Source organism: Microtus oregoni, unplaced genomic scaffold, assembly GCF_018167655.1.
Source record: "Microtus oregoni isolate MIOR12 unplaced genomic scaffold, Mior012 000067F_ref0000223, whole genome shotgun sequence".
NCBI classification, from domain to species: Eukaryota; Metazoa; Chordata; class Mammalia; order Rodentia; family Cricetidae; genus Microtus; species Microtus oregoni.
This window is the reverse complement of record NW_024543974.1, coordinates 6,372,617-6,444,705: the sequence shown is the minus strand read 5'-3', so window position 1 is coordinate 6,444,705 and position 72,089 is coordinate 6,372,617. Positions and strand designations below refer to the sequence as shown.

At 36.6% G+C, this 72,089-nt stretch overlaps 1 pseudogene; it reads left to right on the top strand.

Moving 5' to 3' along the window:
* Window positions 1–22,726: 22,726 nt before the first annotated feature.
* Window positions 22,727–23,190, top strand: LOC121440475 (annotated as a pseudogene).
* The last annotated feature ends 48,899 nt before the right edge of the window (window positions 23,191–72,089 follow it).

Below are 72,089 nucleotides of genomic sequence, written 5' to 3'. Positions count from 1 at the left end.
CTTCCCAATTAAAGATTGATAATGGACCTGCTTACACAGGTCAAAGTTTCTCCTCCTTTTGCCGCCAAATGGAGGTGCAGCTTACTCATGGCCTACCTTATAATCCTCAAGGTCAAGGCGTTGTGGAGAGTGCTCATTGTACACTCAAGGAGTGTCTGCTGAAACAAAAAGGGGGAATAGGCCACGACCATACCTCAAAAGAGAGACTCTCCCTTGCTTTATTTACCATTAATTTTTTAAATTTGGATGCTCATGGTTGCTCTGCAGCTGATAGACATCAGGACCCCCACAGTCCTGTACAAGGGATGGTAAAATGGAAAGATATCCTAACAGGGCTCTGGCACGGGCCTGATCCCGTGCTGACATGGGCACGAGGTTCTGTTTGTGTTTTTCTCCAGGACTGGCAGGACTTGGTGTGGATCCCTGAATGACTGATCAGGCAAGTTCAGAACAATGAGGATCAGGAGACTGGCGCTGATTGTACTATGGCTCATCCTACTGATGATTCCGAATGGACGGATGGAGCTGAGATGGGGGATCCTTTCCGTGTTTCCACAACCAATGCCAATACGTCATGATGCTAAGTTGTTTCCCCGTCTGTTTAGTAGTAATAGAAGTCTTGATGTTCCCTATTTGCAATTAGAAGCAGATTTAGCTCCCATAGGAGAAAATAGATCCTTTAACTTAGAAGGGAGCTTATGTTTTTATATAGTCCATAATATTTCTGAAGCATCTTCCTGCATTCCCTTGTATAACCAAACAGTTGGCTGGTTTGACTTACCCCTGGATTCCGGTGACCCCTGTCATTCAGCAAATGCCACCTGGGTATCAGGATGGTGGCCTGCTAAAATGAGCGATAGTATTCCTCCACACCAATCGAAGTGGGCTCCCTATTGCTGGGGAGTAAATTGGGGAGAAATCTGGACTTGGACTGGTTGTCAGTCCCACACAGTATCTTGGGTCGATAAAGCGCAACATTTTTCCTTTTCCCCCGGGATTAGCACCGGGTTTAATTTTAGTGATCAAAATCCTTTTCAAAGCTATGTGTCTAATCCTTTTGATAATTGGCTACTGTGTGGAATTAATGGTAGCTGCATGAATTTAGAACCCATTATTGTGATTGGCGGAGGGGTTCATGGTCTTAGCCAGTTTACCTGGAGCACTTCTCACCCATGGGAGCCTGGCAGCCCTAAATCCCCTCAACTCCAAACAGTCATGACCCCAGAAGGAGTTACTGCCGTATATTCAACACAAGCGGGCTGTTCGAGTGAAGGAGCCAGGGCAGCTCTTATTTACTTATAATTCCATGCCTGTTTATATTTATCCCCCTTTTCTGTTTATTGTAAGCAAAGCAGAGCCAACCTATTGTGATAAATATAGTTGCTTTTATACCCAATGTTGGAATGCCAGTCAGTTTAAATATGTGGTTGTTGCTCCTATGCCACGGTGGGTACCCGTTCCCGTGGATGCTCCTCACATCATGACTTTATTCAGACAAAAAAGAGATTTTGGAATTACCGCTGCCATCATAACTGCCATTTCCCTGGCCGCAGCTGGAGCTGCCATGGCAACGATTGCCATGAGCCATACTGTGCAGACTGTGCAGACTTTGAATAATCTTTCAGCCAATGATGCATTGGCCCTGCATGTTCAAAAAGGCATTAATGCACAATTAAAAGGAGGATTGATGGTGATTAATCAAAGAATTGATTTGGTACAGGAGCAAATTGATGTTCTTTGGCAATTGGCTCAACTGGGCTGCCAATGGAAATATGCAGGGCTTTGTGTGACTAGCATACAATACGAGAATTTTACCCATGCTACAAATTTGTCTAAACAATTATCTAGTTATCTTTTAGGTAATTGGACTGGATAATTTGATACCATGATGGAACAGCTCAGGGTAGGCATTGTCACCATGAATTCTACCTGAGTGGATGCTGGAATGGCTGAAGGACTTTCTACCTGGATCTCCACAGTGATGAACCATTTGAAGGAATGGGCGGGTTTAGGAGCATTAACTGGTCTCATGGTGATAGTCTCTCTGGCTTGTCTGTGGTGTATTTGTCGGATTAGAGGCTCTCAGAGTCACAATGCAGCCATATTCATTCAAGCCTTTGCAGCCCTAGAGGCTGGCCAATCTCCCCATGTATGGTTAGCTACCATGAAACATTAATTTGACGCATTCAGGGTGCGAGGCAAGGCACTGCACTCAAGGATGCCTGTCCAGCAGCCTTGAGAATAGCAAGCCTGCTGCATGTGGATTGATGCCCAAGACCCCACCTCTGGAAAATGGCATCGAGCTGGTCTGGTACTCTCTGTGTGGAAGACACTCAGGGAGGATCAATGCAAGGCTCTTGGTTCACAGAGAGCAGGCCACTACTCTTACCTATAGCATTAAAACTAAAAAGGGAAAACTGTAGAGAGCTGCATTGTGCAGTGCCATGAGGGTGGTGCTGGTTTCCGCCCTTCACCCCCTCATGAGAATGTGCTCTAAGTCACGTACTATTCCCATATATGGCTAAGACTGAGAAGGTGTTCTACGTTACATACCATTCCATATATGGTCTACACTGAGAATGTGGCTTGCTTTCGTGTACCTAGACCTATCCGCATTTCCCACATAGCTTGCGGGGCTGTCTGACCAGGGACTACTTTAGCTGTGAGTTAGCTTTCCCCACTATTCGAAGAATGTTCAAGGTTCCTGAATAAACTGCTGAAAGAAGAGTCCGGTGTTGCGTCTTCCTTGCTGGTCGAGGCAGTCGTGACAGCAAAAGATCAATCCAGCCAAAATACAAACATAGGCAGAAGAGAGCGTCATTAATTGCCATCTCTACCTGAGAAGCTATTGTCAGTTGAGACCTGCTTGGAATAGTAGTCATTTTTAAGAAATACACACTCATGTCCAAACAGACATCACTGTGTGAAGTCATTAGATAGAAAAATAGCCCATGAAGTTGGAACAATAGTCTTTGAGAGTATAAATGGATGAGAGTAAATGAAAGATATATTTATTGAAAACAATCACAGCTGTACATAAAATTCTCAAAAGGCCCTGACCCCATTAGCTCAAACCCTCTTCCCTCTCTTCAACAAGACTCCCTGAACTAAGTCTGGTAATTGGCTGTGGATCTCTACATCTGCTTTCGTCAGTTACTGGATGAAGGCTCTATGATGAAAATTAGGGTAGTCAGCAATCTGCTTACAAGGCTAATTTAGGCACCCTCTCCATTGTTTCTAGGAGTCTCAGTTGGAGTCAACTTTGTGGATTCCTGGAAGTTTCCCTGACATCAGGTTTCTCTCTAACCCAAAAATGTTCTCTACCCCCATCAAGACCAACAGCTAGAGAACCTGCATAGGACCAGTCTAGGCCCTTACATGTGTCTGACAGTTTGATAGGTCCTAAAAGTGGGACCAGGACCTATCCTTGATGCATGAGCTGGTGTTTGGAAACTATTTGCTATGATGAGATGCCTTGCCCAGCCTTGATGCACAGGGAGGAGTTTGGTTCTGCCTCAACTTGATATCATGGCATGCTTTATCAAAAGAAAAAAAAATTGAAAGCCTGTCCCTTTCTAAAAGGAAAAAGAGGAGAAATAGATTGGGGGTAGAAGGGAGGAGGGGGAGGGAATGGGAAGAGAGGAAAAATTGCAAATATTGGTTAGTGTATAAAATAAGTTAAAAAATTTAATTAAAACTTTGAAAAGTCTTCTCAAATATAAAAGAAAAGAAGAACATGTTAGGTGGAGGGGGTGTTGAAGTGAACAAGAAGGGAGGAGGTTAAGAAGGATATGATTAAGATACATTTTACATGTGAGTGAAACTGTGAAATCATCAATAAAAATACTAAAAGCCCAATTTAACTGGTTTGCAATTCTACTATTTTGTGACCTTTCTAAGTAAAATAATTTAGAAGGAATAATTTTTAGATACTGTTGGCTCCTAAGAGAGACTGGTACATTTAGAGGCAAGATTCTATATTTAGAGTGAAAGAAAACTTCTTCTTCAAGAAGGTTTTAGCAAAATATCAGTTGTTTTTATTTGTTTGTTTGGGGAAGATTTGCTGTTTGATACATTTATTTCAACTAAAAGCATAGGAGAACAAGACAAAGTATAAGCTAAGGTTATTGATTCATTTTATATCATTTTTCAGTGGATTAGAGCAAACGACTCAGTATAATACTAAATTATCTCCTCAGAATTATGTAAATCTTATTTACTTTTTGAACATTACTTCCATGGTGTTAAATAGAGCCTACTCAAAAATATATGCCTGGACTTGAATATTCTCAAGAATGTTTTGTGATTCTGAACTTTTCTGTGATTAAACACAATCTCTATCATCAAATTCCCATAAGGTCTCTCTTTACAGAAAGTTGCTTTGTAAACAATCCCAGTAGCTCTTTGACTGTTGCAAGTAATAAACTTTCTATCTAATCATTTACCACTTTAGTGTACTTTCAGGTTTTTACTTACTGAGATACAAGCCTACTATATTCAGTTACAAAATCATATATGAGATTTTAAAATTCTCTGCCATTTTTGAATTAATAATTTTAAGAACTGGGTATTTATTTTTCTGTACTGTTAACATCACATTCAGGAATAATGCTACAATGGAAAATAGCGGAAATGAATTTCAAGTATGTAAGGTCAGCAATCAAAGGGAAAATAAAATCAAATGCTGCTAATAAAATTCAAAATCTTGAAAATGACTTTATAATATAATATAATATAATATAATATAATATAATATAATATATAAGGACTATATAGAAAGATATAAGACTGTATTACATTTAAGGATATGTATATATATGTATATTTATATTTTAAATATTTAAACAATAGTTATATGAGGAAGCATCACTCATTTTTGCTCTTTTCCTTTAATTCATTAACATTTTAAAACTCCTCTATTCATCAGCAGTCAGAATATGGTCCAAGAAGAGTCATGGGAGGAGAATTCTGATTGCTTGTTTGAAGACTCCAAGAAAAGAATGAAATATTCTTGTGACTTTGTTTTTTTTTTTTTTTCAAAATTCAGAATCATTCTTGGAATACGTTTTTGTGCTTTTCCCAGTGGTAGTAGATAGGAGTAAGTTTACTTCATATTATTCATTTTAACTGTCTCTTTTTATGTGTTTAAATGACTTTGTGTTGCCTGAGTTTTCTGTCCTGCCTGATCCCTACAGTCCGTAAGTCCCAAAGACATCACACAGAGGTCTACATTAGTTTTAAACTGTTTGGCCCAATAACTCAGGCTTCTTAGCCCATTGTTTTTATCTGTGGTAGTCACATGGCTCTGCACCTTTTTCCATGAGGCAGTCACATCTTGCTTCTTCTGTGGCTGGGTCACGACTGCAGAGGAATGGGCTTTCTTCTTCCCAATATTCTCCTGTTCATATATATATATATATATATATATATATATATATATATATATATATAAACGTTTTTTGAAAAAGCATCACCCATGTTTGCTCTTTTCCTTTAAATCATTAACATTTAAAAACTCCTCTATTCATCAGCAGTCAGAACATGGTCCAAGAACAGAGTCATGGGGGGAGAATTCTGATTGCTTGTTAGAAGACTCCAAGAATAGAAGAAAAGATCCTTGTGACTTTTTTTTTTCAAAATTCAGAATCAGTCTTGAATTAAGTTTTTGTGCTTTTCCCAGTTTATTTCAGATTATTATCAATTGTTACTTGTTGTTTGTTTAAATGCCTTTATGGAAAAACATGTTTTTGCCAATTGAAACTTGTCCTTGTGATTTACACTTTTTTCTAGTGATTCTTATTAACCCTAAGAATATATAATGTCAAAAGCTCTGAATAGTTTTCTAATGCATGAGTCTTTAGTCTGCATTATAATTTGACTCCATTTTCCCACTTCCCACCACTGCCAGAGTGGTAAACCAACAAGAACAAAGTGTTCACACGACTCAGTTCCTTCTACTATTCCATCATTACTCTTCCTTCTTATCCACCTCTTTATTTCATATGTGTATATATGTAGTAATGTAATATTTACAGATGACAGTCAAAGTAACTGTTGACCAAAATGTTAATAGATTAATATTATTCCAGATATGTGAATCTTCATTGTATAGAGATAAACAAAATATTTTTCTTGAAGTATTAGAATGATAAAAAAAGGCATTCATATGTTTTAATGACAAAAATGCACAGAAAAAGGAATTCTAATTAGGACAGATGAAGTCTCACATAATCTTGTTTGTAGGAGTGATTGCTTCCAGCTTCTAGTTCTGAAAAGCCTTAAGAAGAAGTTTATATTGAGAGTACATCTTTGAGTGGGGAAAAACATAAATGAATGGACTATGTACAGTGAGGACTGTTTGCATTTATTTCTTTCCTCTAATATTCATGTGTTCTTGGAAGTATAGAAAGATGATAAAGGAATCTGACATTTCAGTCAGGCTTTTTACTCTCACTTGTTAGAAAATATGATGCCACTAGGTACCCAGCAGTGTAATCCTAAAAAACAACAACAACAACAACAAAACGCAAAAATAAACAGCATGGCTAAAACATAAATAGCATTAAGAAAGCCTCCACTACAGAGTTTGTATTGTACAACTGCAAAAAGATCTGTAGCCTCCATTTTTTTTCTCAGTTCTTAAGCATTTTCTCCAGTATAGTCACTAGCATTGTACTCTTACCATATAATTTGATGTCCTTAACTGCACATAACCAGGCATGAATGCAAAAATTCCCTAATAGTGTGTATGAAATTCAAATTTTATTTTAAAGATCTCAGTTTCATTATAGTCAATGACCATTTGCTTACTTAGCATTCAAAGTTTAAAGAAACTTCTGTATAGAGACAGCTTGATTTAAACCTACTCTACTGCCATTAACAACTTTCCTGTCACTTTTTCCTTAAATACTAGTTTTGATGGATGTATCATGTATTACATTTGAAGAGATTAGCAGCTTTTACATTTGTAGATTCTTAATTAATATTTTGACATTTCTTTGTACTAAGAAAACAATTATCTTCAGCCTACATTAGTGGGTTCAAAATCCTCCTAACTATAATTAAAACAGGCATATATAAGTTACCCCAGGCTGGCCTCAAAATTGTAATCCTTCTGCCTTTGCCTTCTTCATCAATTCCTACCGGCTTGTGCCACCACAACAGAATGGGAGAAGATTCATCAACCTACATCAGACAAAAAACTGATCTCCAAAATATATAAAGAACTCAAGATATTAGACATTAAAATTCTAAATAACCCATTTAAAACATGGTATACTAAACTAAATAGAGTTTTCTCAACAGAAGAATTCCAAGTGGTCAAAAGATACTTAAGAACATTTTCAACTTCCATAGTTATCAGGGAAAAGCAAATCAAAATAACTCTGAAATATCACCTTACACTTGTTAGAGTGGCTAAAATAAAAAAAAAAAAACACTAATGATAGCTTATGCTTGAAAGGGTGTGGAGTAAGGGGAACACTCATCCCTTGTTGGTGGGAATGCAAACTTTTTCAACCACTTGTGAAATCAGTGTGGTAGTTTCTCAAAAAACTGGGAGTCAATCTACCTCAGAATGCAGCAATATTACTCTTGAGAATATATCCAAAAGATGCTCAATCATACTAAAAGAACATTTGTTCAACTATGTTCATAGCAGCATTATTTCTAATAGCCAGAAACTGAAAACAACCTAGATACCCCTCAACTGAAAAATGGATAAAGTGTGGCACATCTACACATTAGAGTACTACTCAGCAATAGAAAAAACAATGACATTTTGAATTTTGCATGCAAATGGATGGAATTAGAAAACACTATTCTGAGTGAGATAACCCAGACCCAAAAATATGAATATGGTATGTCCTCACTCATTAGTGGATACTAGCCATAAACAAAGGACATTGAGCCTACAGTTCATGATCCTGGAGGAGCTAAGTAATAAGGTGGACCCAAAGAAAAATGTATATAGATCCACCTGGAAATTTGAAGCAGACAAGATCACCTGACAAAATTTTGGAGGATGAGGGCATAGGGTAGAAAGAAAGGGGGGGTGAGAAGGGAAGGAGAGACAGGGAGTGTTGGTGAGAGGTTGAGGGAATAGGATAGTTGAGATGGAGGAAGGACAGATATGAGAACAAGAAAAGAGATATCTTGATTGAGATTAAGGGAGCCATTTTGGGGTTAGCAAGAAAACTGGATCTAGAAAAAGTCACAGGATCCACAAGAACGAACCCAGCTAAGGCCCTAAGCAATAGAGGAGAGAGTGCCTGAAGTGGCCTTGCCCTGTAGTTAGACTGATGATTATCTTAAATATCACCATAGAACCTTCATCCAACAACAGATGGAAACAGAGGCAGAGACCCACATAGGAGAACTGGACTGAGCTCCCAAGATCTAGTTGAAGAGCAGGAGGGAGAGTATGAGCAAGGAAGTCAAAGCCATGATGGGTTCACTCACTGAGACAATATGCCTAAGCTAATGGGAGCTCACCAACTCCAACTGGACTGGAAATAATAGACATGCATGGGATCAAACTAATCCCTCTGAATATGGTTAACAGTTGGTACAGATGGAGGGGCCAATGACAGTGACACTGGAATTTGTCTCTACTACATGTTCTGGCTTTTTGGAATCCTATTTTCTTTGGATGTATATGTTCCTCCACCTGGATGTAGTGGAAAGGGCCTTGAACTTTCCACAGGGCAAGATGCCTTGCCCTCTCTTAAGATTGGAGGGGAGGGAGAGGTATGTGGAGAGAGGGGGAAGAGGAGAGACAGTGGGAATTTGGATTGTTTTTTTAAGTAATAACACAGAGAAGACCAAGAGAGGGGTCCAAGAGAGGAACCCTGAAGAACAGGATGCAACTACACAGAAAAGACCAAGAGAGGAACTCTAAAGAACATGATGCAATTACACAGACAGGACCAAGAGAGGAACTCTGAAGCACAGGGTGTGACTGTACAGAGTAGACCAAGAGACTGAACTGTGAGAGAAGACTGAGAAATTTGGCCAAGAGAACAGGCCAAGAGAGCTATCAGTAGCTCCCTGAGACACAGAGAATGACAGTACAGAACAGACCAAGAACATTTCTCAAAGACATAGGCAGCCACTGCAAGGATTGAACAAAGAACAAAGATACTGCTTGTACCAACTGGAGGAACAGATGGGTAGGTGCCCTTGCAAAAATCAACTCAACAACCAAAAAGGCAACATGGTAGCACCAGAACCCAGAGGTTATCCATTAGGAAGACTTAGCCATACTAACCCAGAAGAAGCATGAAGATGATGGAGAATTTTAATGTGGAAATTAAAATTTTCCTTAAAGAAATGGATGAAAAGATGAATAAAAAAAAGAAGAAATCAATAAATCTCCCAAAGAAAACCAAGAAAAACAAAACAAAACAACAAAAACAAACAAACAGATGAAGCAAGCAGTTCAAACAGTTCAAGACTTGAAGACTGAAGTAGAGGCAATAAAGAAAACACAAACCAAGGGAATTCTGGATATGGAAAATCAGGGTAAACAAACTGGAATTACAGGGACAAACATAATCAACAGAATAGAAGCACTAGAAGAGAGAAGCTCGGGTGTTAAAATACTATAGAGGAAAGAGATTCTTTGGGCAAAGAAAACATTAAATCCAAAAAACTCTTAACACAAAACATCCAGGAAATCTGGGACAACATGAAAAGACCAAAACTTAGAATAATAGGGATAGAAGAACAAAAGAAATTCTAACTCAATGAACAGAAAATATATTCGACAGAAATCAAAGAAGAAAACTCTCTCATTCTAAAGAAGGGTATGCCTATGAAGGTACAAGAAGCTTATAGAACACAAAATAGACTGGTCAAAAAAAGTCCTCTTACCATATAATAATCAAAATTCAAAACACACAGAATAAAGAATATTAAGAGCTACAAATGAAAAAAGGCCAAGTAACATATAAAAGAAGAGCTTTCAGAATTACACCTGACTTCTCAATGGAAACCATGAAAGCTAGCTGGTTCTGGACAGAAGTGCTGCAGACACTAAGGAATTATGGATTCAAATCCAGATTACTACCCTTAACAAAGCTTTCAACCACTATCAATAGAGAAAACAATATATTCTGTGACAAAACAAAATCTAAACAACACCTGTCCACAAATCCAGCCATACAGAAAGTACTACTCCACCCCAAGGAAGCTAACTACACCCACAAAAAACAGACAATATATAACCTCACACCAGCAAACCCCAAAGATGGGAAACACTAAAGCATTACCGCCAAAAAATATCAGGAATTAGCAATCACTGGTCATTAATATCTCTTAATATTAATAGACTCAATTCACCTATAAAGGGACACAGATTAAGAGAATGGATATGAAAGCAGGATTCTTCCTTCTGCTGTATACAAAAATAACTCCTTGTATCTTAATGAACCACCATGGTTTAGTTAGGATTTAAGAGCAACACTAATTGCAGAAAGCCTACAAACTAATAGAAATTGAAGAGTATCAATTGGACCACCCCTGAGTCAAGTAACTAGTAAAAAAAAAAAAAGAAAAGAAAATGAAAGACTTCCTAGAATTCAATGAAAATGAGGGCACAATGAACTCAAACATATGGGACATTATGAAAGCAGTGTTAATAAGAAAATTCATAACACAAAGTGCCTACATGAAGAAAATGGAGAAATCTCACACTAGTGAATTAAGAGCACACCTGAAAGCTCTAGAAGAAAAAAAAAAGCATACTTACCCAGGAGTAGTAGATTACAGGAACTATTTGAATTGATGATTGAAATTAATGTAATAGAATCAATTAAAACAATACAAAGAATCAATGAAGCAAAAAGCTGGTTCTTTGAGAAAATAAAGAAGATAGACAAACCCTTTTCAAACTAAACAAAAGTCAGAGAGAGAACATCCAAATTAACAAAATCAGAAATGAAAAGGGGGTCATAACAAAAGACACTGAAGAAATCTAGAGAATCATTAGGTGATAATACAAAACATGTATTCCACAAAATTGGAAAGTGTAAAAGAAATGGACATTTTTTTGGATAGGTATCACATACCAAAATTAAATCAAGGCAAAGTGAACAATTTAAATAGACCAATGAACTGCAAGGAAATAGAAGCAATCATCAAAAGCCTCCCAATTGGAAAAAAAAACAAAACAAAACACAGAGATGTATAGTTTCAGGGCAGATTCTGCTAGAACTTCTGCCGGGGACGAAGCCCCACCGCTCATATTACAACAGATTGGCGCACTACGTGATGGACTAAATCCACTTAAAAACCTGAGAAGGCTTAAAAATAAGGGAGAGAGAGTTTAACACAGATTTTTGCTGTTTGTTGGTGGTGTGCTGTAGAGAGATTTCCTGATTCAGCAACAGCAACAGAAAAAAAGCTGTGTCATTTTAAAGTGCGGCTTCCTGGGACTGTGCCACCATTGCAAACTCTGGCTTTAAAGCATTTCAAGGGATTTTATGGGACTGGATGTTTGTTTTCCCACTTGGGATCAGAAGGAGAGTGCTCGGAGACCTCTGAGACCATGCTGATGGCTCAGCGCTCCCCACCTGCAGATGGCCAAATCAGGATTAGGCAGGTGGGAGAGCATGGCAGATTCCTGCCACCATACAGAGACTGTTTTCAGACTGCACAGTGCTGTGTGTGTCAGATTTGGATGTAACTTGGATGAAAAGAATTTCTGTGCTGCACGCTCAGTCTCAGAATTAAAGTGCTGAGTGCCGCTCCTACCTGGCAGCCACAGAGCTAGCACAAAATGGTACATCCTCCATTTTGAAATTTTCCTGACTCAGCAGCAGGAAAAAAAAAAAAAAACCTGTGTTGTTTTAAAATGCCGGCTTTCTGGGCCATCCTGCCAGGGCAAACTCTGACTGTTTGAGGCAGGAGGGCAGACTACAGAGAGAGGACTTGAGTGTTGTCTGTTGCAGCTTGTTTTATGGCAAGGACCTTGAAACACTGTAGACTTGTGGCACTGAATGCGGCTCTGGCCGGTAGCTCAGCCACGAGGTTGGTATGGCAGAAAGCCAAGGAATGGGCTAAATCTAGCCAGCAATGCCACGGCTTTAGTCCTACTGAGATTGCTTGGTAAATTAAAGACTCATGTGGTCAGAAAAACAGAGAGAGATACAGTAAAGAGAGCATCAAAGACAAAGAAAATGTTTAAATGATTTACAGCATGTTAAAAATATATGCAGGCTAAAAGTTGAAGTTCTTAAAGTAAAAAACAAAAAAAAAGAAGAGAGTTGTTGTGTGGTAGTACACACCTTTAATCCCAACACTTGGGAGGCAGAGGGAGATTGACCTCTGTGACTTCAAAGTGTGGTAGCATATGCCTTTAATCCCAGTGCCTAGAAGGCAGAGACAAACAGATCTCTGTGAGTTCAAGGTGTAGTAGCATACACCTTTAATCCCAATGCCTGGGAGGCAGAGACAGGTGGATCTCTGAGAGTTCAAGGACAGCCTGGTCTACAGAGTTATTCCAGGTCAAAGATACAGAGAACCTGTTTCAAAAAGAAAAAAAAAAGTAAAAATAAACAAAATAGAGGTTAAAACAAAGCTGCAGAAATATGGAAAATACACAGAGAATCTTGATACTGTATGCTATTATGCTCTCTTTGAATTGTTTGAATGCTGAGGAAGGAGCAAGAGCTGCTAAAAGATATTTGATTATAAATGCTGCTGAACTAATCCAACATAGATATTTTGAAAATGTGTTGACTTTGAAATTTGGATCTAAAGACATGATGCTTTGGAAAGGAGTTTCTTATTTTGTTTTCACAGAGGATGAGACCCTGTTCATTTCTTCTATTCCCATATGGTATGATGGACCACGCCCTCCTGAAGGGTTGCTGTGAACATCTTCAAAAAATTGCTTTGCTCAACTGCCAGCTGAGATGAACCTGGCACACAGGTTACCCCATGAAAGATATGATTAACAGTGCCCCCATTCAGCAGGAAGCAGTTTGAAGAGAAAAAACTGCAAACATGTTCTGAAATATGGTTTATAAATGTTCTTTTACATTTAAAGGGGGATATGATATAGAAATAAATAATTTACATTGGTATAAATTTTGCTTTATTGATAGAGATTTAAGATCAATTTTGTTATATGTATATGTATTTCTGATATTGATTAAGGTATTGTGATTGTGTAGTTCACATAAAAATGTAATGTATATAGGTTGTTAATGGATAATCATTAATAATAGTCAAGTTTGTAGTCATGTTAATTAGATTTTAATTAGATTTTCTAGATATATATTTCAGTTAGATCGGCATTCTTCATATCTTTCAAAGACTACAAAATATGCTATTAAATGTTTTAATAACTTAGGACTTTTCATGACAATGAGACACTCTGCTCCTGGAAGCACAAATCTACTTCAAGAAGAAGATGGACATCGAAGAGGATCCTTATGGAGTTTGATAGCCATTTGGGCAAGAAACTGTTCTTGCCTTGACTATTGCATAAACTGGACACAGAGAACCCGCAGAGAGAGGACTGCTAAACTTGCCTAAAAGTGAGATGATCTTTCGGGGTTCCTGATTCATGAAAGAGTCTGCAAGACATTCTTCAGGACAAGCAGATAGTGACTGCCTTTGAAATTTCCTGCATTGTGGAAATGTCTGCTGGAAACTATGGGCCTGTAGGCCGAAGATGGATGCCCCAACGGTACAGAGGAACTTTGGATGACTGTACAGGCAGCGAGATGTCTCTGTCATTTCTAGAGTTTTAAAAGTTGCTTACTTTTTTGTTTGCTTAGGTAATAATATATTCTTCTGCAGTCTTTGATGGAGTTGAAGAATAGATAGATAGTTATAGTTTTCCATTGTTATGATAAAAGATAAAATAGATATAAATATTGTAACTGTAATTCTTGCTTGATAACTGTTTTTTATATGTAATTTTGCTATGTTAAAGTTAAAGCCTTTCTTTTTTGTTTAAACAGAAAAAGGTAAAGTGATGTGGGAGTGTCATATATCAATCTGTTGATTTCATTGGTTAAACAATAAAGAAACTGCTTGGCCCTCATAGGTTAGAACATTGGTAGGTGGAGTAAACAGAACAGAATGCTGGGAGGAAGAGGAAGTGAGCTCAGACTCGACAGCTCTGCTTTCTGGAGCAGAGACGCCATGTTCCCCACTCCAGGCAGATACATGCGATGAAGCTCTGACCCAGGATGGATGTAGGCTAGAATCTCCCTGGTAAGCCACCTCGTGGGCTACAGCAGATTATTAGAAATGGGCTAGTCCAGGTGCGAGAGTTAGCCTAGAAGAGGCTAGATAGAAATGGGCCAAGCAGTGTTTAAAAGAATACAATTTGTGTGTTGTTATTTCAGTGCATAAGCTAGCCAGGTGGCCTGGATGCCGGGGACGAAGTCCCACAGCTCCTATTACAACAAACTTCAAAGAAGAGCTAATACCTATACTCTTCAAAATGTTCTACACAGTAGAAACAGAAGGAACATTGACAAATTCCTATTATGAATCTACAGTTACCCTTATACCAAAACCACACAAAGATGCAATAAAGAAAAAGAATTCCAGACCAGTTTGACTCATGAACATAGATCCAAAATTATTTAATAAAATATTGGCAAATTGAATGCAAAAACACATAAAGAAAAATCATCCACCATTATCAAGTTGAGTTCATCCAGAGATGCAGGTATGGTTCACCCTATAAAAATCTATCAATGAAATTTTCTATAAAATATGCTTAAAATATGATCATGTGATTACATGGAGAAAAAGCATCTAACAAAATCCCAAACCTCATCATGATAAAGGTTTGGAGAGATCAGGGATTAAAGGAACATATCTAAACATATTAAAGGCAATATACGGCAAACTGACAGCCAACAACAAATTATATGAATAGAAACCCAAAGCAATTTTACTAAATCCAGAAACATGACAAGGCTGTCCACTCTCTCCATATCTATTCAACATAGTTATTGAAATTCTAGCTAGTGCAATAAGACAAAAAGAGACCACGGGGCTTCAAATTGGAAAAGAAGAAGTGAAACTTTCACTATTTGTAGGTGATATGATAGCATACATAAGTGACCCCAAAAACTTAGCCATGGGACTCCTACACCTGATAAATACCTTCAGTAACATGGTAGGATACAAGATCAACTAAAAAAAATCATTCTCCCTCCTATATATAAATGATAAAGAAGCTGAGATTGAAATCTGAAAAACATCTCCCCTCACAATAGCAACAAATAACATAAAATATCTAGGGATAGCAATAACCAAAAAAGTTAAAGGCCTTTTTGACAAGAACTTTAAGTCTTTGAAGAAAGAAATTAAAGAAGATACCAGAAAATGGAAAGACCTCCCAGGCTCTTTGATATGTAAGATCAACATAATAAAAATGACAATTCTACCAAAAGCAATTTATAGATTCAATGCAATCCCAACAAAATCCCAACACAAATCTTCTTGCAGCTTGAAAAAAAAAAAAAAACAACAATCAAATTCATATGGAAAAACAACAAGCTCAGGATAATCAAAACAATTGTGAACAATAAAGAGACTTCAAGAGACATCACCATCCCTGACATCAAGCTGTTTCATACAGCTACAGTAATGAAAACAGCTTGGTCTTGTCAAAAAAAAAAAGACAATGTTTACCAATGGAATTAAGTTGAAGACCTGGATATTAATCCCCACACTTATGAACACCTCAATTTGACAAAGAAGATAAAATTATACAATAGACAAAGGGAAATATCTTCAATAAATAATGCTGACATAACGGGATGACAATATATAGAAAAATACAAATACATCCATATCTATCCCCAAGCACAAAACTGAAGTCCAAATTAAATTAAGACCTCAATATAAATGTGACCACACTAAACCTGATAAAAGAAAAAGTGGAAAGTTGCCTTCAATGTATGAGCACAGGAAACATTTTCTAAATATATCACCAGTAGCACAGACACTGGGGGCATCATTAAATACATGGGACTTCCTGAAACTGAGAAGCTTCTGTAAGGTAGAGGACACAGTCAATGAAATCTACTGAATGGGAAAAAAATATTCACCAAACCCATATCAGACAGAAGACATATCTCCAAAATATATAAAGAACTCAAGAAATTAGACATCAAAATTCCAAATAATACAATTAAAAATGGGGCACAGAACTAAACAAAGAATTCTCAACAGAAGAATCTTAAATGACAGAAATACAATTAAGGAAATGTTCAACATCCTTAGCCATCAGGGAAATGTAAATTAAAATGACCCTGAGGTACCATACTACACCTGTCAGAATGGGTAATGTCCAAAACACCAATGATGGCTTATGTTGGAGAGAATGTGGAATAAGGGAAACACTCCTCCATTGTGAGTGGGAATGTAAACTTGAACAACCACTATGTAAATCATTATGTCAGTTCCTCAGAAAATTGGGAATTAACCTACCTCAGGACACAGCAATACCACTTTTGGGCATATACCAAAAGGAATATACCATAATATACCATAGTCAAAACATGGAAACAACCTAGATGCCCCTCAACTGAAGAATGGATAAAGAAAAAAAATGTGGTAAAAATAGTCTGACATCTTGAAATTTGAGTTCAAATAGATAGGACTAGAAAAAATAATCCTGAGTGAGGTAACCTAAACATGGAAAGAAGAGCATGGTATGTACTCACTCATGAATGGATACTTTTTGTAAAGCGAAGGATAACAAAAATATAGTCCACGACCTCAGAAAAGATAAGTAACAAGGCAAACTCTAAGAAAAACATATAGATCTACCTGGGAAGGGGAAATAAAAATGATCATCTGACAAAGTTGGGAGCAGGGGGGTGAGGGAAGAAGGAGGGGAGAAAGGGGGTGACGGAATGGGATAGTTGAGATGAAGTAATGACAGAGATGAGAGCAAGAAAAGAGATATTTTGATTAGGGAGTCATTATGGGGCTAGCAAGAATAGTGACTCTAGAGAAATTCTCAGGAATCCACAAAGATGACCCCATCTATGACCTCCTTAAGCATTAGAGGAGAGAGTGCCCAAATGGGCCTTACCTATGTAGACAGATTGATGACTATCTTAAATGTCACCATAGAAGTTTCAGTCAGCAACAGATGGAAATAGAAGCAGAGACTTGCAGTAGAGCTCTGGTCTGAGCTTCCAAAGTTCAGCTGAAGAGTGGGAGGTGGGAGAATACGAGCAAAGAAGTCAAGATCATGATTTGGACAACCACTAAAAGAGTTTACCTGAGCTAATGGGATCTCACCAACACCAGCCAGACAGGGAAGGAACCAGCATCAGACCAAACTAGACCCTCTGAATGTGGGTGACAGTTGTATGGCAGGGGCAGACTGTGGGGCCAAGGGCAGTAGAAGCAGGATTTATCCCTACTGCTTGTACTGACTTATTGGGAACCCATTCTCTTTTGATAGTTACCTTGCTCAGTCTAGATATAGTAGGGGGCCTTGGACCTTCCCAAGAGCAGTGTGCCTTACACTCTATAGGTGTGGGAAGGGATGGGGATAGGGGGAAAGATGGAGGAAATGGAAAGAGGTGAGAGAGTAGGAACTGGGATTGGTATTTAAATGGAAAAGAAAGATCATTTTCTTTTTTAAAAAGTAAAATAGAAAAAAAAGGCCTGATCTAATAAGCCAGTTTATAATTTAAAAAAAATCTTGATATGTGATTGAAATTATGAGTTCATTATTATTCCCTTCTTTCCCCTCCTTTTCTCCCTCCTTACTTTCTTCTTTACTTCCTTCCTTCCCTCCTTCCCTTATTTGTTCCTTCCTATCTAGACTATTTCCCATTATAATCTAATATGATAGAAAACAGATTATTTTAAGGAAAAATGTTTACAATAAAATAAAAATCTTCACTTGTTTGTGAATTGCACTGTCATATGGGTTTGGTTGTCTTTCTTGCTGACAATTGTCTGCCCTCTTCGATTGCTTACTGTGGAAATCAGTCCCAGTCTTTGGTTTTTGTCTTATTTTAAGAATTATATGTTCATTTACCCAGATTTTGTTTGTCATCCCTGGGTAAACAAACATATAATTTTTTAAAATAACTTATTCATTTAATGTGATCTATTTTTTTTTTCAGGATGTTGAGGTTTCTATCAGACAAAGCCTGCAAATAATCCATTGAAATAATTGTCTGACTTTGAGTATCTAGAGTTTAGCTCATCTTGTGATTTTTCCATGCCTGACCACTTGTGATTAACATGCATATATAATAAAGCTGAATAAACAAAAAAAAAGAATTATAACCCTTAAATACAATCTATACTGAAAATTTTCTGTAAGAAATCATGTGCTGTCTTACTATCTCCTATTTCTGCTCCCATCATAAACAGAGATGGAACCAGGCAATAAAAATTTCTCAGAGTAGAAAAATCTCTTTTGGTTAATAGCTTGAAATCTCCAATTTAATAGATATTTCACACTTTGATTATTATATTGCATTAAACATTAAGATTTGTCTTTTTATTTAAATATTTCTCAAACTTATCTGCATGTATCAAACACATTATGCTAAAGTATCTAATAATTTGATGCGTTTTTAGATGTTTGCTATATAACAAGTTCTATTTTAAAGATTAGCTACATATTCAGTTCTACATTATCTAACTTTGGGAAGAAGACAAACAAGGCAATTATTTTCTTTTACTTTTAGAAGATTTAAGGGTAACAGAAGTAAAGACTGTATTTTTGTCCTTTTAAGAAATAATTGCATTCTGAAAGTGACAAATTCTTTTAAAAACACAATACCTTTTATAGTCAAAAGAGAAAGAAAACTAGTCTTGTAAATTACTTAGCATTTTTTTTTAACGGCTAAGTATAAGTTTTTTTTTATAAGTTGTATATATTTTTTTTCCATCAAAGAACAGCTTCTTTTAGCCTTGTGCCTCCTAGGCAGTCTTGAAAATTAATTGAGTGGCCTCCTTCCAGCTCCCTCCTGTGGGAATATTCTCATTTATGATTTATTCCTGTCTCCAGGAGTCAAGAAAATGCACATCTTTAGATTGGTAAGAATTGAAGAGGAGTCCTCCGAGTGTTTCATTATCACTTGTCAGTACAAAGAGATTATAAGAGATTCCACATTGCAGATGTCTGTCCCTGTAGCTTGACAATATCTCCCATGATCATAGGAACTTTAGAAATTGAACTGCATTTATTTCACTGGTAACATAACCAATAAAACCAACTTTAAATTATATTGCATAATGTACTAGATTCTCATTCTAGAATAGAGGGAGTAGAAAAAAATAGTGTGTGTAACTTTCAACTTTAGCATATCCTTAGATTAATCCATATTATTGTTTGTCATACTTGGATCTTATTCTTTACCCAACCATTTACACTGCTGCTTAACTCCCCAATTTTATGAAAGACTAAAGTGCACTGCTGCCTTAGAGATTTAATATCTTTAACATCCCTTCTGCAATTCTTTCATATAGATGATAGAGAGGGAAGAACACAAAGGATAAACTGAGAAGTAAGTTTGTCTACATTGATTAAAACCTATTTTGTTAGACAAAATTTATCTGTCAATATTCTTTATACTCTTTTGTTTTTTCAGACCTTTTTAATCTTTTAAGTTTGTTTACAATTTTGTAAATCCAGAAAATATATAGATTTGAAGCCACAGTGTACTCCAATAGTAAAATAGTTATGTTTCTTCAAAAAAAAAAAAACTCATGATATTCACAATGATAAACTTTTAGTGTGGAAAAACAGCTTACTAACGAATATAAAATCTAACATTACATATTATGATTGCATGCAAACATGGATATCTAATAGTATAAGTGCTGTCACATTTCTTCACTCATACATTTAGCAGATTTCTCTTGAACACAAACATACAGAAGTCTTTTTCTTTATTCCTGAACATTCCCAAACCTTTAAGGTTTGATGTAGATTTCGCTAGAGAATCAACCATTTGATAATATCTCATGCTATGCCATGCCTTATATGAGGATATGGACATTTCTCTTGTCTACAAATGTACACTAGAATTATGAAAGTTAAAAACAATGTTATAATATTTACCTTTAGCTCTTCTTAGTATATGGCATAATTCATGGAGATTTGGTAGATATTCTATAAATATTATTTTGTGTTATCAATATTTTTTTAATAAGAGCTAAGTAAAACGCTTTTAATGTGAGGGAAAGGATGAATAATGGTGGTCATGAGTATATTAGACATTCCACATGCATCTGTTTAATGGATAGTTTAAAGTTTATTCAAAGAAAATCAAACATTCATTAAAAATGCATCAATATTTTGTTGGGGTTATAAAGACAGTTTATGATTTTTCAAAGAGATTTCCCTGGATCCAAATTATATCAGCATTACAGAGACAAAACTTAATTTTATGTAATCACTACCCAAGAGGTATGCATCAGTATGTGTTTCATGATTAGTACTTATTTTACAGTAAATGAATATATTTAAGACTATCAACTTTCTTGCTGTTAACCAAAATCAAATCAGTTTAATATAGATAATTTCATATTACTTATGCATATATATTTTACTTTAGTTATTTTCAGTGACAAAATTCCTTTCAGTTCTTATTGCTTAGACACCTGTCAAAAAACAGATGTAAATTTTTTTATTTAATCTGTTTTTATATAATAATAGGAATTGAATCCCCTGTCTTGATATTTAATCTAGTCTAAAGTATCTTAGGCATTGACATTGAACATTAATATTCTGCCAGAAAAAATAGCTTTTCATGTATAAAAAAATGTTTTATATAAGCACATATTAAGAGAGAAGAGTGTAAGGTCATAGAATCTGCAGCCAAAGTAGCAGAAATTAGCACAAAGAGTGATATTGTAGTGCTTCTGCCATTTGCTTCCTTACTAATGAAGAATCAACTCTAAAACCCATTACTCTAATAAATTACCAGTTCTAAGGTGATAGAATGCCACTTTTATAATGAGAAAATTTAAAACTCTATTAAAAATAGTTTGTTATTTCTGTGTCTTGAGGTAGGTTGTTTCCTAACTTTCTGAGAAATCTCCGTACTGATGGGTATATATCCAAAGGATGTTCAATTATACCACAAGGACATGTGCTCACCTATGTTCATAGCAGCATTATTTGTTATAGCCTGAACCTAGATACAACCTAAATGACCCCCAACCAAAGAATGGATGAGGAAAATATGGTAAATTTACACAATGTAGTCCTGCACAGTGGAAAATAATGACATCTTGAAATTTGTGGACAAATGGATGGATCTAGAAAATATATTGAGTGAAGTAACCTAGTGTGGGAAGTCCTTTTTTCTATGTGTTGCTTATATTGGTTAATGAATAAAGTTCTTTCAGCTAGTGGCTTATCAGAATAGGGCAAGACAAAAATTCCAAGTAGATAGAGGGTTAGAGAGTAGGCAGAGTCAAGGTGAAACCATGTAACTGCCACAGAAGACAGATGCTGGACCTGCACAGAAACATACTGGTAGGCCACAATCATGTGGCAATATACAGATTAACAGAAATGGGTTAAGATATAAGTGCCATACACTTAATACTGGCAAAACAGTATTAAAAATAATATAGTTTCTTTGTTATTATTTTGGATCTGGGCAGCCAGGAATGAAGGAGCAGTCGCCAACAACAGATTGACATGTCAATGTGTGCCACTTAAATCCGCATAATACTTGAGAGAGCTTGGAAAAGAATTCTAGACAAACATACACACAAAAAATAACAACAAAGTTTGCTGCATTTTTTTTTTCTCCTGGATGGGCTCTGCTTGCTGGTAGTGAGTAGGAGCTCTATAGTTTCTTTAAGAGTGGTCTTTCTGATTCAGGAGTAGCAGTAAAAAACAATACATGAATTCAAAATGACAGCTTCCTGATTTGTACTACCAGCACAAACTCAGGATGCTGAGCACTTCATTGGGGTCTGTGAGCAGTATGTTACAAATTGCATTATGGTGACACAGACCCACTACATCTCTGGATCTGGGGCAGAAAGAATGGTTCTCAGAGGCAGCAAACAAGCCTTCACCATATTGGACTAGGGAGAGCAAGCAGGCAGGACCGCGAAATTGGTCACTACACATACTGCTTAGGATTTAAAGAAGAAAAAAAAAAAGTAAAACAAAGACTTTAAAGAGAAAGAGCACAGGCAGTCATAGTTTAAAGAAGTATAGATCATAAAATAAATATAAAACTTGTAGAAAAAGTAATAGAGTAAGAAAATAAGCCACGTAAATTGGAAAATACACAGAGTCTGGATCATGTATATTGCTGCATTTTCTTTGAAGTTTTTGACTGTGAATGAGCTAAGTACAGAAAAACATTTCATTGTATGCACTGCTAAGCTAAACCAACATATGATGTGGGATTCCAACTAAATCCACGTAAAACTTGAGAAAGCTTAAAAAAGAAATTTTAGACACACACACACGAAGTTAAGCATTTTCTCAGGTGGGCTCTGTTTGCTAAAAACAAGCAGAGACATGATTGTTTTAAGAGGAGGCTTCCTTACTCAGCATTACTGTGCAGTTTCAAAATGGGCTGCTTGGTTTGTCCGTGGGGAAACGGTTCTTGTGTACTAAGACCCGAGTGCAGCTGTAGCAGTGGTGCTAGAGGCAGCAGATGGGCTAGCAGCGGACAGGGTCAAGTCAGTAAATTTGCACAAGTCATTTGCACAAGTTGTAATCGAGGCCTTTAAAATGGCAGATGATTTGGACTTCTAGACAGGAGATGCAGGGGCCTCAGCCACCATCCCAATGCAGTGCTCAGCATTACGTAAAAATGGTTTTGTGGTGCTCAAAGGCCAGCCATGTAAGATTGTCCAGATGTCTACTTTGAAGACTGGCAAGCATGGCCATGCCAAGGTTCACATGATTGGTATTGACATTTTTCCTGGGAAGAAATATGAAGATACCTGCCCATCAACTCATAATATGGATGTCCCAAACATCAAAAGGAATGATTTCCAGCAGATTGAAATCCAGCATGGGTACCTATCCCTGCTCCAGGACATTGGGGAGGAACAAGAGGACTTTTGTCTGACCAAGGGAGATCTTGGCAAGGAGACTGAGCAGGGTATGACTGCGGAGGAAAGATCCTGATCATAGTGCTGTCTGCCATGACAGAGGAGGGAGCTGTTGCAATCAAGGCCATGGCAAAATAATTGGCTCACTGAGTGACAGTGGTGGCAGCAGAGATCCTTAAGCCTACAGAGGTCCTTCCCGGAGCTGGGTTCTGTTCTGGCTGGGCCCTTGGCTAGACTGCTATACAATTTATTTCATGTTTTATTTTGGTTTTCCTCACCCCTTCAAACTGTCAGGGAGACCCTGCCCTTCACCTAACTCCCTTGGCCAGGAATGAGGAAGCCATGGCCTTGATGAAGCTACTTGCCTCTTCCCTCACAGCCCTGGTGGGGTAAAAGGAATTGGGTACTGCTTGTGGTTTAGGTTCCCCCACCTCCCTTATTTTCTTTTTAATTCAATTTGGAGTCAGAAAGCTGTGGATTCTGGCAAAGGATCTTGTGTCCTTTATCCCACTTATCCATGGTCTGGTCCCCTGCTCTCCATAGTCCTTCACCCCCAAGCACCACTTGTACAGACTGGGGACCAGCCCCCTTCCCTGCCTGTGTCTCTTCCCCAAGCCCCTTTTTTTGGAGGGTGGAAGCAGACACAATCCCTCCTCAGGCATCTGGGAAGCCCTTGACCCCATGGGATTTTCGCTTTCCTTCAGCTCTCCCTGAAACATTTATTGAAAATCAAGCCCGAATAAAACTACAAGTTTAATATGGAAAAAGTGGCAGCTTCATGGTTTGCCAGCACAAACGGCTGTGACACTTTCAGGAGGTCCAGCTATGGAGCATTTAATTAGGGTCTGTGAGCAGCATGTTACAAATTGCTTAATGGCTCCACATAACCCTGTTGAATACTAGAAACTGGGGCAGTATGTGCTGATGTGCTGCTTACAGAGGCATTGGACATGCCTCCACAATGCTGGACTGGGTAGAATAAGCAGGCATGCAGGGCCCTATCGGCCTGAGCTATGCTCCCTTAGGGGAATAAAAGTGGTTCTGGTCAGAAAAGGATTACAGATAAGCAATAAAGAAAAATCCAGATGGAAAAGACCTCTAAATGGAATGAATTACACTGTTGGATAAATAAATGTACATAGGCTTGGGAGAGAGAAGAAAAATTGTAGAGAGTTACAAAAAGAAGAAAATAAATTAAAAAAAAAGAGTAAAATGAAGTCTTTAAAGAGACAGAGTACAGAGAATCATAGATTAAAAGACTAAAGATAATAAAATAAATATTAAAAAGTAATAGAGTATAAACAAGCCAGGTAAAGATTGAATATATACAGAGAGTCTGGTTTATGAATATTATTGATTTTTTTTTCTTTATATTTTTTGACTGTGAATAAGCTTAGTACAGAGAGACATTTCATTGTATGGGCTGCTACACTAAACAATCATAGATATTTTAAAGTTTAACGACTTCAGAATTTGGGTCTAAGGACTTATTGCTTTAGAAAAGAGGTTCTGCTTTTGTTTCCATAGAATATTAGACTCTGTGGATTAATTCCAGAGTAATGTTGTTTGATGGACCAAGACCCCCAAAAGGTTGTCATGAACACCCCAAAAATTACATCACCCAACAAAAAGCAGAAAACAGTTTGGAAAGAACTATGCCCAAATCCCCAAATATAGTTTATATATGTGTCTTTAAATTTAAAAGGGGATATGATATAATGAAGGATACTTAGTATTGGAATGGATCTTAGTTTTTTGATACAAATTTAAGGTCAATACACACAGACACACACACACACACACATATATATATATATATATATATATATATATATATATACTATTGATTAAAGTGTTGTGTTTGTTCAGCTCATTTAAAAATGTAATGATCACAAATCCCACATCAGACAGAGGTCTGAGCTCCAAAATAAACAAAGAACTCAAGAAATTGGTCCTCAAAAGAACAAATAATCCAATAAAAAATGGAATATAGACCTAAACAGAGAACTTTCAACAGAGGAATTTAAAATGGCTGAAAAACATTTAAAGAAATGGTCAACATCTTTAGTCATCATAGAAATGCAAATTGAAACAACTCTGAGATTCCATCTTAGACCTGTAAGAACTGCCAAGATCAAAAACACTGATGACAACTTTTGCTGAAGAGGTTGTGGGGAAAAGGGAACACTTCTGCATTATTGTTGGGAATGCAATCTGGCACAGTCCCTTTGGATGTCAGTGTGGAAATTTCTCAGAAAATTAGGAAACAACACTCCTCAAGACCCAGTAATACCACTTCTGGGTATATATCCAAAGGATGCTCAATCATGCCACAAAGACATATGCTCAACTATGTTTATAGTAGCATTGTTTGTCATAGCCCGAACCCGGAAACAACCTAAAGGCCCCTTGTCCAAAGAATGTATAAGGAAAATGTGGTAAATTTACACAATGGAGTAGTACACAGCAAATAAATAATAATGACATCTTGAGTTATGCAGGAAAATGAAGCTAGAAAACAATATTTTGAGTGAGGTAACCCAGACACAGAAAGACAATTATGGCATGTACTCACTCATAAGTGGTTTTTAATCATAAAGCAAAGAAAATCAGCCTACAAATCATAATATCTGAGAATTTAGACAACAATGAGGACACTAAGAGTATCTTACACAGATCAAATCTACATGGGAAGTAGAAAAAGACAAGATCTCCTAAGTAAACTGGAAGCATGGAGACCTTGAGGGAGGGTTGAAGAGGATGGGAGAAGCAGGAAGGACAGCAGAGAAAAATGTAGAGCTCAATAAAAGTCAATTAAAAAAAGAAAAAGTAAGAAAAAATGTGATGCATAATTAAGTAATATTGGTTAATAGATAGTCATCAATAACAGTCAAGCTTGAAATCATGTTAGTTAGGTTTTCTAGGTTTACAAAGATATATTTCAGATGGATATTCTTCAGATCTTTCAAAGACTACAGAATATGGAATTTATTTTTTTAAGGGCTTAGACTTTTCATGACAATGAGAAATGACTGCTCTTAGCAGCACCAATCTACTAAAAAAAGATGATAGCTATTGAGGCTGCTCCTTATGAAGTTTGCTGAACATCTGGGAAGGAGACTGCTCTTGCCTGGACTGCTTGATGTTATGCTGTATGAACTGGGCATGCAGACTCCACAGAAAAATGATTGCTGAACTTACCTAAGGGTGAGACCACCCTTCAGGGTTCCTGCTTTATGAAACGGTCTGCCAGACATTCTGCCAAACACAGAAGAAAGCGACAGATGGATTTTGACAATACAAGGCAGAACAGATCTTGGAATTTCCTGCTTCAAGAAAAAGTTTGCTGGATACTATTGCCTGTAGGCTAAAGACTGGATGGCCCAAGGTTACACAAAAATCTTTGGACAACTCTCTAGGCAATGAGATGTCTCTGTCAATTCTAGAGATTTGGAATTTGCTTACAATGTACTTCTTGTTTTCTTAGGTAATATTATATCCTTCTTGAGTCTTTGATGGAGTTGAAGAATAGATAGATATAATTATAGTTTTCCTTAATTATGGTAAAGCCTAAAGTAGATATAAATATCATACCTAGTTCTTGCTTGATAACTTTTTTGTTATATTCAATTTTACTATATTAAAGTTAAAAACTTCATTTTTATTTATACAGAAAATGGGAAATGGTGTGGGAAGTTCTTTTGTTAATGTGTTGCTTTTATGGTTAATGAATAAATCTCTTTTGGCCAGTGGTTTAGCAGAATATGGCAAGGTGGGAATTCTGAGAAGACAGAAGAGGAAAGAGAAGGTGAAGTCAAGGAGAAGCCATGTAGCTGCCACAAGAGACAGACGTTGAATTCTGGACAGAACCTCACCGGTAGTCCACAGCCACATGGCAGTACAGAGATTAATAGAAATGAGTTAATTTAAGCTAAAAGAAATAGTGAGCAATAGCTTAAACTATTGGACAAACAATATTGCAAATAATATAGTTTCTGTATGATTATTTCAGGTCTGGGCAGCCAGGAATGAACAAGCTGTATTTGATAACAGTAAACCAGACCCAGAAAAACAAATATAATATGTACTCACTCATAAGTGACTTTTAAACAAAAAGCAGAGAAAAACCAGCCTATATCTCACAATCCCAGAGAACCTATATAACAAAGAGGACCCTAAGAGAAACGTACATGGATCTAATCTACATGGGAAGTAATAAAAGACAAGGTCTCTTCAGTAAAATGGAAGAGTGTGAGTCATAGTAGAGAGAAGAAGGGAAGAGGAGTAGAGAAAAATATGTAGGTCAATATAAATAATTTTAAAAGAACAGTTGAATAGAAGTTTCTGAAGAGATAGATGTTATTTATGATTATAAAAATTTGGAATTGTGTGAAAAGCAATGACTGGTACAGAAGAACTTGCAGTAAATTTATATAGTTTTCACTGTGAAATTTCTGAAGTGTTTTCTACTGGGACAAAGAGTAAATTTACAAAAGTAAGGTTTTTAGAGCAGTCTGGATCCTGCAAGCCTGTCAATTCAGCCATCAGCAGGTTGAGTTATGAAGAACACATACTCAATGCCAGCCTGAGGTACACAACAAATTACAAACCAGCAGAGGACATAGGTCCCAAAACCAATCAACCAAATAAATACATACGTATATACATACATACATCTTGTTTTGAACTTAGGCACATTTTTGTATCTGGATTTGAATACAGTATAAACTTTTATTGTCATATATATTTGATTTATAAAAAATAAATAATGCAGCAAACATTATTTTATCAAAAGGATACATATAGACCTGAGAAAATATGATGAAGTTAAAAGAATTTTAGGTGGAAATTAGAATATCTGAAGCATCTCTCTTTTATAAGTCACTTTCCAGGCTACTGTAAATTGAAGTATACCAAGAACAACCTCTTGAGAACTACAGACACACAGTGAAAATGAAAATGATTTTTCCCCAATAGAGCTAACATAAATTGTTGTATATGTTAAATATGTTGAAATATATTCAAGTGATAGTTACTATGAAAAAACTTCCAGTAACTTTACACTGTTGCGTGTATACTTATGCAAGTTTAATTCTGTAGAAACAAAACAATGAACTAGAGACAAATGTCTAAGAAGTCTATTGAAGAATGGCACCTATAGTAGGCAAGAAGAGAAGGAGTAAGAGGCAGATAAGGAGTAGGCATAGGGTGACTGAGAAGGTGGAGGATGAAGAGTATAGTAATGGTGGTGATACATTTCAGTGGCTCTAATCAGATATCGACAGTCCTTGAAACAGGGAGATTTGTAACAAAGAAAGCATTAGAGATAAATCTTCTATTTTACAAATATAATGCTCCATATCTTAGCTTGGGCCTTCTGAAATAACATTATGATCATGGCTATCATTGCAATTTAAATTAAATGTTCAAGTTAATACAGAGAAGATTGTGACTTTAAATTCAGGGAAAACATGATATTAGTGGCTGTAGGCAGTCAATTATATTCTTTATTAAAAAGAGGTAATTTTGAATACTGAAGTAGGTAGGCATAAAAATATACAGAAAAAGTTAAGAGTACTTAATAAAAATTGTTACTATACTGAGTGGTATATGCATTATAGGGATCTTAAATACAAGAGACAGGAGCAAGAGACATTTTGTAAATGTCCGAAATTTTACAAATGAGAAAATAAAATCATCACTATTTAACAAATGATAAGTAAATAGACACACAAATGACACACATTGTTTCAAATTTGGCAGTAAAAGACTATTATGGGAACACACTTGTTACTCATATACAATGAAGATTGCAACATGCTATCATTTTTTTGAACAAAATCCCTGTATTCCCAAGGGCAGTGGTATGATATATAAAAAACTCTGAAAAGGAAAAAGAAAAACAACCAAAGAATTATATAGTTAAAGCAAAGTTAAAATATGAGACAACATGTAGAGAGTTCATTACAAATTTACCCAATCGTCAAAAAAGACAAGAGAATATCAAGGCACAAGGAATTCATCCTTGACACTAATACAAGGAGGGCCACGTGAAAACAGAAAAGTACTCAAGTAGAGAAAAATACATAGACAAACCAATTCTGATGCAATTTTGATATAGGTAGTCTTTTTAAATTTGTATATTTAATAAAATAGTACATTTATTTTTATAGGGATAATCTTATTTCTCACACCAATGTATTTTTAACTGAATGAGTTTAAGGTAACTGAAACCCAGAAGGAAAGACTTACTCTGCATCTTTATTTATATATATTATCTCTAAATCTTTCAGAATTTTACTTGTGCTAGAAATATAACTGGGTAGTCAAGTCGATTATTTAAACTCCTGTACAATGTTGTCCAAAGTCTACCAAATTACTAATACCTAGCTGCATGTGTGACTGAAATTTCAAAAAGTTATTCCATTATTACATAAAACAGATACTATAAGATGTTGGTGAAAAACATGTTCAGTAAATTTGTAAAATTGGATCCATTTCCACAGTTTATTAAATGTCAAATTATCCTTGACCAGAAGCAATACTGTGTAGAACATCATGATGATGGATAAGATATTTTGTAAAAGCATGGACAATATTTGTATAAGAATTGAATAGTATGATGAAAATTTGTATTCATAATTAGTGATGTTATCTGTCTGATATACATGTTACTCTGTGACATACTTGTTCTTCTACTCACATGAACACACATAGACATACACACACTCACACACACACACACACACACACACACACACACACACATCTATAAATACTCATTGACCACAAAACTTATCAGCACAAGATATCCACAATGGCTCTAGTGTGCAATAGTTAGTAGTGCTTTTATATTGGGGTTAATCAGCTGCCATCTAAGTGCTCTTAATGCCTGATCCATAGTTACTGAGATCATGGTCCCTAATGACCCTACAGCTGCCACTTTCCTATACCAGTAGAATTTTTAACTGCATTCTAAATACATATTAAACACCCACCTTTATACCCAGAGATATACAGCTCTCATTCGATGTGAGATTCCCATCTATATGCTATGACTATGTTTTATTATGATTAATAAAGGAGCTGCTTTGGGCCTTTCACTTGGCAGAATAGATAATGGCAGGAATTTCAAGCAGAGATAGAGGAGAAATTAGTTGAAGTCAGTGAGATGTCACGTAGCAGCCTGCAGGAAACAGACACCAAATGGAGCTTTACCTGTAGGCCACAACCACATGGCAATACACAGATTAATAGAAGAGGGTTAATTTAAGATATAAGAGTTACCCAGGAATATGCTTAAGCTATTGGCCAATCAGTATTACAATTAATATAGATTCTGAGTGATTATTTAAGTTCTGGGCAGCTGGGAACCAATGAGCAGTTTCCGCGAACATTTGCTCTTCATCAAAGAAACTTATTTTCTTTTTGAGCAGATGTAGCATTAAAGATTTCTTTGACCACATCTGGTCAAAATTTAAAGAAAAGGACATGAGGAACAGAAACACACACACACACACACACACACACACATATACATGCACACAAAAACACTAAATGGACTCAATAGACTGTATTTAAAATATTTATATATACATATATAACAATAATAAATAAAAATTCATGAGCTTGAGAGGGAGTGGCAAGTACACAGCTGGAGTTGAAGGGATGAGTGGGGATGAAAAATATGTCAATACTCTACTTATGGACACAACTTTCAATAATTCTCTAATCCTTTTGAATGGGACACTGACTACTTTTAGTTGGAATTTTCTTTTCAAGAATATTTTTATTGGTAACAAACTTGCATGCTATAGGTTCTACCTCCACAATCCAATGAAATAACAATACTATATACTTCTTTAGTAAATCAGAAACATCATATTTGCTCTAAAATTTTAAGATCCCTTGTTTCAGGATTCATTTTCTATAATACAAATCACCACACGTGTGCCACAAGAGACTGAATTTTAACTACAGATATGACTGAGTAATAATCTATCATCTTCACAAGTGTTTTTGTTCTAGGTGCTATAAGCTTACTTATTAACATACAAATTGGGCAAAAACTTCAATCCTTAAAATGTCTTTATACTTGCAGAAGAAGAAAAACAGAGAAAAGAAAAGAACATCATTTCTTAAACAAAATCCAAAATCTTGCTCACTGTTCGAAAGACCAAAATAGAATACTGTTTAAAAAATGAACTTAACCATGTTCTTGATTCATTGTGATTTTGGAGATATCTTTGAATTGGTACTTAGCCCATGCAATCAAAGAGTCAATTAATTTTCAGCACATTCTAGTCATCTCTTTTCCTTTAAGTATGCTAGTGCTTAATTTTATTATTTGATGTCACCATATAATGTATTTGATGAACCGTATTTGATAACACTTGGAAAACTTCCCCAGAATACATTTGGGAAGAAAATGCAATTTAAATGTATTATATTTCTTTAAATTTTAGAATAAAATAAATAATAATTTCTTATCATAAAAAGCAGAATTATTTGTGTATATGGAGTCAGTAATAAAGAATAAATAGAACACCTATATTTGGTTCAGGAAACCACATGAAAAATAGCAGTAATTTCATGAAAAAGAGAGGCAATTTTCTTTGTAAGGCATCAGTTAGTACTATGGTTAAGATCACAGTGCAGTATTACTAACACCAAATCCCATGCTTCTTCAGGCATACTCTTCAGAACCAGTGAAATATAGGTCAACATATCAGAAGTACTAATCAAATAGAACCATTTGAAAAGTTTTTGGAAGTCCACATGCCTGAAATATGTTAGTATTTTGTGGTTATTTATTCAACAAATATTCTATTTAGATATTTGCGATACTTCAGACTTAAGAACAGATAATTTCATAGTTCATGAAGACTCTCATATATATAACATAGACTCTTTTTTAAGAAGCCAACATTATAGTGTCTAGAAAAATCAGTATGTCAAATTTAGATGGTTTTAGAGGATATATGCTTAAAGACTAAATTATGAGGTTAGAGACTGTAACCAATTTATGGATAGCTAGAGTAGTGGTGAAAGGGCCTCAGTGAAGGGTTTTCAACTAGACCAGGAAGGACATGAATTACTTTATTCCAGCACGGACAAATGCAAACATTCTTAAAGAGCAATAGCAGGGACAAAAAGGAGAATGAGGAAAGGTAAAACAGAATTTTCTTGGTTCAATAGGAAAATCTACTTACTTCTACAAAGTTTTAATTTATAGTGCATTATTGCATACTTAGATCAGAAATAAGAGGAAATAGAGTTTGTATTATATGTAATATTGATACTATATTTTTTCCTCAATCCTACCTAGTCTTACTGCTCTCTTTTTCCTTTGTCCTGTTCCCTTCCACATTTTATTCAAATACCTGCAGTTGACATCTATTTTTGTCATGTTCCCCATCTTAAAATATATTGGGGGCCTTGAGTACCAGTCTGAGCTCCTCCTCAGTGTCAAGATAAAATTTGCTATGGTAAGCAAAAACATGAGTAATTGGATTTCAGGGTAAACAGAATAAATCAACTCATGTATGTTATCTCTACATGTTCTTTATTAGTATGGGCTAAGGAGCAGTAAGGAGAGGCGATTTCCACTAGGTTTTTAGTTTTTACAGACATGGTTAAAATATTCCATTGGCAAAAGAATGATACCATATGCATTTGAAAATCACTAAGAGGCAGGTAGAACCTGACAAAGCAGCACTCCAGGAAGGGGGTGATACCATTCAGGACCCAACTTCCAAAGGGAAATATCTAACATTCCAAAACATTAGATAAAGTTAATAAACATCCCTGAACCCCAGATGTCTTCCTATCTTTTTGAAGTGCCTATGTTCTCTGTTAGCAAAGGTAATTGTGGGGATCAACCTTATGTAAATTTGACTGATTAAAAAACAAGAGTGAATGTTATCACTCTAATGCCTCAGGGCAAGTCATTCCATTGCCTGTGCAGGGGGAAGTTACCAATGCTGAGGTATTTGGGGAATGAATCCTATTTTGGAGGGAGAATCTTGTCTTCACAAGGATTTTACAGATTTGACAGCAACATTTCCAAAATACAAGTGTCTCTGCAGCTTTGATGAATGGGTTCTTCATGTGGATGTGAATACATACATTTCTTTTGAATCTATCTATTGGTCTGTCAGCTATACATTCACTGTATAGTCTTGTGGATTCCAACAAAAATTAAATAAAACCCTCCCCAAATTTTACTTCTCTCTGTAACAGCTACACCATTTATCTGGTTTTATTTACGGTATACCATAATGAAGAGTCTGATATTCTCTTCAAATTTTTTTTCAATTCCATTTTTTTTTAATCACCAATGACCTATATATTACAGAGCAAAATGGGAAATTCTCAGATCTCTGTCTTTATGATTCTAACAGCAGATGATGACTTTTCTCAGTTTTCTACTACCTCATTGGTAACTTTTACATGATTTATTCCTTCCTGAAATTACCTGGCTTGAGTGAGAAGGAAGCATGAAGCATGCAACAAACCTGCTTAGGAGTTTATTACAGGAGATGTATATAGGCCTGGTGAAGTTGGTATGCAAAATGAGAGACCTGAAGATGACATGTCCAGCTTTTAAAGGCTGCCTAACACATGCACACAGGGTGTTGATGTCGCTATGTCATATGCAGATGATGGAGCTCATGTATGCACACAAGGAGTTATGTAGCTGCGTCATATGTAGGTGATGCAACCATGCCACACATAGGTCACACACTACCTTTTAAGGTCCCCCAGGTGGCTAGGTATTTTGCCTGAGCACATGTTCACACATACATGGCCCTGGAACCAGGAAGTGTCAGTCACATTGTGTGGCTGGAATAGTAACACTTCCTCCTTTGTTTTCTACTATTAAACACTGAAGATCCAGAATATTTCATTCCTTTATATTTCCCCCTTTTCCTCTGTATTCTCATCCATTTGAAGATTTCATCCTGTTTAATGATTTTAAATACAAAACACAGTGATGTGGAGGCCAAATGTGAGCCTATTCTACCAGAGAGTTTGAGCTTGCTCAAAGTTGTTGACAACAACTGTGGCTATACACCACAACCTAGGATGTGGTTACGTGGTGTTGGACATTAAGATGGCCTATATTGGTACATCCACTCCACCTTGATCAAAGGTCAGAGAATTCAAGCACACTTCTGCTTCTTTTGAAATAGAAGGTTTGACCTAGGGAGTGGATGTCTTCAGGATACTTGGTCTAGGATGGTTTCCCTGCCTAAACAACAAAATGTTTTTTCCAAGGAAAAATGACTTAATGTCTCAAGTACTGGGTCAAGTAACTGCTTTGGTTTTCTTTTGCATCATGTTAAAGCAGTCCTTTTCCTTCTTTCTCCCATTTGTAGTTGAGTAAAAAAGTGTATGGAAAAGAAACACGGGTCAAGTCAGTATTCACTGAGGTGCCCTCCCTGCACTCTCTAATATCTTTGCTTTTTCTTCTTATCTCTGTTCCTCCCACGTAACATATTCTAGTCCTCATGTGCCTACCCTGGAACACATGATTCTACTGTGGCTAGGAGGGTTCTTCTGTGAACCAGCCTCGGCAGAGAATTGGGTCTCGAATCTAGGATGTCTGGAAGGCAAAGTGAGTACACGAACACAAGATTCTGATGCAAGATGACAGGCTATCAGCTGCAGGGCAGGTTCTTCCATCATGAGCTTCAAACCTCAGTCTTTTATTACAAATTTTACACAAGTAAAATGATTCCTTTTTCTTATCATAGGTTAATCATTACATGGGCAAAGCAGATCAAAAGAAGTATAAAGAATATTTGAAATCAGAACATCATCATTTATCATATTTCCCAAATCCCAAGCCCCATGAAGCCACCACATTCTTAAATTTTAGCTCAGCTAATCATAAAATAACTTCTGAGGCTTTCACCTTACAGGTTAACTACTTGTAGTTTACAGAAGCAGAGTTTAATGGGCTTTACTCCATTGTTGTACCTTTCCCATTGTTGTTCCTCACAATTAAAATTTTGATTCATAAGACCATAGACAGTCAGCCCTAAAGTCTTAGGTTCTTCAGAAACATTATTCATCATAGCCAAGTGTTTTTCATTTGTTTCAGTATAATTCTTTTGCCAAGTTTTATAATCAGGCAAAGAAAAATTTTTGCATTTTACCCAATTCTTCCATCAGATAGGTTTTTCCCCCATGACCTGCTTTACAGCTTTAATGCCTGTCTGCTCCATCAGATCAGGAAGACTCATATAATTGTGCAGCATGTCCATATTTGCAGAAGCCAATGGTGTGGAATGTGAAAAAAAGAACATGAAGAACAAGTGCACTAGTAGAATTGCTATAGCCAGAATCATCTGTAAAATTGCCAGTGCATATGTAGATGCCATATATATGGTCCTAGGGGAATGTCGGTTTATTTTCCTTGGCCCTCAAATAACATGATCATTTAACTGCCGCTGGGTTGCCTGGAGGGAATTGTTTCCTACATCTCAGGAACCATGGATGGAGAGGAGCTATAATTTGTTGTCACCAGCATAGTTCACCCCAAAATGTGGCTCTTGACAAAGTTAAAAGACAAAACTTTTATATTCCTAATGTACAGTTCTCTCTCAAATTCTAGACTAAGAAATCAAGCTGACTTCTACTTGGATGACAAATTGGAACCTGAAATTACTATGTTCCAAATAGATCACCTCTTATTTTTCCATAAAATCATTATAGATAAAATCATTCATATTTGAGTAAATGGGAATTATTTTATCCTATTTCTCATTTTTTAAATCATTCCCTAATTAAGCCAATTAAAATGTATTGACTGGCCTAATAATTAATCAAGAAATGGACATTAATAGAACAGATACTCTAAATCTGGCAGAGGAAAATTGGGAAATAGGCTTGAACTCTTCTTCAATGGAACATCCATTTTGAACAAGAATCTAAAAGTACAATCTTTAACACCAAAAACTGACAAATGTGACCTCATGAAACTCAGCACGGTAAAGGGCACCAACATTGTGAAGGGGCAGGATATGAGTGAAAAAAAAAAACATTGTAGCTATTTATTTTACAGCTGGCTAGGATCTAAAATTTTTAAAGAATACAAAATTAAAACACAAAGAAAATGCACAACATAATTAAAAATTGTGACAGGGACTTAAAAATCTCAAAAGAAGAAATGTAAACGAATGAGAAATATTTTTAAATATCCTTATCTATCAGAGTAATGCAAATGAAAACTATTTAAGATATCATATTACCCCACTCAGAACATCTGTGCTTAAAGAAAAATGTCAACAGGTGGTGTTACACATGTAAGGAAAGGGAAACATTTACTATATTAGTGAGTGCTCATACTTGTATAACTACTGTAGCAATTAGTGTGGAGGCCCCTCAACATGCTAGAAATAGATGTCCAGCATAGAAATTGTGATCCAGCATACCACCCTTGGGCATATACTCTTTTTGTTGCATTTTTGTGTGATTTGGGTATGATGGTAATGGTCACCTGAGAGAAGAGTTTGGCAATGTCCTTTCTGTTTCAATTGTATAGAACATTAAGATGAATATTGTTATTATCTGTTCTTTGAAATTCTGGTAATAAAGATTTGTTGAACAAATGCATTATTGATTGTTGCTATCTCTTTGACTTTTTGTCTTGTCGAAATTAATGCTTGGCAAATGCTTTAAAACTTTTTATCAAAACAATAAAACTTCTAAGTTATTGTATTTTTTACAGTCAACAAAAGTGAGTATATCCTCTCCTTTTTATAGAGGGTCTTATACAAAAATATGAGTTTCTAGGTCAGTAACATGTATGCTTCCTAGCTATTGGTTCATTCTTTCTGATTTATAACCTTAGGTTAGTTAATTCTGTGGGGTATTTTTTGTGATGTCCCTGACCCTTATGCCTCACATAATCCATCCTTCATCTCTTTGACAAGATTTCCAAGTTTAGACTAATGTTTGGCTGCAGTTGTCTGTCTCTGTTGCCATCAGTTGCTAGATGAAGCCTCTCAGATGACAGATGGTGTAGATGCCAATTTATGAATGTAACAAAATATCATCAGGCCTCATTTCTTTGACAATTTTTTTCTTCAATTGTATTTGATTCTATTATAGGTCTCTGGGATATCCAGCCTCTGTGCTCTGGCACTACAGGCTATATCAGGTGTGGGGTCACTTTCATGGCATGGGTCTAAGGCTGTACCAGTCCTTGGTCAGTCAGTCCCACAATCTATTCACTACATTTAATATCTCCAAGCACATCCCACAGGCAGGGCTGAGTAGATGTCCTAAACTCTCCACTTGAAGTCTTGCCTGGTTGTAGCATGCAAACCAGCTTGTTAGGGTTTCTGTCCTGCCCAGTTCCCACAGCCAGTAAGCCCAAAAGAAAATCACATAGAGGTCTCCATAAGTTATACACTGATTGAACAATTATCTCAGGTTTCATATTAGCTCTTATAATTTATATAGCCCATTATTCTTATCTATGTTAGCCACATGGATTGGTACCTTTTTCAGCAGGGTAGGTCACATCTTGCTTCTTAGGTGGTTGAGACAGGATTGGGGGAAGACCTTCCTTCTTCCTAAAATACTCCTGTTATTATTGTCCTGCCTCTACTTCCTGTCCAGTTTTCCCGCCTATACTTCCTGCCTGGCTATCGGCCAATCAACATTTATTTAAAATATAATGGACAGAATATAGAATTGTCCTGCAACACCTGGTCACAGAAGATGACCAGCACAGGCTGCATATCCACTTTTTGTAGGAGTCTTTGCCTGTTATCCTTGTGAATTTCTGGGAGTTGGCCTTGTAGGAGGTTTCTATCTGATACTGAAATGCCTCTCCTCTCCTGTAGTGTCTTTCAGTACTCTCTCTCCCCAACCCCACACCCACCATATCCCTTATATTCCCATATGCATCTGTCCCTCATCCAAGCATGAGGCCCTATGCATATATGTGACAGTTGTATAGATTGGTTTACTCATGGAACTCCTTACAGTGGGAGCAGGGGCTGGCCTTAACATTTTGGTCGACTTTTGGGAACCTACTCCTCATACTGAGTTGATTTAACTAGCCTCAATACAAATGGAGGAGTTCAGTCATACTGCAACTTCATATGCTTTGCTTTATTGATACCTATAGGAGGCCTACAATTTTCTGAACAGAAACAGACTAGTTGTTAGGAGTGGAGCAGAGGGAAGAGAATAGGAGGAGAAGAGGGAGGGGAAACTTCAGCCAGATGTAAAATAAATAAATAAATTTAATTTAAAAAATATAACTATCATACACTTAATGAAGTCTACAATTTGGCTAGATTCTGCTTATTTTACTGTTTACAAATACATGTAATTACCAAAAGTACTCTTTGATGAATCTTAGTGTTATTTTCCTTGGTCTGTTTGTTTTAACTCAGCTCATGTTGATTTCTAGTATTTATTCATTTTTCACATTAAAATGAAAATAATACACTGTATATATTAAAAAGGACCAAAATACTAATCATTATATCATCTTATTGTCATTCATTAGAGAATTCTGCTATAATAGAGACTATTATCAGAACATGAAGCTTGAATTTGAAACACCATCAGACCATGTATTGGGATTAGTCTTTCACTATATTGCTTGTTGAGGAAATCTATATGATTTAATTACTACAAGAAAAGATCTAACATTATATTTTAGTTGTCAATTATCTGGGGAAATATTAAGAATCAGGGCAGTCAAAATTTCTGCTGCATGTTCTGTAACCAACTTTAAACATGGTATCTTCACAAACAACACCTTACTCTAAAATCTTTTATTTCCTGAATTATTTCCTTATATTTTATAGAAAAGTCATACATGCATAATATTTTAAGTTCTTTTTAGTTTAGGTTCTTAGTATTTATTGCCTCTTTATAACTTATTGGAAAGTATTACATTTACAAAAACATTCAAAAGAATCACAACAAAATTTCAAAGTATATACTGATATTTATCTTCAATGTTTATGAGCAAACTACAAGAAATGAATCATTCACTCCTACAAACATGAACTCTATCCACTCAAGAGTCTAGGAGATTATTAGTTGTATTATTTTTTAGATGACTCATAGCATACAAAGAAAAAATATCAAGAAAGCAATAGACTGATTCCAAAGGGATTTATTTAATTTATCTAAAAGTTATTTGATTCATGATTAGCCAGATGACAAACAAATCTTTATTTAAAATTCTTGGTAGTCTTAAATTTAATATTTTTTCCTGGAAACAATTCCTAAATGTTAAACAAGCATAGAATAACATTTTATGGCTTAGATATATTTAGCACTGAAATATCATAGAAATTAATTAGGTTGAAGACAATTTCATAGTTGTCATCAGAAGAATTGTGAGGCTTATCAGAAAAGGATTAAACAAAGGAAAACCCTGTAGTGTGGAATTGCTTACTTTTAAAATGCAAGCACATGCCTTTAGTTAGCAGCCCTGTTGCAGAGCTGCCTGTATATTCTGTACAATAAAGAAATGGAGTTAGCTGGCAGTTGTTTTGGTCATTTGAATTCCTGGTAATATCTATGTCAGGTATTTATAAGCTCTCAATCACCAAAAGACATGTAGTGGATGGTAATTGCCAGAAAATACACTGTAGCTCAAATCAGCTCTGTTTACAGAGGTTTATGTCCTGCCTGATCCCACAGCCATTCCATCCCAAATAAAAACACAGAAGCCTATATTAAGTATAAACTGGCTGGCCTATTATAGGTTTCTTATTAACCAACTCTTATACTTTACATTAACCCATAATACTTGTCTGTGTGAACCATGTGGCTTGGTACCTTTTATCAATGAGGAATTCTCATCTTGCTTCATCTGTGTCTGTGTGATGACTGCAGACTGAGCATTTCCTCTTCCCAGAATTCTCCTAGTGTATTTGCCCCACTATACTTCCTGCCTGGCTATGGGCCAATGAGTATTTTATTAAACCAATACAAGTGAAAAATCTTTACAGGATACAAGACCATTGTTTCACAGCACTTCCCCCTTTTATTTTATTTTCAAAACAAGAATTATGAATCTTTCCCCTTTGTTTAGCTTTTTTTTTCAAACCATTATCCATAACAACTTGTAAAGACACTCTAAACAAAAAGAAACATCCATAATTCATTTTTTTAAAAATGTGGGCATATTTTTCAAGGTTACTTCCTGCTGATTGGGGGCACTGATAATATTATGGGGACCACAAGAAAATTTATAATTATGGTCCAGTCCTGTTTGGGATATTCTATGATATTTGATCATCTCAGCAAGCAATCTTGTGGCTGTTTTGGATATAGAACACAGAAGAAACTGCAACAGAGGTCCTCTAAAATGTAAGATCATCTGAGCCAGCTGCTCAGTTTTGAGATTTTTTTCTTGGGGGTCTTCCTTGATAAAACCTTATTTTTTCTTAACCCAGAATGAATTCACAGCCTTTCATTTCCTGTGTACACAAAAGCTAAACCTCTTCTCCAAAATAACATATCTTTTGACCCTAAATTTTGGGGTCAATGTATTTTAAAAATATACATGTTGGATTAATCCAGCAGCATTTAAAATCAAATGTCTTTTAGAAGCAGTTGCTTCTTCCTCTGCCATCAACACTTCAAAGACAATACAATAACACACAGTATTCATATTACCTATGCATTATCCATTTTTATGTGGCTTTTTTTGAACTCTGTTTCTTTTACTTTTACTTTTGATTTTTGTTTTTTTCTGAGACAGGGTTTCTCTGTGTGTCTTTGGCTGTCCTTGAGCTCACAGAGTCCTGCCTACCTCTGTCCTCCAAGTGCTATGATTAAAGGTGTGTGCCTTCACACCCAACTACTCTCTTTCTTTTCTTTTTAAGAACTTTATTCTTTTTCTTTTTTTCTCCAAAGCCTACATATATTTGTAAAAACAGTATAAATTATTTATAGATTTTATTTTGGTCTATGTCTATCTTTACTGTATATATCTCTTTTTCTGACCACATAAGACTTTAATTTGCTAAGTGATATGGATAGGCTTAAAGCCTTTGCTTTGAGGGCTCGATCAATCCCATTTCTCAGTTTTTCAAAAGTCAAGATTCATGGTGAAGGTACTGACAAGAACCATGATTTTTGCCACAAGTCTATGGAGTTTCAAGATCCTTGCCACCATCAAGAAACTTGCTGTTGGCTATTCATAAAAACCACTTAGGTGTTTGGTTGTGAAACCTCTTTAAAGAGCTACAAGTTTAGTGCAGCTAAAGCTGAATCAGGAAGACTCTTAAGAGACATGCTTGACTCTAGCAAACAGACCTCACAGAAGAAAACGACAGGGGCTAACAGACATGGCAAGCCATGCACTTTGTATTTGGATATTTGTATACCCACTCAGTGTTAGGAGAAAAGTAGCTGAAAGCGTGACTGCTGCTCAGCACCCCACCCAGGAAAAGTGGCTGGATTGGCTTTGCTATGTGTGCACAGGCAGGAGAGCATGACAGATTCCCATGGCCATAAACAGAAATATTTCTAGGCTTCACACTGTACTGCATGGCAGATTTAGCTTTTATTGAGATAAAATGGGTTTGTATGCTGGCACAGTGCTACTCAAAGTTAAGGTTGTGAGGATGTCTCCTGCCTGGCAGTGTCAGAATCAGTGAACATGCCTCTGCCATGTTAAACTGGGTGGAGCCCACAGTCAGGGTGGCAAAATTGTTCTTAGCCATGTCTGCTTAGCAATTGGGAAAAAATGTGATCTTGATCAGAAAATAATTACAGATATGCAATAAAGAGAGATTCAGACAGAAATATACCTCTGAATGGGCCACAGTGTTGGATAAATATATGTAAGCTTGAGGGAGAGAGGAAATAGAGTATAGACAGTTCTGATATAAAAGGGTACAGACAGCCATAGGTTAAAGGAGCAAAGATAATAAAATAAATATTAAACTTTTAAAAGAAAGTAATAGAGCAAAAAATTAAGCCACATGAAGATGAAATATACTCAGAGAGTCTGAATTATTTATATTATTATGTTTTCTTTGAATATTTGACCATGAATGAAATAAGTACAGAGAGATATTTCATTGTACATGCTGCTAAACTAAAAAACATATATATCTTAAAGATATCTTGACTTCAAAATTTGTGTCTAAAGATATGTTTCTTTGGAAAAGATGTTCTACTTTTGTTTCCTCAGAGGATGAGAACTTGTGAATTCCTTCCAGACTAATGTAGGTTGAGGGACCAAGAACCCCCTGAAAGGTCTCTGTGAACCCCTAAAAACTACTTCATCCAAAACCAACAGAAAGCAGTTTGGAAAGAACTACATCAAAACTCCCAAGTATTGTTTATAAATGTTTATTTGCATTTAAAGGGTATATGATTTAGAGATTAATACTTTGCTTTGATCTATTGATACAAATTTAAATTCAATTATTTATATGTATATTCTTACTCTTGATTAAGGTATTATGTTTGTGAATCTCATTTAAAAAGGTAATGTATAATTAAAAAAAATACAGGTTAACAGTACTCCATAGTAGTCAAGCTTGTAGTCAAATTAGTTAGGTTTTCTAGATGTTCAGCGATATATTTCAGATGGATAGGTTTTCTTCAAACCTTTCAAAGACTGACAGAATGTGGCATTTAAAATATTTAAGAACTTAAGACTTTTCAAAACAATGAAACCCATCTGTTCCCAGCAGTACTAATCTATTTCAAGAAGATGATGGGCATCAAAGAGCCCATGGAGTTTGTTAGCCATCTGGGCAAGAAACTGCTTTTGTCCAAACTGCTTGATTGTATACTGTATAAACTGGACATGCATGACACACAGAAAAATGACTGCTGAAGTTACTTAAAGAAGGTGAGATAGTCCTTCAGGGTTTTTGTTTCAAGAGACAACTGCCTGATATTTTCCAGGACACCAAAGAAAGAAACTCATGAATTTTTCCAGTATAAGGCATAAAAGAATTTCAGATTTCCTGCTTCATGAAAATGTATGCCAGATACTATGGGCTTGTAGGCTGAAGATGGATGCTGAAATGATATAGAAAAACTTTGGATGACTGTCCAGGAAGAAAGATATCTCTGTCAATTCTAGAGTTTTGAAAGTTGCTTACAATGTACTTCCTGTTTACTAAGTAATATTATATGATTCTGCAGTCTTTGATGGAGTTGAATAATTGGTAGTTATAGTTTTCCTTAGTTATGACAAACGATAAAAGAGATATAAATATTGTAACTGTAATTCTTGCTTGATACCTGATCTGTTATATATAATTTTATTATAATATAGTTACAATCTTCCTTTTTATTTAGACAGAAAAGGGGAAGTAATGTGGGATGTCCTTCTGTATATGTGTGGCTTTTATTGGTTAATGAATAAAGCTGTTTTGGACAGTGGCTTAGCATAATAGAGTAAGGTGAAAATTCCAAGCAGATAGAGGTGGAAAGAAGATATAGTCAGTGAGTCACCATGTAGCCACTGCAGGCAACTGATGCGGCATGGAAACTTGTCGGCAGGCCATTACCTTGTGGTGATACGCAGATTAATAGATATAGGTTAATTTATGATATAAGAGCAAGCTATAAACATGCATAAGCTAATATGCCAAGTGGTGTTTTAATTAATACAGTTTTTGTGTGATTATTTTGGGTCTGAAATACCAGGAAGTCAACAAACAGCCTCCATCTATATAGCTGCAATGTTCAACTCATTTAAATTCTCTGAGTCTGTATTCACATGTTTCCATGAGAGTGGGTTTCTGCAGAAAATGGACCTTTAGAAATGAAGAGAGTGTATGCTTATTCCATACTTTGTTGTAGTTATTCTTTCTAGTATAATCTAGCATACAGAATACTACAAAACAATTCAGATAATGACTGGGTGAACTATTTTAGTAAGGTGTTATGATTCACCAAAGAATATTATACTACTCCATGCTGACACACTGTTCAGAGTAGGATAAAAGTCATAAAAATTATACCTCTATCTGTAAATCTTGGAGCAGTCTGCATAGAAAGGGAAATGAATGATATATACCTAATCACAAAAACCTTCCCCTACTTCTATATTCACAGATATGTTCTCCTTTATGGAACATTTTCTTTTGATTGATAGCAACAACATAGTCAATGAGAAGATGATTTCATGTTTGGTTTTCACATGAATGCATACACAAAAGAAATTATTTTTCCCTAACCTTAGCACTATTGAATAGTTATAGGGTAAGGAGACAGAATTTGTTTCATCTCATTAATTCACTAAGCATCCAAGTCTAGATCTGGATTTTCTTCTCATTAAAATGAAGAAAAGAGATAATATTTAGTGTTTGATTAGCTCTATTATTTATCAGCTTTTACACTGAGTAATAAAAACAGTTTTACATGGGATCAGTGAGTGTTTGATTCTTGCCAGAAGAATCCTTGGGTAGCCTGTTTATTTAATCACACAAATCTAGGCACTGGGAAAAGCAGCAGTTTCACCTTCAGTACTGCCACCTGGAAATCAATTTTTCTGATTCAGTTTCTTCTATAAAATCCAACTCTTTTAAATTTTATGGAACTAGAAAACACATGAAAAACATACTATATGGTGTAGGATGAATAGCAGCTGTAAGGGAGAATTGAGGTTTCACTGTTATTAGAATAGAGGAAATTCAGTCATGCGAGTTTTATCAAATGGCATTTTCCTGGCAATGAAGGATAGGAGCAATCTGAATAGAGCATCTGTGTATCATTTTCATGCTGTTCTATATGGGACTAAAAGCTTGTGGAATGTATACTAAGGAGTGATTGTGATAATTATTTTCAACACAAATATCAGAAAGCAAAACATAATGTTGCATTGAGCTAGTGTCAGAAAGAAAAGATGAAATAGACAAATTTTTCCTTTTCCTCACATAACATAGCACAGCATCATAGCATCAATAGCATCAACATTATTAGTGCATTGGAAACATACTCTGATGGAAGTAGTTATAACATACATTCTGGATAGGGTAAGAAGCTTGTAGCATGTGTGATCAGTTAGTTTTTTATCTTACTTGATATTTAGAATAAAGACAACTTTAGATTCACATCTTTAAAAGCCTATGTAGAAAACACATTGTTAATTGTTGTCTGATTCTCAAACCCAACCTTGAAATAGATCATGAAAATAAGCATCTGCTGCTGCAAAGAATAAAATGACATGATCCAGATGGAAGTCATAAGGAATGTTCATTAGCTTATATCAACTCTCCTCTGTGGATTCCCCAAAAATAGTTGTGGATGGAAGCTGAAAGTTGTGATTTGATGAGATAGGGTGTAAGAAGCAGGGCAAGGGGAGGTTTGAACTGTTATTTTGACTATATATTATTGTTATTTATAAAACATCCATGATGGAGTGACTCAAGTTTGTTTTATGTGTCATAAGCCTAACAATGAGTTAGTTGGTAGTCATCAGCTCTTTTGTATTTCTATAGTTTAGCTGAGTCTCAAACTCCCCTGTATATTTCAGCAGAGTCTTTCTATTTTATGATTATTCACATTAGTCAGAAATACTGAAGGTGTTTTTTATTTGAAAATTTCACAATCTTTCTTCTCTGAACATCCATAGTTATTACTATCCTGTAGATTCTCATCAATTATGAGCATATTACTGAACATTGGCATTGAAAAATCATCAATTATATAAAGTCTCATTTGTTTAAAGTCATTTTGAAAAATAAATGTATATAGAAAATAATATCATGCTAATTTAAAACTCTAAATGATGGATGTAAGTATTTTTTGATATGTACACAGACCATTTAACTTTATTGGTATGAAAAAAAAAATTCTCCTAAGTGTATATGCTGTTGTCCAGTGTTTAAAATTTGTGAGGTGGCTCTATTTTTATATCTGTTCAATATGAGTCATTAACAAAAAAGCAAGCACAATTTTATTATAAATGTGAAGGACAAAATTTTGCAAGATTAAATTTGTTCATGTCTTGTTTTCCTAATTTTACTTAAGGACATTTTGAAATTACAATAATGCCATCTGCTGGTCAGTTTATTCAGTGGAAAAATTTATGAAGGTCTGTCTCCATAAAAATGCCTACATCAAAATTCAAAGCAACACAGAAAAAAAATGAAACTATTCTCACATTTTATATTTACCAGAATTTTGTGAAATGCAAACTTGGATTATATACATTTTCTACTTAAATGAGATCTTTGAATGTAGTACAAATTTTGACAAATTAACATTCCATAATCATGGCATATTTGAGACAGCGAGCTTTCAAAATGTGTTCATATTCTGTGAACTACTGAGAACAAACATCTGTGCCTAATTTTTGTGCTGGCTGAGACTATGATTGCTAATGTGCATGGTATCTTAAAGGGTAGACATAATACCTGAGGCAAATGTAGTAATTCATCTCCATTTTAAAAATGTTGCCTATTAAAAGAAGTGAATACCATTAATAATGGAGTAATACTATGAAAATCCCTCTAATTTTGATGGTCATACTTTTTCTCTTTGAACTCTAACCTATAAAAATAGAGACAGTATTCTATAATGATAGTTTAACATTTGTTTGCTTATGTTTTATTCCAATTATTTATAACTATTTTGTGATTTTTCTGGTGGAGACATGAGTGAACATCTGTTCACCCACATATACAACATTGGCAGGCTGAAGAAACAAATCTATTCAAGATTATTGAGTCAAGGAGTTTATTTGAGGTTACATACAGAAGTACAGATGAGGGATGTTTCACAGGACCATTGGTGACTCAAAGGCAGCTGCATCACAGAAAAGCCTTCCCTAGCATTGATGATAACTAAGCTGCATCACTGAAGCTCCTTCTTGATGTGTAGGCAGATTGGATAGTCAGAGTCTCCATTCTTCAGTCACTGCTACTGATAACATATCCTCTGAGTGTGGGAGGCCCTGTGAATCATCTAATTCTCAGGAGCTGGAGCTACAGGCAGCTATAAGGTATTGTATGTGTTCTCTGAATAGCACTCCACTTCTCTGGAAGACCACAAGTGCTCTTAACTGCTGAGTCATCTCTAATGGCACCTTTTTACTTTATTGATCTTGCTTGACTAGAACTTTTTGCCTATTGACCTTAATTTCTGATTTTCTTCACTTCTCACTTCCTCTTTCCTGTTACATCCATTCTTCTCTTTGATGCTATGAACCTTAGGATTTTATGGGTGTCACATAAGTGGAATCATGTACTTGTCTTTCTTAAGTATGACAGATTGAATTTAATACTCTCAATTTTAATTCACAGTGTTGAGTATTGTAAATTTGTGCCCTGTAAGCTGTATTTTATTATAATTTACTTTATACATGTGTTATATTTTCTTTATCTTTATGTTCTAATGGATGTATATAGGTTCAAACACTTTGCCATTGTAAACAGTGTTGTCTAATAAGTGAATATTAGACAACAATTATTGATTGTCATTTTAATACTTTGAAGAATGACCTAGAAGTGATGTGGGAGTGATTTCTTATTAATAAAAAACTGCCTAGACCCATTTGATAGGCCAACCCTTAGGTAGGCGGAGTAAACAGAACGGAATGCTGGGAGAAAGAAGCTGAGTCAGGAGTCGCCATTATTCTCCCACTCCAGACAGATGCAAGTTAAGATCATTCCTGGTAAGCCAGCTCGTGGGCTACACAGATTAATAGAAATGGGTTAGATCAATATGTAAAAGCTAGCCAATAAGAAACTGAAACTAATGGGTCAGGCAGTGTTTAAAAGAATACAGTTTCCGTGTAATTATTTTAGGTAAAGCTAGCCGGGTGGCGGGACACAGCCCGCCGCTCCGTATTACAACAGAGTGGCGCCCAACGTGGGGCTGCTATCCAGTAGCCCAAATGGGGGGCATCGTAGGTCCAAATCAGGTGGCTGTTATGCTCCTTGACTATTCCCCAGCCATGATGCACCCAAGCACCTGTGTTCATATCAAATGTCCACGCGGGTATGCGATCTCCCATGCTTACAGTGTTTGCATGTACAAGAGGAAGAGACACATGAATAGCACCATCCACCTTCAACTCTTTCCCTCCAGAATATATCTTCACACATATCGCAGCAAGAGGAGTCAGCTCAATGTTTTCCAGACCTGGTTTGTTAGGAGTGATTCCCGTGGTGTACAGAAAATTGTCCACCATTAAGAACTGCTGTAGAGCTGTCAGATAGCCAGTCACGTTGCTGATGTGATGGTTTTCAGGAAGTTTGATGAAGGCTTTTGAGAACTGAACACTTGGTTGAGATTTGGCATCAGCGAATTTTCCAGTAATCAAAACAGTGTCTTCAAAGAGCCATATGTTTGCTTGGCTTTGTGGGAACAGTGAAAGCGTAACTGAAGAATAGATTGGCATCCTTCCGGTTTTCCAAGGCAGAGGCATCAAGACATAGCCATCTTTGTAAGCAACGATGGTTAAGCTGAGTCCTAGTTGGTACGGTACTTTGATCAATACTGCTCCATTGCTTCTAGTCACAGTAGAATTCGTCTTCGTGTAGTTAACAAACACCTCCACAATGGCTTGACTCAGGCGCTGGCGACTGATGATGTCATTCACCTGAACTTTTAGCATAAATACAGATCCTGGAACCGCCAAAGTCGAAGATGCCCCAGGCACCTCTGGCCTCTCCTCCTCCGCCTCCTCCCGCTGTTTTTGCTGTTGCTGCTGCTGCTGCTGCTGGATAAGGCTGAGGTCGGAGCGGCCGAGTTCGGCTCTGGCGGCCGCGGGGACCAGCCGCGCCTTCAGCAGCACCGCGGCCAGGCCTAGGAGCAGGGCGCAGGGGATGCGCCGGCAGAGCCTCGCCATGGCCGAGAGCCAGCGGGCCACGGAGGCATATTGCGGGGCTGCGGGCGGCGAGAGGACTGGTGAACTTGCCTAAAGGTGAGATGGTCTTTTGGGGTTCATGACTCATGAAAGAGTCTGCGAGACATTCTGCAGGACACAGCAGAAAATGACTGAACTGTGTTTGGAATTTCCTGCTTCATGGAAATGTCTGCTGGATACTATGGGCCTGAAGGCTGAAGATGGATGCCCCAACCATACAAAAGAACTTTGGGTGACTGTCCAGGCAGCAAGGTGTCTCTGTCATTTCTAGAGTTTTCTTATTTCTTGTTTACTTAGGTAGTATTATATCCTTCTGGAGTCTTTGATGGAGTTAAAGAATAAATAGATAATTATAGTTTTCCTTAGTTATGATAAAAGATAAAATAGATATAAATATTGTAACTGTAATTCTTGCTTGATAACTGTTTTGCTATATGTAATTTTACTATGTTAAAGTTAAAGCCTTTCTTTTTTATTTAAACAGAAAAAGGGGAAATGATGTGGGAGTGATTTCTTATTAATAAAGAAACTGCCTAGACCCATTTGATAGGCCAACCCTTAGGTAGGCGGAGTAAACAGAACGGAATGCTGGGAGAAAGAAGCTGAGTCAGGAGTCGCCATTATTCTCCCACTCCAGACAGATGCAAGTTAAGATCATTCCTGGTAAGCCAGCTCGTGGGCTACACAGATTAATAGAAATGGGTTAGATCAATATGTAAAAGCTAGCCAATAAGAAACTGAAACTAATGGGTCAGGCAGTGTTTAAAAGAATACAGTTTCCGTGTAATTATTTTAGGTAAAGCTAGCCGGGTGGCGGGACACAGCCCGCCGCTCCGTATTACAACATAGAAGTATGAATGTTGTATTATATTGTTCTTCTATCTTAACACTATTTAGGAACTTCTAGATTGTTTAATAGAGTTATTTCATTACCAATATGAATTAAGTCTGGTATTACATTTTCCTGAAATGTGATAACTGAATTTTTTATTGATATATATTCATTATATATAATATGTATGCCATATATAAAATATATATGCATCAAATTTTAATTCAAGAGTATCATATCTATTGATTATAGTTAAACTTCCATCACAACTCTTTCCTCCTCATTTTTTGCTCCTCCTGCTAGTCTTCTTCTGTTCAATCTCCCATTTATTTTTATGTCACAGGCACATACATAGAATCACACAGTCTCACTGTGTACACATATGGCATTGTGTATCTTGTATAATTAAAGAATCAACAAATAATAGAAAATATTCAATATTTGGCCTCATGAGTTGGGATTATTTTGACTAATATGTTCTTTAGCTGCATCAACTTCCAGAAAGCATTTTATTCCTTTTTATGACTTAATAAAACTTCATAGTATACACATATATTTTTCCTTTACACTAACCTATTGAACAATTAGGCTGTTTCTTCAACTTGGATGTTGTAACTAGAAAGCAACAATAGAAATAGATCTGTAAACATTTATATGATATGTTGACTTATGCATTTTCAAGTATAAGTAGAGTAGTAATAGATGCAGCCCATATGTCAGTTCTCTTTTTAGTTTGTTGAGACGCCTCCAGAGGTAAACAAAAAGAATCTAATAATGTATAAAGATTCCTCTCCCCAAATCCTCATCAGCATATGCTATTTTTGTTTACTTAATAATAGCCAGTTCTTACTGAGGTGAAAAGAAAGTTCTCTCTTGTTTTAACTTTTATTTTGCTTTTGGCTATGAACATTGAATATTGTGGGTTTTTTTCATATTTATTAGCCATTTAAAAGGTATCTTTTAAGAACTACCTGTTTCACTTAATTATCTCATTTATAAACTAAAATATTTTGGTTTAGGAATTTGTGTTTTTAAATATTCTTTCTTCAGTGTTTTAAATATTTCATGTCAGTAGTTTATTCTAGATTGTTTTCTATTGTCTAAACTTGACTAAAACAACAAGGGAAGGGTAGAATCTATTTGAACTACATGTCCGAATTGTAGTCCATCATTTGAGGGAATTATGTACAGGAAGGAACAGGACAGAAAACGAAGCAGGTCTGTGGAGGAAAACTGCTTACTATCTTGTGTGCAATGGTTTGCCCAACTTGCTTTATTATACAGCCCAGCACCACATTCCCAGAGTTGGCACTGAACACAGTTGTCTGGTCTCTGAACCATAAAATTGGCCAGCATGGCAAGATATCCCATAATATGTAATGGTGGCATATATATCTTGACAGTAACCAAGAGCTTTCTAATTAAACTCAAGGCCCACTTAAAAAAGGGAAATAATTTCTGGTATAAATTTTTCCACTTGCAATCACTAATTCCATATACCTTAGAGGAAGAGTATACTACCACCACATTCTTATACCAGTATATTTTAACTATATTCTAAATACTTACACATGGTTGCCTAAACAACAGCTGGACAATTCCAACAACTGTGGATAACTTAATGTAGGTAGGAAAAACTTCACAGGACTTCATCTGATAAGGGAGAGTAAGATTTCCCCAGAGTAGAGTCTTTTGAATGCTTCTATCCAAAACCAAGAAATATAAGCATGAAGCAACACTGAATTACTCAGCAGGTTGTATTTGAATGCTTATTCATTTATATGTATATGCAATAACAATGATTTATAATAAAAGAGTAGGAAATTGATTGGAAGAGAGGAGGATTGGAATTGGGAGGGGCAAGTGAATGTGAAGAAATTCTGTCATTTTATTTTAAATTATAAAATGCCCAACAGACAAGCCCACAGGACAATCTTTTGGACACAGTATTTCAAGTAAGATTCTCCTTTTCAGATATGTTCATGCCAAGTTGAAAAACAAACAAACAAAAATAACAACAAAACAAAAATGGAAACAAAATAGCAACTAATCACCACAAGCTCATTTAATACTTTATTAATTTTATCATCTTCTAGATATATAGATAGAAAAGACTTTCTCCTAGTCTCTAGGCTGTCTTTACATGATTATTTCCTTCACTGTGCAGCAAGTTTAAAAATTTTAAGTTTATTGCACTTCTGTTTGACAGTTTTTGGTATTATTTTCGAAACTATTAGAGAATGTTTCAGAAAACCTATAACTTGAATTGTTTTCTCTTTGATTTCTGCTTAAAGCTTCAAAGTTTTGAGACATATATTAAAATCTTTGATCCATTTAAAATTTATTTTTACAGAGGATAAAGTATATCAATCTACTTTTATTATTTACCATGTGGATATTCACTTTTTCTAGCACAATTGTTAGATTCTTTTTTCCAATGTCTGTTTTTGGTATATTTGTTAAAAATTTGTTGGATTATAAAATGTGTGGATCAAATTCTGGGTCTTCTAACATACTTAATTTTAGCTACCTGTCTGTTTTGTGCCAATACCGTGATGGCTTTGAAACTTTGTAATATGTTAGAAATCCAGTCATGTGATTCTGATGCATCGTTCTTTTTGCTCAGGAGTCATTAAGAACTTCAAGACCCAGTGTTTTTCTATTTCTGTGAAAATGACATTAGAAGTTTGTGTCCATTTAATCTGGCCATTATGGCTTGAGTAAGGCAGAAAGCAGGAAGGCATAGTACTAGAACAGTAGCTGAGATCTTATATCCTGGTCTATAAGCATGAAGCACACCTCCTCTAACAAGGTCACATTACTAATCCTTAACAAACAGTTTTACTAACAGGAGACCAAGTATTTAAATATATGAATCTTGGGGGTCATTTTTGTTCAAAAACCACCACAATACTTTAGCAAGTATTAAAAGAGAGTTACAATAAAATATTAAAAACACTGCATAAAAACATTAAAGGCACTAGAAGATGGAAAGACATTCCATGATTACAGATTACTACAACTTAATATTGTGAAAATGTCAATGCTACTAAAAGTAGTTTACTGTATGATTATGTCATCTGCAAAGATTTTAATTTTTTAAAATTTTTATGAATTTTATCGTTTCATTTCATTGGTTTACCTAAGACTTTAAATATTATATTGAGTAAGAGAAGCTATAATAGGTACCCAAGGTCAAACTGTTGTTTTCAACAGTCATTATCAAAGGAACCGACAGGATTTAAATTAACCAAGCAAACAGAAGTTAAAAATAGCATGCTTGAAACATTCTGATATTTAAAAAGGGAAAATTAAACAAATAGTAGTCAGAAGAAGTTAGAAAATTACCTCTTGTTATTCAAAAGAAAAATTCATCATGATGATATAATAATTAAATATATATCTACAAATGCAGGGTCTTCTAATTTCATGAGACAATATTAAAATTTGTTAAAGATCAGATAATTATTCATACACAAATTGTAGAAATATTTAGTGGCCTATACTCAGCACCCTACTCTGACTTTTAGATATATCATCCAAACTAAAATAAAAATAAAAAATTCTGAAGAAACTTCAAAAACAAACTTCACTGAAGAGGAATTGTATTAACAAGCATATGCAGTTTATTTGATTTCAACATTTCACTTTTTTCAGCAGCCAAAGGAAATTTTTCTTTAAACAGATCATATTATAGGACACAAAGCCTATACAAATATAAATAAATAGAAAAATATGAAACAAAATTAAAAATAAGTCATTGTATCTTATTAGAATATGCTAGAATGAATCTGAAAGATTTGCTTTCTGATTTGCAGTCTAGTCTAACAAAGGCAAGGCTCTATCTGTTAATGTTAAGAATATATTCTGTTACAATTATCTTGAACTTGTTGTACATTTATCTTGGGTGTATTTAATCTATAACATTATTCAGCTCCTATACTTCATTTTGAAGTTATTCCTCAATATTTTCTATTCTGTCCTTTTTATTACATGGGAGAGTAAACAGAGTTAATTTATTACTCTCTATTCCCTTTGCTTGTGTAATTTGCCTTTGAATTTGTTAGTTATATCACCTAATAATTTATCCCTTTTTATATAGCATACTTTTATATATAAAAGATAATTTAAATGTTTAATTTGTTTTCTCTGATGTTTAGTTATTCTTTGTATGTAATATTCTTTCCCATCCTTTCAATTTTAGATTATATTCATTTTTAAGTCTAAGGGATGATTATTTTCTGAAAATCTCAAAAATAATTACAGAGTGTTTTAATCATAGCCACTCTGCTATTTCCACTCTCTTAAGTCTTCCTAAGCTTTAAGGTTAGAAGCAACCTTAAAACGAAATATCCAGCCTAAATTCTGTAAGCAATGTGAATGCATGTGAATAACATTGTATGCATGCAATATTGAATGTTATACAGGCATAGTTGGGATCGGTAAATAACTTTTTTCCTTCAAGATTTCTGTAAATTTTTTTATCCTTTTATCATGCTATCTTTACTGTGATGTTAAATATATGCAGTTCAACGCCCTTCATTAGTTATAGTACACACAGCAGGCATAACAGACACAGAAAAGAAAATACATATACTCACAGTCATCACGCACAGACACGGATCAGAAACATTCAACAGCGAGCCTCCAGACAGGTCAGTAACTACAAGTAGAAGGTACACAGAGAGAGATGAAGAATTCAAATTTGGACTCACTGGACTTCCCACAGGGCAGGGAACCCTGACTGCTCTTCGGGCTGATGAGGGAGGGGGAGTTCATTGGGGGAGGGGAAGGGAAACTGGAGGCGGTGGAGGGAGGAGGCAGAAATCTTTAATTAATAATAAATAAATAAGAGAAAAAAAATTCATCCAAAAGGAAATTGCTGTGTTTTCAATTTTTTTATTGTATTTTGAGACAGGGTTTCTCTGTAGTTTTGAAGCCTATTCTCAAACTAGTTCCTGTACACCAGGCTGACCTCAAACTCACAGAAATCCACCTGTCTCTGCCTTCTGAGTGCTGGGATTAAAGATGTGTGCCAGAACCACCTGGCTGTGTTTTCATTTCTTAATGTAATCTTGGTACGTTTTGGTAAGTCTTTCTACTGAGTTTTCTAAAAGGATTGCTAATTTTTCACTTTCAACTTCTTTTTTATATTGTATTTTCTTCAATATTTTGATCCCTACATAGAATTCACTTTCCAAATCCTTTGTTTCATTATTTTATTCAGATTCTTGTTTATATTATGTTGAAATTAAAGCAGATGTTTACTCCTGTCCTGTTTAAGATTATCCCAGTGCTTTTTCCTGTTCTTTTTAGCTCCTTGAGTTATTTGATTTTATTTATCTAGGTAATTCCTATTAGAAAACATTTTTCTTCAACTTTGACAGTTTAATTACAATGTGCTTCAATGTGGTTGTGTTTTATTTCATCTTCTTTGTTCGTTAGATTATTTGAGCCAACAGTCAGTTATTGAATATTTTGTTCATTTAGAGTCCTTTTTTGTTGATTTGTCTCACGTTTGTTTGTTTACTTGTTTATTCATTTGAAAGGGAGTGGCATGCACACCCACACCTTCTTTGGAGCACATATCTAGGTTAGAGGATAAGAAGAAAAAGTCTCTCCTTATTCTGTATGTTCTGGAATTTAAACTCAGGTTAGTAAGTTGACAGCAAGTGCCTTTATCTGTTGATCCATTTCCTTGTGAATGATTCTTCACATTACCTGATACAGTGCATTAATATCTCACGGAATAAAGCATGGCCACTCTTCCTACTTGCATGTATGAAGCTTAAAGAAAAAAGGATTCTCAGTAAATGATGTGATAATGAATTCTTGGAACTGCTGTCACAGTTTTCATCTCCAAGAAGCACGCACATGTGGCTTTTGTACAATGGCTCTATGAAAATAACTTGAACTACCATTTTTTTTATTGTAAGAGAGCCACCCAATCAATTTCAAAACTAGCCATAGGCTGGTTCTCTGGACAACCCTAGACAGAGACAGGAATTTTGCTGATTATATGATGCTGTTCTATATTGGACACAGTTGTATAATTTATAAGATTCAAGTAAAGACATTAATTAGTTTCTGATTTCTTGCATAGAGAATTTCATATCACTTGTTTACAGTCAGTCTTTCTGTGAAAAGAAGGAGGCTATTTGGTCTTTCTCAGACCTGTCAGCATGCTGATACCTCCCATTTCTTTGGAGTTTTTAAATGTATGCATAGCATTATCATAATTTCAATGTTTTAAGATTCACTTTTATAATAAGTATTATTATTTCTACATATAAGAATGAGAACTTAAATCCAGGTGGTGAGGGTACAGTTGTTTAATCTCAGCACTTGCAAGGCAGAGGCAGGCATACCTCTGTGAGGTGGAGGCCTGGCTGATTTACAAAGGAGTTATAGGACATCCAGGACTGTTACAAAGAGAAACCCTGTCTCAAATGAATAAAGAAATAAACAAACAACAACAACAAAAAAATAAGAATCTAAATTCATCTATTTTTTTAAAGTTTATTTTATCCTGACTTTATTATCGGTATTTTAGTTGTTTTCCATTTTTGTCAATATTAACAAGAAGGAATATTAGCATTAATATATATATATTATATAGGCAAATAGGTTTTAATGCCAGAACACTGCAGTGAAATACTATAAATAAGATGTAAAAGTAAGCATAATTATCTAAGTAGTTGGAAAACAAGAAAAAATATAAACCTAGCATCTCTTCTTGAACAAAAGTTGGTACACTGGGATAAAAATGTGACTTCCACAGTCTAGTCTAACAAAGTGTGTCATTTTAAAAACAGCACCAAGATATAGTCCTTTTACTTAATTGTGGAAGACTGATAACTTTCCCCTAATGTGTCTGAATCAAAATATGTTTGCTCTCACCACTATTTTTTAACATTATAGTGAAATTTCTAGACAACACAATAAGTAACTTAAAATCTCAGATTGAAAAGGAAGAAAAAGAGATGACTTTCTAAGGAGAAATGTCCCTTTCCCCAAATCATAATAAAATTCACAAATAAATGATTTAAACAAGTTTGTAAGACACAAGCTTAGTATATCATAAGAACAAAGTTAAAGAAACTTAAATTAAATAAGTGATACCATTTATGAAACTATGAGATACACAAAATATTTAAGGATATATTTGACAAAAGTTTTGTACATTGTTAAATTCAAAAATAGATGAATGAATGTGAATTTATGCCAAATTGGGGACTGAATATCTCAGCATTATTATGATGCCAGTGTTATTAAAATATCAAAGTTGACTGAAATCCCAATAAACTATAGCAAACATTGCAATACAAATATGATTTATAAAAAAATTATTTAGATACATACACACCTGGCAAAGTAAACTGGAATTGGTTCAATTTGTTGCAAAGATGCAGAACAATAGGATTAAACTCACTGACAGACTTGGCTCCATTAGTGAGAATATGTTAATGAAGTCAGGTGGAGTGTCCTTTGAAAGTTCAAACCATAGAGGAGTATTCCCTTTACCCCATTGCTGGTGGGAGTGCAAACTGGTAGAGATGCTTTGGATATCAGTATGGCGACTTCTCAGAGAATTGAAAACAACCTTCCTCAAGACCCAGCAATACCACTTTTTGGTATATACCATAAGGATTCTCAAGCATTCCACAAGGACATGTGCTCAACTATGTTCACAGGAGCATTGTTTTTCATAGCCAGAACCTGGAAACAACCTATATGCCCCTCGAATGAAGAATGGAAAGGAAAATGTGGTAAATTTATACAATAGAGTACTACACAGCAGAAAAAAGTGACATCTTGAAATTAGCAGGCAAATGAATAGATCTAGAAAACATCATATTGAGTGAGTTAACCCAGACCCTGGTTTTAGACATAAAGAAAAGAAAAACCAGACTACAATTTACAATCCTAGAGAACCTAGACAAAAAAAAAAAAAAAAAAAAAGACCCTAAAAGAGATATACATGGATCTAATGTACATGGGAAGTAGCAAAAGGCAAGATCTCCTGAGTAAATTGGGAGCATGGTGACCATGACAGGGTAGTGAGGTGGTGAGAAGAAAAAATATATATAGCTCAATAAAAAAAATTAAAAACAGCAAGTTCAAACCATATCAGAGGAAACCTTAGTAAAGTCTGGGTGGCAAATATGGTATGGTCAGTTAGAGTCTCTTTAAACTGTTACATATGTGTGAATATTTTCATGGTACAAATGCTTCATTGTCTCAGGCACCTATGATACTAAAGACTACAAGGTCTTCTCTGATTTTTAATAAATACATCTTGTAAAAGATAATCTAGTTACTTTAGAATGGTGGAACTAGAATTCTCTCTACCATGTGCAAAGCACTCTGGGATTTGTTTTTGTTTTTGTTTTTGTTTTGCTTTTACTGTTTTGTGAACAATAAAACTTACCCATACACTCCTAATTGAAGAAGTATTTTATATTTCTTTTTTTCCCTACCTTCCTAATCCCCCCTCTCTCTCTACACACACACACACACACACACACACACACACACACACACACACACATACATGCCATCTGAAGCATATGTATCAAAATTTCAAGACATACTTTTAATCCCAATTGATATATCAGGAGATATAGAAATCTTCAGTCAATAAATTGACTGTATTTTCATACTCATGAACATAACCTGTTTCACATTTTTAACAAAACTTGTCCTGAACAATTTTACTTTTGCTAAGGTGTTTTCTAATCTGATTTTATCATGTTATTCCTGAGTGTATTGCTCCTCTGATTCTAGTGTAACTTCTATTGCTACTTATAGCACTACCTATTTTGAGTAACTGCTCTTAGTTTTTACTCTTTGGTAAGCACTTTTCGGGTCAGTGTTATGCATTAGTTATCCTAAAACCCTCAATCATTCTATGAGTTATTTATGCTTTTCAGAAAAAGTAGATGAAAAATGTGAAGTATGACTGTACAGGAAATGGTACTTCCTACGTGGTTCCTGATTACCGCTCTAATCCATTGAATATTTTTATGGGGCATTGGAAGAAACTGTGCATCTGGAGTATAGCATATGTCAGCAATATTATATTATAAAGGATTTATTTTGAAATAAGTGCTCAGTAGCTTTTAAAAAAGAAAAACTATCATTTTACTAGGAGAAAACATACATCTTTTACTTTACTGCTCTCAGCTAGTCTGAAAGATTGGCTGTAAGTGAGCACTTATATTTTAATTGAGCATACATAAAATCAATTGGCTGAAAAATTGCAGATATTGTTGAAGCAAGTTTAAAGACTGAAACAAGTTAAAGATTTTAGCATTTGGGTGAATAAACACACACAGATTTCAAGTTTTTGAACACATTTAAAAGACCATGAAGTCCAAATTTCATATCAGACTCTGCTTGTCCTTCAGATGGAAAGGATATGGGAATATAAGGATAGTAAAATAATGAGATAATTTACACACTTGTTTTCAAATTAATTTTTTAAGAATTTTATTTTGTGTGTTTTCAACATATCAACCAAACCTTTATCTCCTCCAATGATTCCTACCAATCTAATTTTGTGTCTTCTTTATTTTTAAACCCATCAAGTCCAATTTGTGCTGTCTATATATTTTTTGGATGGATTGCCTTTGCTAGGCACAGTCTAATAACTATGGATAACAATATTAAAGAAAACTTACTTTAATTCCAACCGCTCTCTATAGCCAATGGTTCTATAGCTAAGAGTGAAATTGAAGGTCCACATTTCCTCTCCATGTTGAGATTTGTCTGGCTTGAACTTCATATCACATTCTTTTTGAGTTCATATGTGTACATGCTCTGTTATCTCCAGAGGACACAGTTCCTTTGCCTTCCTCCATTTCCACTGTCTTTCAAAATCTTTCTGTGGTTTCTTCCCTAATGATTCTGAAACCTTGGGAGGAAGAACTTTGATATCAATATTCCATGTATGGCTAAACATTCTGCAGTAACATGTTCTCTGCACTTTGACCAGTTGTGGGTCTTTGTATTAGTCAATATCGACTGCAAATTGAAACTCCTTTGGTGAGAGTTGAGAAAAGCATTAATCTATGGGTATAATGTAAATCATTAGGAATCAATTAAATGGTATGCCCATTTAGCATTGCATTTGTAGTATGTTCTCCTCTAGGACCCATGGCCTGTCTAGCAATAGGTTCTTTGACTAACAATTGTGCCAGGTAACTTTTGGCTTGATAATTAAATCCTGTCAGAAAGTGTTTGTTTACTTCCATGATATTCAGACCACTATCACATCAGAGTGTATGTTTCTGTCACTCACAGGGAGAATATCTGAGTGAGAATAATGATTATTTTTATCCCCAGTATCATTTGTAGCATCTTTCAGCATTATGAAAGTTCAACAGTAGTGATGAAATTTCTAGATCAGTAAAAGCTTGCAATTTCCAAGTATGCAGTGTCTTTACTGATAGGGTCTTACATTCAAGTTCTGGAGGGTAACTTATAGAAATGGCAATATCCTGTAATGCTTCGGGATCTCATTCCCTAATAAGTCCAAAACACGTGACCCATTTCTGGCACTAGGCTTTTCATTAGTTACCATGTAGTTTCTAGTAAGAACACTGATATTTCATTATATGGTAATTAAATTATAATTCTTTTTTCTATGTGTGTATATATGTTTAGGAAGTTCCTATGGTAGTAATTAGGTTTCCATGACTTTTACAAAAGGCCTTTAATGTTATTAATCCCTTCTTGTAATCCTTCTTCTACTCTCCCAACCCCCTTGTATCACTAGAACTCTTCTTGTTCTAATAGCTATCTTTAAACCATTATACCACTGCTATCTGTCGTCTCTCCTTGAAAGGATATTCTAAATAATATATATATATATATATATATATATATATATATATATATATATATCAGAAACTGGCATACACAGATAGGAGAAAATACTTTTGCTTATCTTTCTTGATTGAAATTATCTCACTATAAATTATTGTTTCCAACTGCACTCGTTTACCTGCAAGTTTCATAGTTTAATTTTCATTTGAATAACTTTAATTTAAACCCAGAGAGAAAGGCTGAGGTGCGTATTTAACACACCAAAGCATACCTGGCCACCAGATTCTCCTTGTATCCCTCAGTTCCTACTGATTACTGGGATATTATGCCTGGCATACCACACACCCCCTACCCTCAACATTTCCAGTCCAAGCAAGTACTGGTCTGCCATTTCTCCAGATGTTCTTCCCTATATATTCTAACCATTTCAGTTACACCTCTCACTTGCCCTTGTCCCTCTCTTCACATGACTCCGGGTCGTGTCCTCTCTGGACGCTCCCAGATGTCCCTTTCTCTGGTTATGCTCTTCCACCATGCCTAGGCGAAGTTCTTTTCCATTTTTTTTTCTTTTTTTTCCTCATTCATCTGGTTCCAAAACCTTAGAGACTGAAAGATAATTAGAGAATCTTGCAGATAGGCCGTCTTTGATATGTTAAAGAGGCACATCAGTCACATCAGTCATTTGTCCCAGGGTTTAAGACTTAACACTTAGGGCTCTCTGCAGGGCCTCTACTCCCCGGGTGCTGCCTCTTTCTTCCTGGCCCACCCAGCTTCCGTCCAGAGCCCTCCCCACTTCGCCCCCACTACCCTCTTTTGGCGCGTGGCATCGCCCAGCGCAGCCTATCTGGGCGCTGGGTCCGAGTACCCGGGGCTCCCGGGCGGTCAGCAGTTCCTTTGTTTCTGTGGCCTGCCTGCACCAAGCGGGGTAGGCGCTTTGTCTGCGAGCTGCCCAACCAGCACGGAGGCCTGATCTTTCGGCGCCAGGAGACCCAGCATTGGGGTGAGTTTCTGGCCCACGGCGCCAGCCTGGGACGGGGAGCTCGGGGGTTTCTTGGCCCCCTGTCCTGCTTGGGCTCTCTGCAGGGCCTCTACTCCCCGGGTGCTGCCTCTTTCTTCCTGGCCCACCCAGCTTCCGTCCAGAGCCCTCCCCACTTCGCCCCCACTGCCCTCTTTTGGCGCGTGGCATCGCCCAGCCCAGCCTATCTGGGCGCTGAGTCCGAGTACCCGGGGCTCCCGGGGGGCAGCAGTTCCTTTGTTTCTGTGGCCTGCCTGCACCAAGCGGGGTAGGCGCTTTGTCTGCGAGCTGCCCAACCAGCACGGAGGCCTGATCTTTCGGCGCCAGGAGACCCAGCATTGGGAGAGCCAACATTGGGGAGAGACAGCGTTTGGTAGGCAAGGAGACCTAATCCGGTAAAAGAAGATCCATAGGGAGCATTTGGAAGAAGAGATGGGCCGACGTCAAGGCAAGAATTCGCCCAACAAGCTGAAAAGCAACATGAAGCTACCAGAAACAAGCGACCTCACAACGGGAGGACAAGAACCCCTTAATCAAGAGGAAGGAGAAAAGATTGACTTCATGAAAGTGATTGACACCCTTAAACAGCATGTAAAAAACGCCCTTATAGAAATGGATGAGAAATATAACAGAAAGTTTGAAGAATTGAATAAATCAGTGAATGATACCCTAGAAAACCAAGGAAAAACAATCAAACAGATAATGGAAACAGTTCAAGACCTGAAAACTGAAATGGAGGCAAAGAAGAAAACACAAACAGAGGGCCGTCTGGACATGGAAAATCTAGGTAAATGAATAGAGACTACAGAAACAAGCATAACCAGCAGAATACAAGAGATAGAAGAAAGACTCTCGGATTCTGAAGATACCATAGAGAAAATAAACACACTGATCAAAGAAAACAGCAAGTCCAACAAACTCTCATCACAAAACATTCCGGAAATATGGGACACAATAAAGAGACCAAACCTAAGAATAATAGGAGTAGAAGAAGGAGAAGAAGGGCAGCTCAATGGTCCAGAATATCTATTTAATAAAATTATAGAAGAAAACTTTCCCAACCTAAGGAAAGATTTTCCTATGAAGGTGCAAGAAGCATACAGAACACCGAATAGGCTGGATCAAAAAAAAACATCCCCTCGCCATATAATTATCAAAACACAAAGCATACAGAATAAGGAAAGAATATTAAGAGCTGCAAAGGAAAAAGGCCAAATTACTTATAAGGGTAACCCTATCAGACTTACACCTGACTTCTCCATGGAAACCATGAAAGCCAGAAGGTCCTGGATAGATGTACTGCAGAAACTGAGAGACCATGGGTGCAAGCCCAGATTACTATACCCAGCCAAGCTTTCATTCACTATAAATGGAGAAAATAAAATTTTCCAGGATAAAAACAAATTTAAACAATACGCAGCCACAAATCCAGCCTTCCAGAAAGTAATTGAAGGAAAATCACTAACCAAGGAGTCCAACAATGACCACAATAACTCAGACATCTAGAGACCCTTCACCAACACAAAACAAAGAAGGGAAACACACAAACTCTACGACTAAAAAAAAATGACCGGAGTTAACAAACACTGGTCATTAATATCACTTAATGTCAATGGACTCTACTCACCTATAAAAAGGCACAGGCTAAGAGATTGGATAAGAAAACAGGATCCAACATTCTGCTGTTTACAAGAAACACACCTCAACCATAAAGACAGGCACCTACTCAGAGTAAAGGGCTGGGAAAAGGCCTATCAAGCAAATGGACCTAAGAAACAGGCAGGTGTGGCCATACTAATCTCTAACAAAGTTGACTTTAAACTTAAATCAATCAGAAGAGATGGAGAGGGGCATTTTATACTCATAACAGGAACAGTTCATCAGGATGAAGTCTCAATCCTGAACATCTATGCCCCTAATATAAAAGCACCCACGTACATAAAAGAAACATTGCTAAAATTCAAGGCCGCCATCAAACCGCACACACTAATAGTAGGAGATTTCAACACTCCTCTCTCACCAATGGACAGGTCAATCAGACAGGAAACTAACAGAGAAATAAGAGAATTAGTGGAGGTAATGAATCAAATGTACTTAACAGACATCTATAGAACATTCCATCCAAATAGGAAAGAATATACCTTCTTCTCTGCAGCTCATGGAACCTTCTCAAAAATCGACCACATAGTCGGTAACAAAGCAAACATCCACAGTTACAAAAAAATATTAGTAACCACTTGTGTCTTATCAGATCACCATGGATTAAAGTTAGAATTCAACAATAATGCTACCCCCAGAAAGCATACAAAGTCATGGAAACTGAACAGTCAACTATTGAACCAAAGCTGGATTAAGGAAGAAATAAAGAAAGAAATTAAAGTCTTCCTGGAATTCAATGAAAATAAAGAAACAACATACTCAAACTTATGGGACACTATGAAAGCAGTCCTAAGAGGAAAGTTCATAGCACTAAGTGCCCACTTAAAGAAAACAGAGAAAGCTCACATTGGAGACTTAACAGCCCACCTGAAAGCTCTAGAAAAAAAAAGAAGCAGACTCACCTAGGAGGAGTAGAAGACTGGAAATAATCAAAATGAGGGCTGAAATCAACAAAATAGAAACACAGAAAATAATACAAAAAATCAATGAAACAAAAAGCTGGTTCCTGGAGAAAATCAGCAAGATTGACAAACCACTATCCAAGCTAATCAAACGGCAGAGAGAGAATTTGCAAATTAATAAGATCAGAAATGAAAAGGGGGACATAACCACAGACACAGAGGAAATTCAGAGAATCATTAGATCTTACTACAAAAGCCTATATGCCACAAAATTGGAAAATGTAAAGGAAATGGATACTTTTTTAGATAAATATCATATACCAAAGTTAAATCAGGACCTGGTGAACAATCTAAATAGATCTGTTAGTCGCGAAGAATTAGAAGAGGTTATCAAAAACCTCCCTACCAAAAAAAGCCCAGGACCAGATGGTTTCAATGCGGAATTCTACCAGATCTTCCAAGAAGATCTAATACCTATACTCCTTAATGTATTCCACAAGATAGAAACAGAAGGGTCATTACCAAACTCCTTTTATGAAGCCACAATTACTCTGATACCAAAACCACTCAAAGACTCAACCAGGAAAGAGAACTACAGGCCAATCTCACTCATGAATATCGACGCAAAAATCCTCAACAAAATACTGGCAAATCGAATCCAAGAACACATCTGAAAAATTATCCATTATGATCAAGTAGGCTTCATTCCTGAGATGCAGGGCTGGTTCAACATACGAAAATCTATCAATGTAATCCAGCATATAAATAAACTGAAAGAAAAAAACCATATGATCATTTCATTAGATGCTGAAAAAGCATTTGACAAAATTCAACATCCATTTATGTTAAAAGTCTTGGAGAGATTAGGGATACAAGGGTCATACTGAAATATAATAAAAGCTATATACAGCAAGCCGACAGCTAACATCAAATTAAACGGAGAGAAACTCAAAGCCATCCCACTTAACTCAGGAACACGACAAGGCTGTCCACTCTCCCCATACCTCTTCAATATAGTGCTTGAAGTTCTAGCAATAGCAATAAGACAACATAATGGAATCAAGGGGATTCGAATTGGAAAGGAAGAAGTTAAACTTTCGTTATTTGCAGATGATATGATAGTGTACATAAGCGACCCCAAAACTCCACCAAAGAACTCCTACAGCTGATAAACAGCTTTAGTAATGTGGCAGGATACAAGATCAACTCCAAAAAATCAGTTGCCCTCTTATACACAAAGGATATGGAAGCAGAGAGGGAAATCAGAGAAGCTTCACCATTCACAATAGCCAAAAACAGCATAAAATATCTTGGGGTACATCTAACCAAGGAAGTGAAAGATCTATTTGACAAGAACTTTAAGGCATTGAAGAAAGAAATTGAAGAGGATACCAAAAAATGGATGGACCTCCCTTGCTCTTGGATTGGTAGGATCAACATAGTAAAAATGGCAATTCTACCAAAGGCTATTTATAGATTCAATGCAATCCCCATCAAGATCCCATCAAAATTCTTCACAGATCTGGAGAGGACAATAATCAACTTTATATGGAAAAACAAAAAACCCAGGATAGCCAAAACAATCCTATACAATAAAGGATCTTCTGGAGGCATTACCATCCCTGACTTCAAACTCTATTACAGAGCTACAGTAATGAAAACAGTGTGGTACTGGAATAAAAACAGAGAAGTCGACCAATGGAATCGTATAGAAGACCTGGATTTTATCCCACAAACCTATGAACACCTGATTTTCGATAAAGGAGCTAAAAGTATAAAATGGAAGAAAGAAAGCATCTTCAACAAATGGTGCTGGCACAACTGGATGTCATCTTGTAGAAGAATGAAAATAGACCCTTATCTATCACCGTGCACAAAACTCAAGTCCAAATGGATTAAAGACCTCAATATCAGCCCGAACACACTGAACCTGATAGAAGAGAAAGTGGGAAGTACCCTACAGGAGCTGGGCACAGGAGATCGCTTCCTATGTATAACCCCAGAAGCACAGACATTAAGGGCAACATTGAATAAATGGGACCTACTTAAACTGAGAAGCTTCTGTAAAGCAAAGGACATAGTCAATAAGACACAAAGGCAACCTACTGATTGGGAGAAGATCTTCACCAACCCCACAACAGACAAAGGTCTGATCTCCAAAATATTTAAGGAACTCAAGAAACTAGACTTTAAAATGCTAATTAACCCAATTAAAAAATGGGGCACTGAACTGAACAGAGAATTCTCAGCAGAGGAAGTTCAAATGGCCAAAAGACACTTAAAGTCGTGCTCAACTTCCTTAGCAATCAGGGAAATGCAAATCAAAACAACTTTGAGATATCATCTTACACCTGTCAGAATGGCTAAAGTCAAAAACACCAAGGATAACCTTTGCTGGAGAGGCTGTGGAGGAACGGGTACCCTCATCCATTGCTGGTGGGAATGCCATCTTGTGCAACCACTGTGGAAGTCAGTGTTTCGGTTTCTCAGGAAATTCGGGATCAACTTACCCCTGGACCCAGCAATACCACTCCTGGGAATATACCCAAGAGATGCTCTATCATATGACAAAAGCATTTGTTCAACTATGTTCATAGCAGTATTATTTGTAATAGCCAGAACCTGGAAACAACCTAGATGCCCTTCAATGGAAGAATGGATGAAGAAAGTATGGAATATATACACGCTAGAGTACTACGCTGCGGTAAAAAACAATGACTTCTCGAATTTTGCAGGCAAATGGATGGAAATAGAAAACACTATCCTGAGTGAGGTGTCCCAGACCCAAAAAGATGAACATGGGATGTACTCGCTCATAATTGGTTTCTAGCCATAAATTAGCGCCACGGAGTCTACAATAGGTGATCCTAAAGAAGCTAAGTAAGAAGGTGAACCCAAGGAAAAACATATAGTTATCCTCTTGGCTAAGGGAAGTAGACCCAATTGCCGGGGAGAAAATTAGGATCTTGGGGGTGGGGTGGGATGGGGGTAAGGGGAGATGGGGAGAGAAAAGGTAGAAGGGAAGGAGGGGGGATTTGGGGAATCAGGAGAATTGGGATAAAGGAAAGGTGGATAGGGGAGCACGGAACCACAATTCTTAGTTAAGGGAACCACTTTAGGGTGAGCAAGAGATTTGACCCTAGAGGGGCTCCCAAGTGCCCAACATGAGGTTCCCAGTTAGTTCCTTGGGTAGCTAAGGATTGGGAACCTGAAATGACCCTATCCGAGAGCAATACTGACGAATATCTTGCATATCATCATAGAACCTTCATCTGGTGATGGATGCAGACAGAGACAGAGACCCACACTGGAGCACTGGACTGAGCTCCCAAGGTCCCAATGAGGAGCAGAAGGAGGGAGAACATGAGCAAAGAAGTCGGGACCACGAGGCGTGCACCCACCCACTGAGACAGTGGAGCTGATCTACTGGGAGCTCACCAAGGCCAGCTGGACTGTGAGCGAAAAAGCATGGGATAAAACCGGACTCTCTGAACATGGCGAACAATGAGGGCTGATGAGACGCCAAGGACAATGGCACGGGGTTTTGATCCTACTTAATGTGCTGGCTTTGTTTGGATGTTCACCTTCCTAGATATGGACGGAGGGGGGAGGACCTAGGACTTACCACAGGGCAGGGAACCTGGACAGCTCTGTGGACTGGAGAGGGAGGGGGAGAGGAGTGGGGGGAGGGGGAGAAGGGTGGGAGGAGGGGGAGAAGGGTGGGAGGAGGGGGAGGGAAATGGGAGGCTGGGAGGAGGTGGAAACTTGTTTTTTGTTTATGTTTTTTTTTCTTCTTTTTTTAATAAAAAAATTATTTAAAAAAAAAAAGACTTAACACTTAACAATTATAGTTGTAAGGAAAACATAAAATGGAAAAGAGCCTTAGGAAACAATGCCTTCTGGCAATGGTATAAGTATTTAGGAATGATGCCTTGTTCAGTGAAGTATTTGTTTCATAAAAATTGACTGCAGTTTATCATACAAATCACTTCACTGCTTCTTAAAGCAACAAAATAGAGAAGAGGCTGTTTTCATTCCCTTAATGTTGTTTGGCGGTGACTGTAGTGATGAGGAATGAGCCACCAAGTTCAACAAACCATCAGGGAGGTTTATAAGAACAGGGAGTAAACATTGGAGCACAGGACTGAATTCTCAAGGTCCAAATCAGGAGCAGAGGGAGAGAGAGCACGAGCAAGGAACTCAGGACCATGAGGGGTGCACCCACACACCGAGACAATGGGGATGTTCTACTGGGAACTCACCAAGACCAGCTGGCCTGGGTCTGGAAAAGCCTGGGATAAAACCGGACTCTCTGAACATAACGGACAATGAGGACTACTGAGAACTCAAGAACAATGGCACTGGGTTTCTGATCCTACTGCACGTACTGGCTTTGTGGGAGCCTAGGCAGTTTGGATGCTCAACTTACTAGACCTGGATGGAGGTGGGGGGTTCCTTGGACTTCCCACAGGACAGGGAACCCTGATTGCTTTTCGGGCTGAGGGGGGAGGGACTTAATTAGGGGAGGGGGAGGGAAATGGGAGGCGGTGGCTGGGAAGAGACAGAAATCTTTAATAAATAAATAAATTTAAAAAATAAAAAAAAAAAGAACAGGGAGTAGGAGGTGACTTTTGTCAGTCGACCTGGGAAGAGGAAGTAAAGGGCTGAACAAGCAGGAGAAGTTTACTTAAAAGGGAAATCTTGCATGTGTGGTGTGTACAGAGCCTTACATAGACACACAATGCATGATGTAGTCAAACAATGCAAGATGTTGCCATGTAAAGCATAACATAGTGACATACAGTAGCAAGGTCCCTGAACTGGTTAGTTATTTGCCTGAATGCCAGTGGACTGTCAACTAATGAGGGACAGGGTCAGTAAAATGCTAGAATCCTAACATTTCCTACTTTTTTATTATTTAAGGGTGATTAATTAAAGGTGGTACCAAGTAAGGCAGGTATAGGGACGTTGAATTCTCAAGACTACTTCATGCTGACTTAGGGGGTGTCATGTCAACCATCTTTGTGGGAAAGCTGGCGTGCTAGTAGGTGGTCATTTCATGGCTGACTCATGCTATGTGGAACTTCCCAGTATTTCTTGGATCTAGTGAGATGCTGACAGAGCAGAAGATAAATTCAAATTTAGGAAGAAAAAAAATTATTGGGCCCTGACAATCAATTGATGTGGGTGCTGACTTGTCTGAAGTGAATCCAAGTTGACTTTTAGCTTTTATCTTTATATAGGCAAACTTTAAAGTACCCATTCCTTCCCTCATCATCACAGCATCACTTTAACACTCAGGAGAGAAAGGTAGTTGATTTCTGAACATACCTGGGTGTGCTTGATTGTCCTTCTCCTTCCATCTCTGTGGCTAGTGGCTTGTATTCCTGTAACAACAGCTAATTGGTTTGATTAAGAGTTTTGAATGAATCTTTGGGGATAAATAGAAAGGAGATTGATGGAACATGGTGTAATCAGTAGAAACAGGAGAATGCAGGTCAGCCTTGGGAAAGGAAGAGAAGTCAGGAAGGACAGCATGTGGAGCTTTTGATCCAGTAGAGTATGGATGTAAGGTGAAGCCTCATTCTTCTGAGATTAGAGACAAGGAAGTTGATCCGGTGTCCTGCAAAGATTATGGGAACAGGCTCCTGTTAGAGTTGCTGTGTATGAAGGAGTATAAGCTTGTGATGGGAGGTGAGTAAAAGGTTTGAGATGAAATAAATGAATCCAATGAGGAAGGCCATCAAACTTAACAGCTGTAGGACTTACAAGAACTACTCTGAAGGGGTCCTGCCATTTAGGGAAAAGGGGTGATAGCTGTTGGTATGGAGGAGAAAGAAGAACCTGATCTCAAATGTTGACTGGAGATAGACAAGGGTCAGTACATGCTTGAGGTAGGGTATAATCAGTAAAGTTCCATAGAGGGGAGTAAAAGTGATAAAGTAAGGGTGTAAGGAGGTGATCAGGGAGAGAAGAGGATTTATGTAAGAGAGAGGAGGTTATAGTCAGCTGCCCATACATGAGTTCAAAGAGTGAAATGGAAAAGGGTTGTTTGGAGAGGTCCCAGTGCCTGAACAAATCCAGAGACAAGAGCTTTACACAGTCAAGGTGAAGTTATGGTGACATTTTAACAAGAATGTCTTTTAAGGAAAACTTCATTTGTTATAACTTCTCTGAACACTGGCAGTGGTAAGGGATGTGAAAATGTAAAGGGGTGCTGAGAGCTTTAGATAGGGTTTGAGAAATCTGAGAGGAGAACTCAGTAGCATTGTCTGACTGAGTAGAGGATAGAATTCCAAATTGGGGAATAATTTCCTGGCGAATGATGTCAGAAACTGTCTAGACTTTCTCCTTAGAGGTCTGAAATGCTTCTGTGAACCCTCAGAATATATCCACTAATACCAGGATATGTTTGACTCATCTGATTGTGGGCATGGGGTAAAGTCAAGTACCAAGTAAGACCCTGTGAGAGGACTCCTGGACTGGTGGGTAGGAAAAAGGATGCTATGAAATCTGGAATTAGCATCTGACATCTGACAGGTTTGAAAAGAAGCAATGATAGTTTTTAAGAAATGTAATCCTCAGAAGTAGACTGGAGGTGAGCCTTGACAAAATGAGACAGAGCCTATTAGGATGAAATAGCTGGTGTAAGTAGAATAGAACTTGTTGAATGTCAGTGGTGACAGTGAATATGTGGGCTTCAGTGTGTGAATTCCCTATACTGGATTAGGTGAGTCTGGGCCTCAGAGGGCTGCAGCTTTAGTGTCTTCTTCAGTCTGGTTGTTTCCCTAGAAATAATAGAGCTGCCAGTCTGATGAGACCGGCAGTGAATAATCCCTACAGTTTGGGGGATATGGGAGGCTTTTAGCACAACAATAACTTTATCTGAGTTAGCTATGGATCTTCATTTTGTTTTAAGTACCCCATGTTTTTTTTTTTCAGATAACAGCTTGGGACAAGAGGATATAAAAATGTTATTTCGAGATTGTATAAATACTTAGGGATTGTGCCTATGCCAATTGGAAGGCAAAAGTGAAAACTATTAACTCAGCCTTTGTGTTAGTAGTGTGGGTGAGTAGTACCTGTGCTTCCAGCAAGCCAGTATCTGACCCTATAATGTAGACTAGTCTTTGGATCTCCTCATGCAAAAAAAGAGATACTATCTTTGTACTAGGTATAAGTAGCCTGAGGTATTGTGCCCTCCTGTATGTGTGAAGGATGGGGCAATTGTTCTTCTAGGGTTTCAATGCAAGAATGAGATGGGGAATAGTCAATATTAAGTTGAGGGAGGAGATTTGAGATATTGAGGGGTGAGCATGATTGGAAAGTAACTGTGGCATCGTCCACCAGAGCCACTTAGAAATAAAGAACTCAGGAAGGTGGGGGAGTTTGTAAGCTTTAAGAGATGAGACAGGTTGTGGAGGGAGAAAATAGTAGTGGGTGACCCAAATGTTAGTTTCTTTGATTCATGATTAAGGAACTCGGCAGCTACAAGGTTCCTTTCCCTGGGTGTTGTGGTCTAAGTTTTTTTGACATGTATGCTACAGGTGCAAAAGAGTTTCCTAGCTGGGAGCCTAGAACCCCAAGGGCATATCTCTCCTTTTCTGTTACACAGAGGGAGAAAGGACATTACAGTTCGGTGAGATAAAGGGTTTGCTCCTAAAGGAGAGCTTGTTGGAATTTCTGCAAGTGCTTAGTGTCAATATTAATAAGAGTTTCATTTAAGCAGCCCAGAGGTGCCTCATATAAGGGACAGACCAGGAGAGCAAAAGAGGAAATCCAAGAATGCAGTAAGCCAGCCATTGCTAGGAATGATAAAATTTCCTCTTTAATAGAGGGGACTGCAAGAGACAGGTTTTTTTTTTTTTTGTTTTTTTTTTCTCTCTAAAAGTAATAGCTTTGTGGGTTAGGGTAATGGTTACTCCCAAGTAGGTGACCTGAGGAATGAACAGTTGGACCTTG